Genomic DNA, 72,089 nt, shown 5'->3' with positions numbered 1-72,089 from the left:
TATTTAAGCACCACATTTACTCAGTTGAAGAGAGAGTTTGATAGTTCTTATATAAATCTGATGATATTATCTCAAATGTAGTCCAGAGGCATAGAAATGAAAAACACTGAAATAAATCTTGGAAATTTGGGTAATATTTTGATACATATAAAGAAGTTCCATAATGATGTAGATATTCAAGAAGAGGGGGCTAAGATTTCAGAGAATATCAATAAAAAGTATATCAGTCTTGACCCATTTCAGAAAAACTGCAGAACACAAAAGCAAGAGATCTTATAGGAAGTGTATGACTTTGGAGAGGTGGCCACCTTCAGGGTAAAAATAGAGTAACTGCAATTAGTAACAATGAAGATAGAACCTAATGGAATTCTATCTGCATTGAGTTAGAGAAAAACTAACCTAAAATTCCATTTCTGGCAAATTGTCTTTTAGAAAAGGAGGAAAATAAGGACATTTTCAGATAATAAAACCAGAATTTACCACCAACCACATTTCTCATAGGTGAAAATCATCTCAAACAAATGGAGGAAGGGTAAGAAAAATGTTTGTGAAAATGAGAGTAAAGCTTAGTAAACATTGATTGCATAAAAACAAGAAAAAAAATGATGACTAAAGCCATAATTTCCATCTAAGTTAAAATTTAAAAACATATCCTAAAATAGACAGTATATGCACTTAAAAAATACAGCATGTAACACCCCAAAAAATAGAGGGGAAAGGGGCGATGTTTGAAACACAACAAACCAACTCTTAATAGAAATAAAAGTTGGGAAAGGTGAGGAGGTTGGAGGGGAGGTTGTATCCTGGTCCTGCTGAAATGACGGCTATCTGCAAGCCCCTAGAGAGCTGTGAGGTACCACATCAGCTGGTCCTTTGAAATTAGAATATAGTTTGATTAACACCTTAGAAGTCAGAGGTTACTTCTTGCTGTCAATGCAAGAAAACTAAAATAATTTACACTACCATTCTTCAAATTTATTTGGGAAAGGGTAGAGCTCACCTTCAAAATAAAAGTAGTTTTGTGAACACTATTTTATTAGCTGTAAATTTCATAATTATGAAACATAGAGGTTGAAATTTTTCTTATTAAACACAAAAAATGCTTTAAAATTAAAGACTTTTATATTATGACGTATAATAATGATAGTATTCTGTTCTCTATAGTAAATATTTTGTAAAATAAAAATTACTGAATTTTATTTTGTTATACAAGACAAATATTACCTTCTAATGCAAACCACATGACCTTTCAGTATGTTTCAATGTTATTTTCCTTAAAATGAAGAAATACTGTAGAAATACTGTTCTCAGAATTTTTTCTTATATTTGGTGTTACTATTTCTAAGTGTGGATTCTCCAATATCAACAAAAAAAATCAGAATCAAGAAAACAGTAAAGGTTTCCTTCAAAAAATTTAGAATTAATATATAATTCTGCTCTCTTAGCAAACTTTCTAACATCCTCATTTGATGAACACATGATAATATCTTTAGTGAAATGAGCTTAGAAAACTGTTCTGTCATATTTATTTGTTTTTGTAGGCAGGTGACATTAATTGATTAATAATGAAAAAGCTACTTTATAATTGAATGATCTAATCAAAGTAATTAGAGCTCTGAGTGATTCAGTTATTTGATTTGATTAATTTGATGCATTATAACATTTTTATTTAAGGAAATCAAAAAGCTTAAAAGGTAAAACTGTAACAGGTAAGGTAAAGGATATAGTAAAAGTAAAACATAATTTTTAGGGAGGTGAAATTAAAACATCTCATATCAGGATACAACATTATATTTGTTTTTCAAATTTTGTTTTTTAACAGGAATATTGATTTTATATTTTTCCAATTTTGAGGCACAATTGACAAATAAAATTATATATATTTACAGTATATCACATGATGTTTTCATAGATGTATACATTGTGAAATGATTATCACACTCAAGCTAATTAACATATCCATTACCTCACATACTTACCATTTTTTGTAATGACAACATTTTAGATTTACTGTCAGCAATTTTCAAGTACACAATATATTATTATTATCTATAGTTGACATGCTATGCAATTAATCTACAGAACTTACTCATTCTATCTAACTGAAACGTTGTACACTTTGACCAATATCTCCCCACCCAACCTCCCCGGGGCCCCACATCCTGGCTATATTAGTCTGTTCTCACACTGCTATAAAGAAATACCAGAGACTGGGTAATTTATGAAGAAAAGAGGTTTAATTGACTTACGATTACACAGGCTCTACAGGAAGCATGGCCAGGAGGCCTCAGGAAACTTACAATCATGGTGGAAGGGTGAAGGGGAAGCAAGCATGTCTTCACATGGTAGCATGAGAAAGAAAGAGAGAAGCGGTAAGTACCATACACTTTTGAACAACCAGATCTCATAAGAACTCACTCACTATCACGAGAGCAGCAAGAGGGAATCTGCACCCATAAGCCAATCACCTCCCACCAGATCCCTTCCTGAACATTGGAAATTACAGTTAGATGTGAGATTTGGGTGGGGGCACAGAGCCAAAGCATATCACTAGCCATGGCAACTACCATTCTACTCCATGCTTTTGTAAGTTTGACTTTTTAATTGTAATTTTTAAAAATGTTTGTTACTTGGGCATGTTGTGTAGTGATGAAGTCTGGGCTTTTAGTGTAGCCATCATCCGAATATTGTGCATTGTACGCATTAAATAATTTCTCATCTTTCACCCCCCCAACCCTTCTGAGTCTTCAGTGTCTATTATTCCACACACTATGTACACATGCACACATTATTTAACTTCAAGTTATAAATGAGTGCATGTGGTATTTGACTTTCTGTTTCTGAGTGGTTTTACTTAAGATAATGGCTTCCAGTTCCATCCACATTGCTGAAAAATACATGATTTCTTTCTTTTTTTTATGGCTGAGTGGTATTCCAGTATATATAAACCATACTACCTTCTTTCCTTTCTCCTTCTTTATCTCTCTCCCTTCCTTTCTCTCTCCTTCCTTTCTCTCTCCCTTCCTTTTTCTCCTTCTTTCCATTTCCCTCTCTCTCTCTCTTTCTGTCTTTCTGTCTTTTTCTTTCTTTCTTTCTTTCTTTCTTTCTTTCTTTCTTTCTTTCTTTCTTTCTTTCTTTCTTTCTTTCTTTCTCTTTCTTTCTCTCTCTCTCTCTTTTTCTCTCTTCCTTCCTCCCTCCCTCCCTTCCTCTCTGCCTCTCTCTTTCTTTCTCTCTTTTTCTTTCCTTCCTTCCTCCTTCCTTCCTTCCTTCCTTCCTTCCTTCCTTCCTTCCTTCCTTCCTTCCTTCCTTCCTTCCTTCCTTCCTTCCTTCTATCCCTCCCTCCCTCCTTCCTTCCTTCTTTCCTTCCTCTCTCTCTCTCTTTCTTTCTTTTTCTTTTTGAGACAAGATCTCTTTCTCTGTCACCCAGGAGTGTGTGCAGTAGTGCAATCATAGCTTACTACAGCCTCAAACTCCTGGGTTCAAGCAATCCTCCTGCCTCAGCCTCCCAACATGTTGCGATTACAGGCAAAAGCCATCTGCCTGACCTTAAACCACGTTTTCTTTATCCACTATCTGTTGACGGACACATAGTTTGATTCTAAATCTTTGCTATCATGAAGAGTGCTGACATAAACATATATGCGCAGGTACCTTTTTTATATAATGATCTTTTTTTCTTTTGGTAAATACCCACTAATGGGATTGTGGGTTTGAATTGTAATTTTATTTTTAGTTCTTTGAGAAATCTCTATACTGTTTTCCATAAAGATTGTACTAATTACATTCCCACCAAGAGTATATAAGCATTTTCTTTTTTACCACTTCCACACCATCTATCGTTTTTCAACTTTTTAAATAATGGCCATTCTGGCTGGAGTAGGATGACATTTCATTGTGACCCCAGTTTTACTATTCTGCATATGGAAATCCAACTTTCCCTTTCTTTATTCTATTCCATTGATCTATATGTCTATTTTGTGCCAGTATCCTACAATTTTTTCTGTTCCATTGGTCTCTATGTCTGTTTTTATGCCCGTATTATGCTATTTTCATTACTGTAGCTTTGTAGTATATTTTGGAGTCAGGTAATGTGATGCCTTTAGCTTTGTTACTTTTGCTCAAGACTTCTTTGGCTAGTTGGAGCATTTTGTGGCTCTGCGTATGTTTTAGATTTTTTTGTGTGTGAAAAATAACTTTAGAATTTTGAAAGGAATTGCGTAGAACCTGTAGACTGCTTTGGATAGTATAGACATTTTAACAACAGAAATTCTTCTAATCTATAAACATGAGGTATCTTTTTATTTGTGTCTTCTTCAATTCGTTTCATCAATGTTTTACAGTTTTCAATGTGTAAATTGGTTAAATTTATTCCTAAATATTTTATAATTTTTTATGCTTTTGTGAATGTAATTACTTTTTAAATTTTTTTCGTGTGGGCATAGTAGGTATATATATTTATGGATTACATAGGATATTTTGATACCAACATGTAATGTGTAATAATCACATTGGAGTAAATGAGGTATCTAACACTTCAAGCTGTTATTCCTTGTGTTAAAAACAATCCAATTATACTCTTTTAGTTATTTTTAAATGTGCAACTAAATTATTTTTTACTATAGTCACCCTACTGTGCTAGTAAATACTAGGTTTTATTCAATCTTTCTATTTTTCATAGGCATTAACCATCCCCACATCCTCCTCAACTCTCCACAACACATCCCAGCCTCTAATAACCTTTTTTTTACTTTCTATATCCATGAGTTCAATTGTTTTAATTTTTAGCTCCCAAAAAATAATGAGAACATACAAAATTTGTCTTTTGGTTCCTGGCTTACTTCACTGAATAATTAATGACTTCCAGTTTCATCCTTATTGTTGCAAATGATAGAATCTCAATCTTTTTTATGGCTGAAAATACTCCATTGGGTATATGTACCATATTTGGATAAAAGTTATTTTAACTGAGGTGAGATTATATTATATTGTAGTTTTGATTTTCATTTCTCTTATGATCAATGATGTTGAACACCTTTTCAAATACCTGTTTCCCATTTGTATGTCTTCTTTTGAGAAATGTCTGTTCAAAATTTTGCTCCTTTTTAAATGGAATTTTCGCATTTTTCCCCTATGGAGTTAAAGTTGTTTAAGTTCCTTATATATTCTAGCCATTAATCCCCATGAGATGAATAATTTGCAAACATTTTCTCCTATTCTGTAAGTTTTTTTTTTCACTTTGTTGATTGTTTCCTTTTCTGTGCAGAAGATTTTCTGACTTGTGATCCCATTTGTCCATTTACACTTTGGTTGAAAATGATCCTCGTGCAGAGAAAAATAAAGTGTATTCTGTAGTCATTTTATGAAAAGTGGGTAAACATTTATTAGATCCATAAATGGGATTTCTTAGCTTCATTTTGGGATAGTTTATTATTAGCATACAGAAACTATTGATTTTCATATGCTGATTTTGTATCCTATAACTTTCTGAATCAGTTTATTAATTGTAACACTTTTTTGATGGAGACTTTAGGGTTTTCTACATATAGGACTATGTCATCTGCAAACAGACAATTTTACTTCCATTTTTATTTAGATGACTTTATTTCTTTTTCTTGTGTAATTGTTCTCACTAGTACCTCCAGTGTCATGTAGAATAGAATTGGTGAAAGTGGACACTCTTGTCTTGTTTCTGATCACATCAGAAAAGCTTTCAGTTTTTTTTACTGTTGAGTGTGATATTAGCTGTGAGTTGTCATATATGGCTCTCGTTATGCTGAGGTTCATTCCATTTCTATACATAATTTCTTGCGAATTTTTATCATAAATGGATGTTAAATTTTGTCAAATTCTTTCTCTGTATCTATTGAGATAACCATATAATTTTAATGCTTTATTTTGTTAATGTGTACTTCACACTTATTGATTTGCATATATTGACACATTCTTGTATCCCGGGGATAAAAAATCTTCACTTGGTTCTGGTGTATGATTCTTTAAATATGCTGTTAAATTGAACTTGCTAGTATTTTGTGTTTTTTGCATTTATGTCCATCATGGATATTGGACAGTAATTTTATTTTCTTGTAGTTTACTTTTCTGGGTTTGACACATGGTAATGCTGGGCTCATAACATGAATTTGGAAGCGTTTCCTAATCTTCAATATTTTGAAAGAAATTAAGAATGATTGGCATTAATTATTTTAAAAAATATTTGGTAGAATTCAGCAGCAAAGCCATCTAGTCTTGGATTTTCTTTGCATGTTGTGATTACTGACTCAATCTCCTTACTCGTTATTTATCTGTTCAGATTTTCTATTTCTTCATGATTCAGTGTTGGTAGGTTGTATGTTTCTGGCAATGTATTTGCTCCCTATAGGTTACTTTTCACTTTCAAGTGTGCTTAATTATATACAATAAAAAGTGAGGATTGTGTTTGTGGATACTTCTGAAATTAAATTAATTTCCTCTTTATAAACTGGATTTCTCTGGTAAGTCTTCCAGTTTTTATATTATGCTTTATAAACAGTAATTGCTTTTTGATGATATTCAGTGTGAAACATTTTCTCTACATGTAAAGGCTCATGTGAAGAAATATATCTGATTAATTTTAGGGTGTTTAAGAAACATGTAATCACATATTGTTTTCCTCAGCTTAATTTTCATTCTTTTCAAGCTTCTAATTCTCAGAATTATAACCATCATATAGCCATGACTTTGATGATGATTAAATAGACAATAAAAATTTCCTTTTAACAAGTCATTTCTCAACTTATTGTTGATTCTAAATAGCCTTGGTCTAATTCAATGAGTAAACGACTCATTTGCTTATTTCTGGCAACCAAGTCTGAAATTCTTTGTTTCTTATTTGACTATAGGTGTCAGTGAAAAAAAAGGAGAGAAAAATACTTTGTTACAATTAAAATAACAAATTGAATTTTAGCCAGAACATTCAAAATACAGTGATCTGTGCTGGTTCAACTTATGATTTTTCAACTTCACAGTGGTGTGAAAGTGATGTATATTCAGTAGAAACTGTACTTTGAGTACCTATACAAGCATTCTGTTTATCACTTTTGGTACAGAATTTAATAAATTACATAAGATATTCAACATTTTATTATAAAATAGACTTAGGGTTAGATAATTTTGCTCAACTCTAGGCTAATGTGCTTTAAGCATGTTTAAGATAGGCTAGGCTAAGCTATGATGTTGTCAAGGAGCATCTATACTGCGATTTAATTAAAGATAGTACACACAGAATTTTTCTTCCTCAACATAATTTTTATTTGATTAAGTTCTATTACCCAGTCTATTTGCTTAGCAGTTTAAAATGGTTTTATGCTTTCATTTGTTTAATATTATAGAGTTCTTTAAATGTAGTCTACCCATTGATAATCTGGAAGAGATGCCCAGCTTGCCAGGTGTGACAATACCATGATATCCCCAAATGAGCAGAAACAATAGTTACAGAAGATCAACAAGGCAGAGAAAGATGACTGTAAGCATGCATGTAACAAGACAGGGACAATACTACTCCACAACCAGAGAAATGGTCCAAATCTCCCTCTTCTGACATTATAGATGCTTGATCTGTTACCTATGCCTTGATTCTTTCAAAGTGCTAGAGATGTATACATAATATTTATCTGTAATAAAAATATTATGCTAAATTAATTATAAAATGCTAGCTATATATTTATATTATACAATGTATTAAATATATGATATATATAAAAATATATAATATAAAATAATAGATATATAATTTTATTTGTGTTAGTATACTTACATTTATTTATATCATATAATTATATTTTAGAATATTTATAATATTTTTATATCTATATAATCATATAATTATGTAACATGATAAATTATTATGATAATTATTATTTGTGTGATTCTTATAATATTGTCCCTCTTTTTTGACATCTAATCTTAGACTAGCTCCTGCTTGCTTACATTATCCTCCTTAAAGTCATCCAGCAAAAGGTCAAATTTTATATGAATCTCTTTTCATATCTCTCTTACTGAGACACCCCCACAGTTCCTCTATTGTGTGTTCATCCTTGCTACAACCAAATAAATAAATCTGACTTTATGAATTCATTTAAGGTTTTAGTATGAGCATAACATCATTCAGCTAATCAGTCAGAAGATGAGTGTGCAAGTCATGAGCACATCATTTACTTCTATGCAAGTCTCAGCAGACACCTACTGGAATCACTCCGACCTTGCATTCCTCATCTAGAATGGTGGTTAACAATGCCAATATTTAATGGTTTTGAGGGCCAAAATTGTGGTTGCTAATATTGACATATTTTATTATTTTATTCTTTAAGCAACATTCCATTTCTCCTTACCTCATTGCCACTGCAAGTTCACCTTTTGCACTCAGTTTCACGGATAGAAAATACTACTTTCTGCACTGCCATGTAGAGATAAGGCTGATTGCTTAATACGTCATCGGTGCGTTGTTGATTAGTTTAAAAGTGCTCAAGAATCAGTTATCATGGATTATCTACATACCTCCATGATTTTGGTGGGTGATGTTTCTTTGGTTGACCCGTCCACCCTGCTATTTAAATGGTTTATGTGAAGCAGAGCACAATAGGCAAGTCCTTCAACAACAAATGCTGTGTTTTGTGAATAACATTTCATTAAATTAAATGAAGTATTCAAACACATCAGACTTGTGTTGTCATAGTTCTAAAGCAAAATCAGGATTCCATTTCAGACTCAATAAATCAAAATCTCTGAGGATGAGACCCAATAATTTGCATGTTTTAAAAGTACCCTGGTTTCCTAAGCACACTGAAGATACAGATTCTGATCTAAGATCTAGACAACTATGCCTGTGACAAATATGATCTGCATTTTAACTTTAAAAATATTCTATCTGGGGCATAAATTCTTACCTTTCAAGTCACAGAAGGAAAAAATATTGATAAAAAAATTAACAAAATCCTAAACTATTTTTTAAATTAAAAAAAAACCCACATAGGATTTCAAGGGAAAAAAGACATAAGGAAATGTAAAATATTTCTTACTCCAGAACAATGATACAAGCAATTGTTCCATTATAATTTAAGACATCTCTAGTAGACTGAGTTTACTTAGCCTGCAGGCTTACAAAAAATATTGACATACCTGGATAAGATGGGCCAGAAAACTAGTTTGTTGAGACTTTAGGCTATCTCAGCTGCACATGTGCTAATTTCCTTGTGTCAATCAACTTGTCTGCCAATGTTATGAATCTCTTTTGACTGTAAAGGAATTATTAAATTGACTTCTCTGGCTTTTGTGGGAGGGAATTTTGTTTGTTCGTTTTTTCCTGCAGGGATTTCTCCCTACTATGTATTTGTGTCTGTATTTATTTGACCCAGGGCTGAAGTTATAGAAATAAGGTTCTTTATGTGTTTGTACTGACACACACCCTTCTCTTACTTAAAAAGGGATGCTAATTAGCCACTTAAAATGTTCTGTTTGTAAATGCAGTCATTGTGGCTGTGGTCAATTCTTTTGGATACGTTTTGAGATTAATTATTACTTGGGCTCCTTATAGCAATGCCCCTCAAACAGTCATATAAAAGGAGAGGAAATATACAAAGTATAAAGAAGGGAAATTACCTTTCTATGTTCAAGAGCATCAAGAGCTCTGGCTCCTAAATTGTCTTTCCTGGCTTGTATGACAATTGCTTGAAGTATGTTTCACATCCTAAATTTTAGATTTAGAAGTCAGATAGAATGGAATAATCCATTGCTTCTGTCTTTGCCATATTTTAAAATTACCATCCTAGAATAAGAAGAGTTCAGAGGCATGGCTTTTCACTCTTCTTTTTTGGAAGAAATAAGGAAATCTCAAATAAATATACAAAAGAGACCAATGAAGACATAAGAAAATTTTGAGTGACTTGGGAAATGGTCTTTAACCCTAGAGTTAAGCCCTAGCTCAAATTACAACCCCACAGAGTAGCGTCACACAGAACAGCACATAATGAAAAAGGGAAGAATCTAGCTATCTGCTCCTGAGTGTCCTTGCTTGCCCAGGAATTTTGTGAGGTTCTCCCATGTTGTAAGTATAAAATCATTTCTGACAAAATGGATTGGTATTCTTCCTCCTACAAGTATTTATAAATGCATTATAGAATCTCTGAAATTTAAAGGAGCTCCTGTTCTGACTGGGTTAATCAAGACTGATAAACCCTTATTGAATCTAGGATGATGAAATCCATAATTATCAGATAAAGAAAAAAATTGAACATCTTACACTTAAAATGTGGAAGCTGTATGATGAACACCTTTTTAACAAAAATTGCCTGCTAATGTTGTAATAATTCAATGGTGATGGCCAGCTGCTGGATACAAAATATATATATATATATATATATATATATATATATATATATATATATTCTTGTCATTGGGTTAGAAATCAGTAGTTATAAAATTATGCTAATAACATCCCTAAAAATATTTTACTGTATGGGATATACATTTGAAACATATGTAAGAATCTGAGTTCATAAATACTTCTAGTCCAGATAAATCTTTGGACAATGCTATAGTAATAGTACTGGTTTAAAAATATCTATACATTCTTTCCCTAATTTTGTCAACTCTGGAATAAAATGTAAGAATGGTATATTAATTTTTATAACATTTAATTTTATTTTTCTTATAGAAAATCTCATTATTTTGAGCTTTCTAAATTTCCTATATTGTTTTTTGAGGGGTAGTCATATATATAGTCATCATTGTTTCCACAAATTATTTAAAATTATGGCAATGCAGTCAGATTTGGGATTTAATACTAATATTATTTGGAAGTGTTGCCTTCTGTGACCATCAGTTAAAGTTGAATATCATGTGGAATCTTTTCCTCCACCTATGCCACTTGAGTGTTGTGGACTCTTGCCATTTCAGTCCAAAAGTCACCCCAACTGCTAACTGTTAGGCCCTCTGTTTCTTTGCCTAAAGGTTTCTCTTGTCACTGGAGCCTGTTTTGCCACACATGTAGCTGGCTGGAAGAGTCAGGGAATTGATGTTCTCTGGGAAAAGCCTTCATTCAATGTCTGACAGGAATTGATGAAAAAAAACATTCCTGGCCCAATAGGAATAGCTCCGGTCTGCAGCTTCCAGCAAGACTAATGCAGAAGGCGGGTGGTTTCTGCATTTCCAATTGAGGTACCTGGTTCATCTCACTGCGACTGGTTAGACAGTGAGTGCAGCCCATGGAGGGCAAGCAGAATCATTCCCAGGTGTCACCTCACCTGGGAAGTGCAAGGGGTCAGGGAACCCCATCCCCTAGCCAAGGAAAGTCTTGAGGGACTCTGACTTGAGGGATGGTGTTGTCCAGCCCAGGTACTACACTTTTCCCACAGTCTTCACAACCTGTAGACCAGGAGATTCCATCAGGTGCCTACACCACAAGGGTTCTGGGTTTCAAGCACAAAACTGGGCAGCCATTTTGGCATACACTGAGCTAGCTGCAGGAGTTTTTTCATACCCCAGTGGCACCTGGAATGCCAGTGAGACAGAACCATTCACTCCCCTCGAAGGGGGGCTGAACCAAGGGATCCAAGTGGTCTTGCTCAGCTGATCCCAGCCCCAAGGAGCCCAACAAGCTAAGATCTACTGGACTGAAATTCTTGCTGACAGCACAACAATCTGAAGTCAACCTGGGATGCTCCAGCTTGGTGGGGGAGGGGCGTCCAACATTACTGAGACTTGTGTAGGCGATTTTCCCCTCACAGTGTAAACAAAGCCACCTGGAAGTTCAGACTGGGTGGAGCCCACCTCAGCACCGCAAAGCTGCTCTAGTCAGACTACCTCTCTAGATTCCTCCACTCTGGGCAGGACACCTCTGAAAGAAAGGCAGCAGCCCTAGTCAGGGGCTTATAGACAAAACTCCCATCTCCCTGGGACAGAATACCTGGGTAAAGGGGCAGCTGTTGGTACAGCTTCAGTAGATGTAAATGTTCCTGCCTGCCTACTCTGAAGAGAGCAGCAGATCTCCCAGCACAGCTCTCAAGCTCTGCTAAGGGACAGACTACCTCCTCAAGTAGGTCCCTGATGCCTGCCTCCTGATGGGGAGAAACCTCCCAGGAGGGGTTGACAGACCTCATACAGGAGAGCTTTGGCTGGCATCTGGAGGGTGCCCCTCTGGGATAAAGCTTCCAGAGGAAGAAGCAGGAAGCAATCCTTGCTGTTGTGCAGCCTCTGCTGGTGATACCCAGGCAAGCAGGGTCTGGAGTGGACCTCCAGCAAACTCCAGCAGTCCTGCATAAGAGGGTCCTGACTGTTAGAAGGAAAACTGACAAATAGAAAGCAATAGCATCAACATCAACAAAAAGGACGACCATGCAAAAACTCCACCCAAAGGTCACTAACAGCAAAGGCCAAAAGTAGGTAAATCCACAGAGATGAAGAAAAACCAGTGCAAAAAGGATGAAAATTCCAAAAACCAGAACGCCTCTTCTCCTCCAAAGGATCACAACTTCTTGCCAGCAAGGGAACAAAACTGGATGGAGAATGAGTTTGATGAATTGACAGAAGTAGGCTTCAGAAGGTGGGTAATAACAAACTCCTCTGAGCTAAAGGAACATATTCTAACCCAATGGAAGGAAGTTAAGAACCTTGATAAAAGTTTAGGGGAACTGCTAACTAGAATAACCAGTTTAGAGAAGAACATGAATAACCTGATGGAGTTGAAAAATACAGCACAAGAACTTCATGAAGCATACGTAAGTATCAATAGCTGAATTAATCAAGGGGAAGAAAGGATATCAGAGATTGAAGATCAACTTAATGAAATAAAGCATGAAGACAAGATTAGAGAAAAAAGAATAGAAAGGAATGAACAAAGCCTCCAAGAAATATGGACTATGTGAGAAGAGCAAACCTACATTTGATTGCTGTACCTGAAAGTGATGAGGAGAATGGACCCAAGTTGGAAAACATACTTCACGACACTATCCAGGAGAACTTCCCAAACCTAGCAAGATAGGCCAACATTCAAATTCAGGAAGTACAGAGAATGCCACAAAGATACTCCTCAAGAAGAGCAACTCCAAGACACGTAATTATCAAATTCACCTAGTTTGAAATGAAGGAAAAAATGTAAAGGACAGCCAGAGAAAAAGGTCGGGATACCCACAAAGGGAAGCCCATCAGACTAATAGTAGATCTCTCTGTAGCAACCCTGCAAGCCAGAAGAGAGTGAGGGCCAATATTCAACATTCTTAATGAAAAACATTTTCAACCCAGAATTTCATATCCAACCAAACTAAGCTTCATAAGTGAAGGGGAAATAAAATCTTTTACAGACAAGCAAATGCTGAGGGATTTTGTCACCACCAGGCCTGCCTTACAAGAGCTCCTGAAGGAAGCAGTAAATATGGAAAGGAAAAACTGGTACCAGCCACTGCAAAAACCAACCAAAATGTAAAGACCATCAACACTATGAAGAAACTGGATTAACTAATAGACAAAATAACCAGCTAGCATCATAATGACAAGATGAAATTCACACATAACAATATTAACCCTAAATGTAAATGGGCTAAATGCCCCAATTAAAAGACACAGACTGGCAAATTGGATAAAGAGTCAAGACCCATCAGCGTGTTGTATTCAGGAGACCCATCTCACATGCAAAGATACACACAGGCTCAAAATAAAGGGATGGAGGAAGATGATCTACCAAGCAAATGGAAAGCAAAAAAAAAAAAAAAAAAAAAAAAAAAAAAAAAAAAAAAAAGCAGGGGTTGCAATTCTAGTCTCTGGTAAAACAAACTTTAAACCAACAAAGATCAAAAAAGACAAAGAAGGGCATTACATAATGGTAAAGGGACCACTGCAGCAAGAAGAGCTAGCTACCGTAAACATATATTCTCCCAATACAGGAGCGCCCAGATTCATAAAGCAAGTCCTTAGAGATCTACTTAGAGATTTAGACTCCCACACAATAATAGTGGGAGACTTTAACACCCCACTGTCAATATTAGACAGATTGAGACAGAAAATTAACAAGGATATTCAGGACTTGAACTCAGCTCTAGACCAAGTGGACCTAATAGACATCTAAAGAACTGTCCACCCCAAATCAACAGAATACACATTCTTCTCAGCACCACATTGCACTTATTCTAAAACTGACCATATAATTGTAAGTAATACACTCCTCAGCAAATGCAACAGAACAGAAATCATAACAAACTGTCTCTCAGACCACAATGCAATCAAATTAGAACCCAGGATTAAGAAATTCACTTACAATCACACAACTACATAGAAGTTGAACAACCTGCTCCTGAATGACTACTGGGTAAATAACAAAATTAAGGCATAAATAAAAGTTAGTTGAAACCACAGAGAACAAAGACAAAATGTACCAGAATCTCTGGGACATAGCTAAAGCAGTTTAAAGGGAAATTTATAGCACTAAATGCCCACAGGAGAAAGCAGCAAAGATCTAATATCAACACTCTAACATCACAATTAAAAGAACTAGCAAAGCAAGAGCAAACAAATTCAAAAACTAGCAGAAGACAAGAAATAACTAAGATTAGAGCAGAAATGAAGGAGATAGAAACTCAAAAAAAAAAAAAAACTTCAAAAAAATCAGTGAATCCAGGATCTGGTTTTGTTTTAAAGACTAAAAAATAGATAGACTGCTAGTCAGACTAATAAAGAAGAAAAGAGAGAAGAATCATATAGACACTAAAAAATGATAAAGGGGAGATCACCACTGATCCCACAGAAATACAAACTACCATCAGAAAATACAATTCTATGCAAATAACTAGAAAATCTAGAAGAAATGGATGAATTCCTGGACACATACATCCTCCCAAGACTAAACCAGGAAGAACTCGAACCCCTGAGTAGACCAATAACAAGTTCTGAAGTTGAATAACAGTAATGAATAGCCTACCAACCAAAAGAAGCCCAGGACCAGAAGAATTCACAGCCGATTTCTACCAGAGGTAAAATGAGAAGCTGGTGCCATTCCCACTGAAACCATTCTGAATAATAGAAAAAGAGGGGCTCCCCCAACTCATTTTATGAAGCCAGCATAATCCTGATGCCAAAACATGGCAGAGACACAACAAAAAAAGAAAATTTCAGGACAATATCCGTGATGAACATCAATGTGAAAATCCTCAATAAAATACTGAATAGCTGAATCCAGCAGCACTTTAAAAAGCTTATCCACCACGACCAAGTTAGCTTCATCCCTGGGATGCAAGGTTGGTTTAACATACCCAAATCAATAAATGTAATCTATCACATAAACAGAACCAATGACAAAAACCACACGATTATCTCAATAGATACAGAAAAGGCCTTCAATAAAAATCAACACCCATTCATGCTAAAAACACTCAATGAACTAGGTATTAATGGAACATATTTCAAAATAATAAGAGCTATTTATGACAAACCCACAGCCAATATCTTACTGAATGGGCAAAAGCTGGAAGCATTCCCTTTGAAAACTGGCACAAGACAGGGATGCCCTCTCTCACCACTCCTATTCAACATAGTGTTGGAAGTTCTGACCAGGTCTGCCAGGCAAGAGAAAGAAATAAAGTGTATTCAAATAGGAAGTCATATTATCTCTGTTTGCAGATGACATGATTGAATATTTGGAAAATCCCGTCATCTCAGCCCAAAGTCTCCTTAAGCTGATAAGCAACTTCAGCAAAGTCTCAGGATACAAAATCAGTGTGCAAAAATCACTAGCATTACTATACACCAATAACAGACAAACAGAGAGCCAAAACATGAGTGAACTCCCATTCATGATTGTTACAAAGAGAATAAAATACTTAGGAATACAATTTACAAGAGATGTGAAGGAACTCTTCAAGGAAAACTACAAACCACTGCTCAAGGAAATAAGAGAGGACACAAACAAATGGAAAAACATTCTTGCTCATGGATAGGAAGAATCAATATAATGAAAATGGCCATACTGGATAAAGTAATTTATAGATTCAATGCCATTCCCATCAAGCTACCAATGACTTTCTTCACATAATTGGAAAAAATTACTTTAAAGTTCACATGCAACCAAAAAAGGGCCCGCATTGCCAAGTCAATCCTAAGCAAATAGAACAAAGCTGGAGGCATCATGCTACCTCCCTTTAAGCTATACTACAAGGCTACTATAACCAAAACAGCATGGTACTGGTACTAAAACAGACATGTAGACCAATGGAACAGAACAGAGGCCTCAGAAATAACACCGCACATCTACACCCAACAGATCTTTGACAAACCTGACAAAAACAAGAAACGGGGAAAGAATTCCCTATTTAATAAAGGGTGCTGGGAAAACTGGCTAATCATATGCAGAAAACTGAAACTGGACCCCTTCCTTATAGCTTATGAAAATTAACTCAAGATGGATTAAATATTTAAGTGTAAGACCTAAAACCATAAAAACCCTAGAAGAAAACCTAGGCAGTACCATTCAGGACATAGGCATGGACAAATACTTCATGTCCAAAGGACCAAAAGCAATTGCGATGAAAGCCAAAATTGACAAATGGAGTCTAATTAAACAAAAGCACTTCTGCACGGCAAAAGAAACTATCATCAGAGTGTACAGGCAACCTACAGAATGGGATAAAATTTTTGCAATCCATTCATCTGACAAAGGGCTAATATCCAGAATCTACAAGAAACTTAAACAAATTTACAAGAAAAAAACAACCCGTCAAAAAGTGAGTAAAGAATCTGAACAGACACTTTTCAAAAGAAGACATTTATGTGGCCAAAAAACATGAAAAAAAGCTCATCATCATTAGTCATTAGAGAAATGCAAATCAAAACCACAATGAGATACCATCTCATGCCAGTTAGAATGGTGATCATTAGAAAGTCAAGAAACAACAGATGCTGGAGAGGATGTAGAGAAATTGGAATGTTTTTACACTGTTGATGGGAGTGTAAATTAGTTTAACCATTGTGTGAGACAGTGTGGCAATTCCTCAAGGATCTAGAACTAGAAATACCATTTGACCCAGCCATCCCATTACTGGGTATATACCCAAAAGACTGTAAATCATTCTACTATAAAGACACATGCACATGTATGTTTATTGCAGCACTGTTCACAATAACAAAGACTTGGAACCAACACAAATGCCTATCAATGTTATGGATAAAGAAAATGTGGCCTGTATATGCCATGGAGTACTATGCAGCCATAAAAAGGAATGAGTTCATGTCCTTTGCAGGGACATGGATGAAGATGGAAACCAGCTTTCTCAGCAAACTAACACAGGAATAGAAAACCAAACACCACATGTTCTCACTCACAAGTGGGAGTTGAACATTGAGAACATATGGGCACAGGGAGGGGAACATCACACACTGGGGCCAGGCAGGGGTTGTGGGGAAAGGGGAGGGATAGCATTAGGAGAAATACCTAATGTAGATGATGGGTTGATGGGTGCAGGAAACCACTCTGGCACATGTATACCTATGTAACAAACCTGCAAATTCTGAACATGTATCCCAGAAGTTAAAGCATAATAATAATTTAAGTTGGTTTTAAGTTGGTTTAAAAGTAATGTTTATTTGGATACTTTCTACGGGAGATGAAAATTCATAAAGAGAGAAAACCAAAGTATTCAATCAGTCACAAAGCAAAGACCTGCTTACGTTTTCTCGTCTATACCAAAACATAGTAAATTATAAATAAGAGTGTGGATTCAGTGTGATATATGAGTTGCTTATAATATGATTAAAATTAGTACATTTTAAAGCTGATATTTTATTATGTTTATGTATTTTAAGAAGCTAAAGTAATTTTTAATCAAAGTAATCTTATAAATAATAAAGAGAAAAAAATTAGCTCAGAAGAAAATTGTTCTTAACAGAAACAGTATATACCAGTGCATTCTGCCTAGAGAACAGATGTTCATATCTCATTACAACATTCTCATTTCCTGAGAACCTTTTAACTTACTGTGTTTTTGATATGAATGTTTTCATGTTATAGAATCATCTTTAATAAAACTTCCTGGCTTCTGCCAAAGATAAAATTTGTAATAATTGTTTATTTTCTTCATTTGAAAACTGTTGTCTAACAGATTAATTATGTAAACAAGACTGCAATCATTTCTGGTCCTGAGGCATCTACAATTTATACTCATATGTTGCTGTAATAACAAATCTCCTCTGATAACTTTTTGATATTGCCTTTTAAAAATCAGACCTTGAACTGAACAAAAAGTTGGGTAGCACGAAGGGCTCAGTTAGTAATATGCACCTGTGAGACATGGCACTCATGAACAAGTAGGAATGCCAAAAAAAAAGTAGATATGAAAAATATTGATATTATTGTTATGGGCTGAATTGTGTCCTCCTCAAATTTTTATTTCGAAGTCCTAACCACAGATGTTGTATTTGGAGATGGGGTTGTTGTGAGGCAATTGGGTTAGATGAGATCAGGAGTCTGGGGCCCTCATGATTGGTTAGTGACCATGTGAAGACAATTGAGAAGGTCTGCAAGACAGAAAGAGGGCCCTTACGGGAACTAAATTGGTCAGCCCCTTGATCTTTGACTTTCCATTTTCTAGAACCAGGAGATATAGGTGTTGCTTCCGTCATCCAGTCTGTGGTATTTCGTTATAGCAGCTCAAACTGACTAATCCAGATTTCGGTACTGAGATGTGCTGTGCTGCTGCAACAAATACCCAGTCATGTGGAAATGGCTTTGGAATTGGGCAATTGGTAGAGACTGGAAGAGTTTCGACATGCATGGCAGAAATACGCACGTTAAAACTGATTGTGGTGCGTTCTCAGAAGAAAATGAGGAACAGGAGATTGAAAACTAGAAAAAAGGTGACATTGTTATAAAGTGGTAAATAACTTGGCTGAGCTGTGTTCTATAGTTTTATAAAAGCTAAGACTTATGAGTGATGAAGTCAGATATTTAGCTAAGACTATTTCTAAACCAGTTGTTGACGGAATGACTTTGTTGCTTCTGACTGCTTATAGTAAAATGCCAAAAGAGAGAGAGAAATTGAAGAAGAAACTGTAAAGCAAAAAGGACTCAGATGTTGAAGACTTGGAAAACTCTCAGCATAATGCAAACATAAGAAAATTTGTTCTGAAGAGAACGGTAGGGGTATGGCTGAACAAGGATTTGATAAAGAGATCATTAGTGTGACTCATGGATTGAATCAGCCATTTCAACAAAAGCCAAGAATAGAGATGGGGTCATACCAGTAAAGACACTACCAGTTTGAATTAAGCAGAAAAACTGAGACTAAATGAAATAAGAATGACAGACTATTCCATAGCCTACACCATAGAGCTCTTTGGCTGAGAACGTGTGCTGTTCCTTAAGAAAAGAAGTGTCCTAAAGGTTTAATACATTAGGGCTAATGCCACAATTTCAACAAGCCAAACAGCCTCTAGCAGAAACCTTGTAGGTGAGGACTCCCAGAGCTTTGGGAAAACAACCCTAGACCTGCAGAGTTGTGGACGCGAGACTGCTGGCTGCCTCAGTGGGTCCAGAGGTAGAGCATCCAAGCAAAGATGATTGTTTTTGAGCCTTAAGATATAGTAGAATTTGCCTTGCTAAGATTTAGACTTGCTTGGGAATTACCAACCTTTTCTTTTTCCCTTTTTATCACTTTTGGAATGGGAACATCTACCTGCTGCTGTCCCATAATTATATTTGAAAAGTGGATAAATTGTCTGGTTTCACATGTTCCACACTGAAGAGAAGTTTTGCCTCAGGATGAATCATACCTAGAGTCTTACTCATATGTGATTTAGATAATATTTAGGGAAAAAAAGGGACTTTAAAAGAGTTGATCCTGGAATGAGTTAAGACTTTGAGGTTATTGGGATGGAATGAATGTACTTTGCATATAAGAAAAATATCAATTTTGAGGGGCTGGGGCAGAATGCTAGAGGCTTAATTGTGTCCCCCCACCAAATTCATACATTGAGTCACTAATAACCAGTAGGGCCTTTGGAAGTAATTAGGGTTAGAGGAGATCACGAGAGTGAGGCCCTCATAACAGGATTTGTGGCATTATAAGAGACATACAGACTGACAATTCTCTTTTCTACCATATGAGAACACAGTGAGAGGAAGACGATCGGTAAACAAGGAAGAGGACCTTCACCAGGAGCCAAGTTAACTGGACCTTGACCTTGGAATTCCAAGCTCCCAATACTATGAGAAATAAATGTGTTGTTTAAACCATCTAGTCTCTAAGTATTGTATTATAGCAGCCTGAGCAGGCTAATGTAATTTTCCGTATTTTTCTATAAAGTAGCTCAACAAGGCAATGAAAATTCTTTTTATCCAGACCATAATTATAATGTGGACATAATTAGACACAATTATGTTTAAGTTATATTATAGTTTATGACTCATCATAACTCACTGCAGGCTCTAGCAAACCATTTGTCAGCAATTTGAGTTTTAAAAAAGTTTTGTTTCTAGGAACAAAATACACTTGTCAGTGTCGAAAATCTTAACATGTGTCATAAAACAGATTAGAAGATCTGAGAAATTTGCAAATGCCCTCACTGGTCATAATATTTTCTGAATCTCGAGGTAACCATTGATTGATTACATATAATACAGTTGTGTTTTATGCCACAAGTAAAGATTTTACTCCATCCTGACCCTGCATAGGTGGTTAGCATTATTCTCTTATTTATCTAAAGTTCCTGCCACAAGTTACAAAGCAGAGGCTGGATCTCCTAGGAGAAATAATACATAAAGCTCATTTCTCATAGTCTTGGTAGAAAAGGTTGTAATGAGCGCTCTTGATTGTTGATGAAGAGTTACGGAGAGTCATGAGCTCAGGTTCTCGGCACCCAGATGACATGGTCTATGAAAACAGATGTCTCTCACATAGAACTGAGTCAGGATTTCCATGTTTATTGATGAAGCAGATGATTTCATGAAGCAAACTGTTGACTCAGGATCAAAACAAGAGGTAGTTATGTGGACTCAAATGAAGCTAAAGAGGGGAGATTAACTTCAATGATTTGCCATGAAATATTGTTCTTTTAAATGTTTTATTTTCTGATAGACCTGGGTAAAAACCACTTTTATCTTTTCTGTCTAACAATCAATTTTAAAAGACTTAATGACGAAAATTAGAATGACACAACTTTTCAATGGCATCTTGCTCTGATATGTCAAAGTTCATGAAAAATATCTTGCGAAAAATCACGTATGTTTTGTCAGTTAATAAATTAACAATACCTAAGGAAGACGGTTCTTTAAAAAATGACATATATTGATAAATATTGTCTCATAAATGGTCAGATATTTATTCAACCATACCCATGCCAGACATGTCAAATTTAAGGGAAAATACCACTTGATTAGGTAGGACAGTCCATAATTAAAGACATAAAGGCTATGATTTGCATATGGAGATCATGACTCAAAGCTCCTCACATTTATGGAGGGAGGAATTTTGAGTCACAATCTCCATATAGAAAACATAGTGGAATTCCATAATTTCCACATACAAACATTTGTGGAATTCCTCCTTATAGAAAGCATAGTCTGCTGCTGCTGTATGGCTTCTGAAATCAGCCTTAGCAGTGGAATACGATGCCATTTCTTGGCAAGTACATAGGTGAATTTGCAGATTCTGATTTTCAGACTTGGAATAGATGACAAGAAAAGGAAAATGAAGTTACGCTTGCCATGAGAGAGAGAGACTGAGTAAATAACTCTAGATGATTTAAAAAGCCTCCAGGTTTAGTATATTATAGTTCCAGTTTTGTTAAACATAATAGGAGGATATTATTACATATTTGCCCACATCATCATCAGTTGCCCTTCTGCAAATAAAATACACAAAATAGAACATGTTATCAAATTAATGGTTCTGGTTCAGGAAAGTTGCTATTTAATTAAATACATACCTTAGTAGACAACTACTACAAAGTATTAGAAGGACAAATCTGATATCTTGGCCTTAGTCTCATAGTCTCATCACAGACTTTGGCTATAGGAACACAAAAAATAGGTCAGAAAGAGCTCAGATTTCTCAGCTTCTGAGGTACCCAGTGAGCTACAGAAACGTCCTGAAGGCCATGACAATTAGAGCATTCCCAAAATCCTGAATTATGAGATGAGCCTTCTAAGAAGAAAGCACCTTTTTCATTAATATTGGCTCAAGCTTATCCTAATGGGATTATTGTTGATGATATAATAATTTGAACTACAAATACCACTTTCACTCTTTATTCTGGGAGCCAGTCCTAAAAGCTGATTCCCTTGCATATGCCTTCCTATAACTAGAAAACTCATTCATTGATCAAAATTAATCTACAAACTACTTTTTTGAACATATGTAATATGCTATCACATGTCAGAGAGTAGGATATTGGTAAATACCTGAGACAGAACACAGAATTTTCCAATCCAGGAAAAATCTCAAACATGCCAAAATCCTATGTATATGGAAGGCTTGTCATTTACAATCTTACTGTATGCTGGCTAGAGGATTAATTTCACGCAGTAGAGGTTAAATAGACACTGATATATTCCAATAATTTGTTATTCAGTGAAGGGTCAGAGGAAGAGACTCTTGTTTTATTAAGTAGGAAATTCAAAGGAAACACCACTTTTCCTCTCCATTCAAGAAGGTCAATGAATACCTACATATTTGTATCTGACAGCAAATATCATTGACTTACTTTATAATGGATAGTGGCTTCATTAAACAGCATACAGACACAACTTGTTTCATTGTCTTCATTTTATTGAACTTCACAGATACTACACGTTTTTATGATTTATAGGTTTGTGGAAATCCCCTGTTCAGCAAGTCCATTGACATCAATTTTCCACAAACATGTGCTTACTTCCTGTCTTTGAGGAACATTTTGGTAATTCTCACAATATTTGAACTTTTTCATTGTAATTACATCTGTTATAATGATCAGTGATGAGTGATGTTTGAAGTTAATAGTGTAAACTGTTTTTGGACACCATAAACTGTGCTCATAAAAGATGGCAAGCCTAAGCAATAGGGTGTGTGTTTTGACTACTCCAGTCTACCTCTCCTTGGGCCTCTCTATTCTCTGAGACACAAGAATATTGAAATTAGGCCAACTGGTAATCCTATGATGGTGTCTACATGTTCAAGTGAAAGGAAAAGTTGCATGTTTCTCACTTTAAAAGGTAGAAATGGTTAAGCTTAATGAGAAAGGCATGTCCAAGGCTGAGACAGGCTGAAGTCTAGGCCTCCTGCACCACTTAGAAAAATTTTGAATGCAAAGGAAAGTTTTCAAAGGAAATTGAAAGTGCTATTTCACACACAAAAAAGATAATAACGATAAGAAAGCGAAACAGCACTACTGTTGATATGGGGAAAGTTTTCGTGGTCTGGATAGAAGATCAAACCCACCACAACATTCCCTTCAGCCAAAGTCTAATCCAGAGCAAGGTCCTAACTCTATTCAATTCTGTGAAGGCTGAAATATGTGAGAAAGCTACAGAAGAAAAGTTAGCGGAGGTCGGTTCATGATGTTTAAGGAAAGAAGTTGCCTCCAGAATATAAAAGTGCAAGGTTGAAGCAACAAGTGCTGATGATGAAGCTGTAGCATCAGAAGGTCTGGCTAAGATCATTGATGAAAGTGGCTGCACTAAAACAATGGATTTTCAATGTAGACGAAAAGTCTGGCTTCAAAGCTTCAAAGGACTGGCTGACTTCCTGGTTAGGGGCTAATGGAGAAGACTTTAAGTTGAAGCCAATGCTCTTCAAACTAACATTTTGAAAAAGTATTTAAAAGAGGTGAGAGATTTAACCATGTGGCTTCCAAGGTGCAAAATAATTCAGGCAAAAGAAATAGCTAGAGCAACGTCCTAAGTTAGGAACATGATACCAGTTTTCAGTGAACAGCAAGATTACTGCTGTGGTGAGGATAGCTTGAGTAAGAGGGAGGCTACTAGGACAGAGGGTCAAAAACTGCCCTGGAAATCAATCAGGCATTTGTGGTGAAATGGATGGTCATAATTTGTTGATATCTTAAAAGGCTGATTCCAGCTAATATGTTAAGGTAATATAATTAGGAGACCAGACACGGTGGCTCACACCTGTAATCCCAGCACTTTGGGAGGCCAAGGCGGGCGGATCACAAGGTTAGGAGATCAAGACCCTCCTGAGCAACATGGTGAAGCCCCGTGTCTACTAAAAAAAGAAAATACAAAAATTAGCTGGGCGTGGTGGTGCATGCCTGTAGTCCCAGCTACTCAGGAGGCTGAGGCAGGAGAATTGCTTGAACCAGGGAGTCGGAGGTTGTGGTGAGCCGAGATGGTGCCACTGCACTCCAGTCTGGAGACAGAGCGAGACTCCATCTCAAAAAAAAAAAAAAAAAAAAAAAAAAAGAAGAAGAGAAAAAAAGAAAAGAAAATACAATTAGGAATAAGGGAAGTAGGGAAAACTTTTAAGAGAAAATGACAATAATGTAGATGGCGGGTGATGGAAGATGAGTCACGAACCATGGTGGTGGCATTGCAAGCAGGGAAAGAAAAAAATACATACACATACTTTAAACTCCAATCATATAAATATACTTTTAAACATTTCACATGGAACATTTATATAATTAACATTTATATTAAAATTTAGTTAATTGCACAAATGCAGAATAAATTATTTAAAATACAAGTAATATACAACAAGAATTTTGTTTAAAGAGGAAACATAGTTAAAAATTTTGTTATGTTAAACTGAGTAGCGAAATGACAACATCTCCAAATTCAGTAAAAGCTCTTTTCCTGGAAAAGACTGCTATATTAATAAAAATAGTAAGCATAAAAATTACTAAGTAAAACACTCAAACTTAAAATTCTAAAAATGAATACCAGAGTAAGAAAAGAAAGCAGACAAGGGGAATTAATAAAAGTAAAACAATTTAACAAGTTGGAAAACAAAAAGTGTAAATAAGTCAATAAGTAAGTTGTTTGAAGAAAATCAATGAAACAGGCAAGATAACAGTTAACCAAAGTAAAGGAAATTGAAAAATCTAAACTCCCGAAGGTAACAAATTAGTTTCATATTAGTAATAGCAAAATAAGTTAATGCACAGAGAGAAAGTGATTACTGTGCTCTACCATAAAAATCCTTGGCCCAGATAAATTCATGCAGGAAGAATACCAAAGCTCAGACAATCCTAAAGCAACATAAGTTGTCCCACAGTATAGACGAGGAAGGAAAATATTCAAATATGATTTATGAAACAAGAATAACTGGAATCCTTACCCCTAACAAAGATTGCAGTGAACAGGAAAGCCAAAGGCCAACCTTATTTATGAATAGTAATGCATAAATCTTAAGAAAATAGTAGCAAACAGAATTATTCAGCTCATTTAAAAGTGAAGCCATCATGACAAAGTGGGATTAATTCCAAGGATGCAAGGATGATTTCAATATTATGAAATCTAAAAGCATAATTCACTGTATTGATAGAACTAAGGAGAAAAATTATAGGATCACATCATTGATGCAGAAAAGGCACTTAACAAAGTGCAACAGTCTTTGGGGATTAAAGAATAAATTAAAAAAGAAAATCATAGACACTTTCTTAATACAAAGTTTGCGTATAGAGGCCAAGAGATAAAAATGAACTAGGTTAAGGAAACATACAGCTACTACAGCTAGAGCTTAGGGTGTGAATGTGATGAAATGAAATTAATTAAGTAGTCAGAGAAAGATCATACTGGGTTTTGCATGATTGTTGAGAACATTTGGTTTTATCTTGACGGTATTAGGAAGCCATAAAGTATGGTTAGCAGGAAATTTCAATGAGCAATTTGGGATTTTGTAGAGCTCACTGTTTCTGTATGTAGACTACACAAGAGTAAAAGTGACGTAGATCGTGAGGCTGGTGCAATTGTGTTGACCTGCATAAAAAGTATCTTTAGGCAATGGAGTGTGGGTAGAACTCCTGAGCACACAGTAGGACTTTAACAAATACAGTCTGTAATTCACAGGCATTAAAAAAAAATAACTGGAGAATAATTTAATGGTCTGATTATTTAAAAATCCTTTAAGATCTTACAATAACTTGAGGTCAATGTTTTTTGTTACAAAAATGTTTTGTAATTACAGAAATTAATATAACATTGAGCAATAGGGAATTCACCTTACAACTTCTCTTTTATATTCCACTAAGGTGTAAGATATGTTTCTTGTTTTTGTTGATGTTTCTTATTTTTTTTAAATATTTTCTTTGCATAGAGGTGTTTATAGTATTCTCCTGATGGCTGTTTGTATTTCTATGGAGTCAGTGGTGATATACCCTTTATCATTTTTTATAGTGTCTGTTCGATTATTCTCTTTATTCTGCTTTATTAGTCTAGCTAGAAGTCTATTTTATTAACCTTTTCAAAAAGTCAGCTCCCAGATTCATTGATTTTTTGGAGGATTTTTGTGTCTCTATCTTCTTCCGTTCTGCTCTGATCTTGGTTACTTCTTGTCTTCTGCTAGCTTTGGGGTCTGTTTGCTCTTGGTTCTCTAGTTCATTTAGTTGTGATGTTAGGTTGTCAATTTGAGATCTTTCTGACTTTTTAATGTAGGCATTTAGTTCTATAAATTTCCCTCATAACATTGCTTTAGCTGCAACTCACAGCTTCTGGTACATTAAACAAAGAGACAAGCTAGATACTATCTCGCACCAGTCAGAATGATGATTATTAAAATGTCAAGAAATCACAGAGGCTGGTAAGGCTGTGGAGAAATAGGAATGCTTTTAAACTGTTGTTGGGAATGTAAATTAGTTCAACCATTGTGGAAGACAGTGCAGTGATTCCTCACAGACCTAGAACCAGAAATACCATTTGACCCAGCAATCCCATTACTGGGTATATACAAAAAGGAATATAAATCATTCTATTACAAAGATACATGCACATATATGTTCACTGCAGCACTAGTCACAATAGCAAAGACATGGAATCAACCCAAATGCCCATCGATGATAGACTGGATAAAGAAAATGTGGCACATATACACCATGGAATACAATGCAGCTATAAAAAGAAATGAGATCACGTCCTTTGCACGGCCATGGATGGAGCTGGAAGCCATTATCTTCAGCAAACTAACACGGGAACAGAAAACCAAACAAAGCATGTTCTCACGTATAAGTGGGAGTTGAATGATGAGAACATAAGGACACACTATGGAGAACAACACAGACTGGGGCCTAGTAGTGGTGGTAAGGGGTGGGAGAGCACCTAGAAGAATGGCTAAGGGATGCTGGGCTTAATACCTAGATGATGGGTTGATGGGTGCAGCAAACCACCATGGCACATGTTTACGTATGTAACAAACCTGCACATTCTGCCCATGTATCCCAGAACTTAAAATATAGTTAAAGAAAATTTAAAAATATATGTATTTTAATGTAATTTTTTATTTGTGTCATTTAAATAGGGGCAGAAACAACATATGAAAGAAGCTCTTTTAACAGAGATTATTGCACTTAGATATGCAAAAAACAAAATTTATAATGTGTGGGAAAAAACTTCTCAGGGGCACAGATTGTGTAACATGATTTTTCTCTAGCATTTGTACGGTGTTATTTTCTACATCCTGTATTTAATGACATGAAAGAAAGAAATCACATATGCAGTTGCATATATTTACATTTTTAAACTGTTCTTACCAGAGTTAGCATGTTGTCACTCTCCACTAAATAAACGGTCTCATTTTTCTTTGATTATGAGCAATGTACATATTTTAAACTTCAATTTTCTCACTTTCTCAGTGGTTTCTACTATCATCAAAACCTTTAAAGAATGCAATTAGAGACAAATACAAGATAGTATGCTATGTCTCTTTAAATGATAAATACAGTAAATATACTGGAATTTTAAGCAGGAAACCACTGGATGTATGGCAGTGGGGCAGTTATACTGCGTCTTGAAAGACATGAATATTTGTCTAAACAGAGATTAACTGAATTCCAATCCTTTCATTCAAGTCCAGCTTAAGTTATCCCAAAGATAAGTAAGATTTATTTGAAATCAAATGCAAGTAAGGATCCCATTTTCTAATTAATATTACTGACATTGAAGGTTTTATTATTCATATAGTCTCAGCAGTACAAAATTAACTCTTTATTTCTAGATCAATTTATTTTGAATGCTTGGGGCTTGTTACTACTGACTTATATTTTATGTATCAAGGCTCACCTTGTGGTCATCATTCTTTTTCAATTAATGAGAGAAATAACTTAGAGATCACCTAGTTTGTCCAGCTGATGTTTCGAGAGGAAACAAATTTAGGAGAGAGCCCGTGACTAAGGCAGAAGCTCCCGTTTATTGAGTCAGAACGAGGATAGAACCAAGACAACATCAGGGTCTCCGGATTCCTACCTAGAAGTCCTCGTACTCCCCTCTCTTTCAGCCATCCATTTACACAGACCTTTGGTATTTTCTCAGAGGTTTTAAAATTTGAACACAACTGTCAAAGAAGGCTATCTGAAGTAGTGCAAAAACACACATTTTAAAAAATAAATAGCTATGAGTTACCAGAGGTTCATATCTGGCACACGGTGGGGATTCAACAACACACTTTGAAACCTAATTTTATTGGTTTTCTAAGTGTGACTTTTGTGGTAGGTCTTGTTTCAGTGAAGAAGTATTTTGTAATTGGCAAATTGAAATACAGGCTTAAGCAGCTTTTCCTGGCCAATATTAACAGGAAATTGTATGTGAATGCAAATTATTAAGAAGTTTGAAAATTTGGTATCTAAATTGTAAATAATGGCTATCGGTAAATATTTAAAATACACTTTTAGGGCCTCTGTGTGGTGGCTCATACCTGTAATCCCAATGTTTTGGGAGGCCAAGGCAGGAGGATGACTTGAGGCCAGGGTTTCAAGACCAGCCTGGGTAACTTAGCTAGAACCTATATATACAATAACAAACTAACAAGAAGTAAATGCATACATAAAGAAATACATACATAAATAAAATTAGCCAGGCATGGTGACCCGTGCCTGAGGTCTTAGCTACTCAGGAGGCTGAGGTGGGAGGAGAACTTGAGCCATAAGTTTGAGGTTACCGTAAGGTATGATTGTATCATTGCACTCCAGCCTAGACAGCAGAGCAAAACCCTGGCTCTTAAAATTTTTTTTAAATAAATAAAATGCACTTTTAATATGGAATCTTGTCAACTCTTGAAAATTTCCCACAAAAACCAATAATAGTAACCTTCAATTTTAAGATAAAGCAATTGAGGCCAGAGTAACCATGTAATTATCCAAGCTAATATAATCCAGTAGTGCTACACCTGGATTCTAAATTCATCTCTTCTGGCTTTCAGGTAAATATTATGTGCATTAATATTTCTACAAATCAGTGAAAACTCAGTTGATCAAGTAGATTATGTATGTATGTATGTATGTATGTATGTATGTATGTATTTATTTTAGATGGAGTCTCGCTCTGTTGCCCAGGCTGGAGTACAGCGGCACGATCTCAGCTCACTGCAAGATCCTCCTCCCAGGTTCACGCCATTCTTCTGCTTCAGCCTCCTGAGTAGCTGGGACTACAGGCGCGCACGACCACGCCTGGCTAATTTTTTTGTATTTTTAGTAGAGACGAGGCTTCACCATGTTAGCCAGGATGATCTCGATCTCCTGACCTTGTGATCCGCCGACCTTGGTCTCTCAAAGTGCTGGGATTACAGGCGTGAGCCACTGCGCCCGGCCCAAATAGATTATTTTTAAGGTATATATTCTAACATTTTCAAATGAAGAGATTAGATGGTAGAGTACTTCTTAATAGCAATAATGGGAAAAATTGTAATAACGTTTATTTACAAAATAATTGCTTTAATATCTGAATCAGTTTTTTTGTTTTTGTTTTTGTTTTGTTTTGTTTGTTTTCCCGTAGTTTACTTTGGAGTATAAAAAACTGTGTTCTTGGGTTTCTCAACTTAGTTTCCCTTATGGAGTTAAAAATTTACTTGTAATTTTTATTCTACCAAAACTTAGCATAATTTTACTATAGCAAAAGTTGAAACATTACCAAAACTAATAAAGAAAATATTAATATTACCAATACACTCTAGGACTTGTCTGGATATATCACCTGTATGGTTGACTGATTTTATACAGGAAGCTAAAAATTCATTTAGGTGCCTTCAATGAAACATCTCAGTGATCCACTTAGACAATGGAAAATTGTTTTCTAACCCATAAAACTACTATAAGTTTTAATCAATCAACAGTTATTAGTTGACCTCCAACTATAATAAAAATAACCTCCACTTCTACAGCATTTGATAGGTAAGGTTCTCTTCTATAAATATCACCTTGTTAAATCATCATCTCAACAACTGGAATTAGTGAGATAACTACATTTTATAGGCAGAAAATATTCCGCAAATGATCAAGACTACGTACCTCTGGTCTTTGCATTCTAAACCAATTTGGGCTTTTTTCCCCCCTACTTTTTACTGTATGGTATAAATGCACTAACCTTCACACTCTGATGAAAGTTAGTAACTTCAAGATGCTTTTTAACTAGTGAATTAGGTCTACCAAACATGAAACGATAAAGTAAAAAGGAGGTTTTCCTAGTGATTGCACTGCTTAGTGAAAGCTTAGTATACAATGCACACCTGTTACACTTCCTCAAGGAAACTTTTGGAGATTCATCTAGCTCAGATTACTGTCACCCTCCACTGTACTGCTGTATCAATTTATTTAAATGTTAACATTTTATTCATTGTAACTTGCCCTCTCTCTGATACATATGACATGATTTGTTCTCACCTGAAATTGCTAAGGTTCCAGAAGGCCAGAACTATTATTTATTTCACTTTAATGTTTTTTTAATACTTATCAGAGTGACTCTCAACAAATGTTTGTTGAATTAAAAAATACATGGAAGTGGGATAGGCAGGAGTGGTACTGATTTCAATGGAGGAGGAAAGATTGATGTGTTTGGACACCTATTGTGTGTCGAGAACTGGGCAAAGCACTTTTCAGTCCTCTGTAGTCATAATCACTTAAGATAGATAGTCTAATCATTAGCATATTTCAAACTGAGTAAACTGATGATCTGCACAATTAAGAAGATTTACTGTAGGTTATAGGTGATAAAGTCAGGAAGTGGTCCAGTTTTGTCATCAAAACACCTGCTGCTTTCCACTCCCAAGTAATGTCCTCCATCTGAGATATCCTTAAGACAATAACTCACAGCCCAAGAGGGCACATCACATTTGTGATTCTGGTTAGAAGTGTAAGAATCTTGCTTAAACTGTTTTCACACAGTTCTGGGCTTGACACACCATGTGTTTGGCTCTGTGTCCTCACCCAAATCTCACGATGAATTGTAATCCTAAGTGTTGGGAGAGGGACTTGGTGGGAGGTGATTGGCTCATGGGGTCAGATTTCTCCCTTACTGTTCCCATGATAGTGAGTCAGTTTTCATGTGATCTGGTTGTTCAAAAGTGTGTAGCACTTCCCCCTTTGCACTCCCCTGCTACCATGTCAAGACGTGCCTGCTTCCCCTTCACCTTCTGCCATGATTCTAAGTTTCCTGATGCTTTCCAGCCATGCTTCCTGTACAGTCTATGGAACTGTGAGTCAACTAAACCTCTTTTCTTTATAAATTACCCAGTCTCAGGTAATTCTCACACTGTCCTTATAGCAGTGTGAGAACGAACAAATACAATACACACTTCCACTTGTACGTTTTCAAATTTTTTTGGAGTTTCACATCAGCAAATCATTCTGCAGTCCAACAGCAAATCATTCTACTTTTAAGAAATAAACTTCCCTCCATACATTTACCAAAGTCCAGTTCTGGCTCTTAATTTTGTTAGGTAAATGAATGAGATACCTTGAGTGCCTTGGGCACTGTCTTCAAAAACGACTCCCATTAACCACTTATCTTGTTTTGTTGTCCAGGCTGATCTCAATCTCCTGAACTCAAGTTGTCCACCTGTCTCTGCCTCCCAAAGTGCTGGGATGCCAGGCGTCATGACTAACAATGCCTGGCCAAATTTTTCTTTACAGTGAAAGATACAATTTCCCAACAGAGTCAGCATACCTAGTGGTCCAAATGCAACAGAAAATCTTGAGAAATCAGTGAATTAGAAGGAACCTTGATTAAAGCAATAATTTAGAATGGCTTCCCATGTATTCATTCACAGTAATTTTTAATTACTTGCTATGAGCCAGGCAACTTGCTTAGACATTGAGATACAAAGCTCATGCTTCGGGCAGTTCACACTCTGGTAAAGCTGCAGTTATTTAAACAATTTTTTTGTTGTGTTTGTTTGTTTGTCTCTGTTTTTTTGTTTTTGTTTTTGTTTTTTTTGAGACAAAGTCTGTCCCCCAGGCTTGATCTCAGCTCACCACAAACTCGGTCTCCCGGGTTCGCCCCATTCTTCTTCCTCAGCCTTCCGAGTAGCTGGGACTACAGACGCCCTCCACCACACCAGGGTAATTTTTTTTTTTTTTTTTTGTATTTTTAGTAGAGACGGGGTTTCACTGTTTTAGCCAGGTCTCGATCTCCTGACCTTGTGATCCGCCTGCCTCGGCCTCCCAAAGTGCCGGAATTACAGGCGTGAGCCACCGCACCCAGCCTTAAACAAGTTTTTATAACACAATAATAAAAACCCAAAGAAACCCAAAGAAGAGCAGAATAATTATAGATTATTCGATGATGTCAGGCTTTGCTTGCTTAAAACATTCATCTCTCCAAACCACACGGAAAATATTTCCTCATCAATGCCCTTCAAGTATCATATTACTATTTTTCTATTAACTTTGGCAATCAGAGGTGTTTTTTGGCATGTGCCAGGTGATCAATAAATGTGTTCACCAGGCTTGCTAAAGATGACAAATGGGCTTGGAGATTGGTGGATTTGAAGAAAGCAGCTTAATTTGCATAAGAACAAATGGAGAGTGAGATGTAACTAAGGAAAATAGAGAGAATTCTTGCTTTACGAAGCTTTATCAATGAATTTCTTATACAATGCAACCTACTAAACATCTGCAAAATACTTTGCAAAGCCTTTGCATTTGTTAGGCTTCCCAGAAGTTCTAAACCAAGAAGCGCAAATATAGTAATGCCTACAATTGCAAATATTAAGTAGTTTCCCTAGTGAACTCGTGCTATTGTAGTGGTAAAAAGGGCTAAGCACTCACTTAATGAGTGGAAGCTATTGGAAAAACTTTCATTTTATTTTAGTGAGGAATTAAAACATAAATGGTAGTCAAAAGTAAAGACATTTTCAAGTTCCCTCTAGTGACAACATAAGAAAGATAGGTGATATATAGGATTTTATCTCTAGATGCTGGTCTAGAAGCTGGCAGAAAAACAGGTGAGCAATAAAGTAAAACCTTTGGATTTAAGATTCTCAAGAGTATGTTTTCTTTCTTTCGTTTCTTTCTTTTTTTTTTTTTTATTCAAGTCATTTAATATACCTTCTTGTATATTGCAAACCTCAAGGGCAAAGATACAGTTTGTGAAAACAAAAACGAATAAATAAAAAAGAAAGAAGGAAGAAAAAAGAGAAAGAGTAAGAAGGAAAACAATTTGAGAACAGTTTGGAGAGGCATCATGGTGAAGCCAGTCCTCAACTGAGTCTTGAGAGGGCTCAAGACTCAAGTTGACATCTTGAGTTTCAAAATAACAGATCATTGACTTTGGATATATCATGCTGCCCCTCTTGAGACTTTTGAGAAACAAAGCAATATTTCTTTCGCTGTTTGAATGGCACCATTCTTTATGTATACATCTGTGCCTCTCATTGCAGGATATTTACTAGGCCTGAAACTTCTACAAACTCCACCCCTTGAAATACTAAATAACAGTGGCAACTGCCCCCCATCGCCATAATTTCATTAACAAGCAAAAATATTGCCCCCCCACCTCCCGCCCCTCATTCACATAAGCTTAGGAGCCTGGCCTTTCTCCTAATTGAAACTATTTACATATAAAAAGGGATTGGATGGAGAGAAAAAGACTGATTCCCATCTCAATTAAGGTTTTATTGTTGTGGTTGTTAGATTGTTTTTGTTTTGATTTGTTTTTATATTCACAAAACAAAACTCAATTTTGGTTAATTAAAGAAAAAGATAGTCAAAGGATATTTATCAGAAAAACCAGAGAAGTCACCTAAAAACTGAAGGATGATTAGAAATCAATGTAATTCCTAGAGTTTTTGAACCTTTCTTACTATTTTTGCCGCTGCCTTATAGGATGATTTGTACCCAACAAAGTGGATATCTGAGTATCTTTTATCATATTTCAAATCTCCAGCAGGGAATGTTGTCGGTGCAGTTGGTATCGTGAAGCTCATGTAGGAGCCTCTCAGCTGGAGCCAGGGAGTGAGCCCAGGATGGGCTACTGGGTAAGTACTGCTGTGTAAATTGCCTTATGCAACTAGACATATTCTATTAAGCCTTGACGATATTTTAAATTGTTTGACTTAGTTTTAAAAATCAGAATGTCCTGAAAACAGTTGAACATCACTTTGAAAATGTAATACTCAAGCCATATTGAGACTTTATTTCCTCATCTCTACATATGACTAAAGCTAACAGGTGTTGCCCTTTAGATGGGGTGTTCATTCCTTGTGTGTCAGATAATGAATGTCAGTCTTTTAAGGCACCAAGCTGGCAGCCCTTGCCAATTAAGTCTGTGAGTCCCACATATGTTAGTGAAGTGGTTCTTGGAAGTGTTATTCTCTTGGGATGGACAAAGAAGCACACTAAGAGAAATTCATTGTTAACTTCATATTCAGAGCAATGCCAATTTAAAAAGTAAAAAATATGTGCAGATACGATGCATCAAATGTGTAGCTTTAATTTTTTCCTTGTTGCTATTATTTTCCCAGACAGAAAAAATATCTAATAATTTCTTCTCAATGTAGAAGTGAAAGAAAAATATGTCAATTTTCAAGAAATAGCTGTGTGCTACTTATAATTCCTTTTAAAAAGCAAGTGAGTTCCTGGAATGTGCTGACTATCCTGTTTTTGGAAACTTCTCTCCTGCTCATTAGCTATTTCACATAAAGTAACAGGACAGTTCCAGAGGTACTATTAATTCATTAGAGAACTGATTGAATTTTCAACTTCACCTTTCTGTGATATCCCATGAATATTTATTCCTCATAAAAATGTCTTCGCTTCTGTATTTCACTTTTGGCTTTTATTTTTTGGCAAAAATACTGTTTTTCCCCCTTTTAGCTACATTTTAACTTGCTATTTGTTTCAACAGTAAAGTATACTTTTTTTTTTGCTCATTTTTTCTATTTTTTTAATCAAGTTCAAAATAGATGATAAAGACAAGTCTTTTGAGAAAGAAAACAATTTGTGTTGGAGATTTTTATTTCCAAGCAAAATAGAATTTCTATTTCCAAGTGAAGTAGAAACTCTTGAAAATTTACTCCTCAGCTTAAAACAATGGGGGTGATAATATTTCTAGCTCTGTCATAGCTAGATTTTAAAAACTTTTTAAAAGATAGAATGGCTGCATTGATTTTCATTGTGAAGAAACTTTACAATTAGGAATAAAAAAGGGAAGTAACACTAACATCTAAACTTGGTACATTTTTCTGAAAATCAGGGTACGCTCAACATAAGAGAGATTGCTCATAGTGAATGCTTAGTCATAGTAGTCAGTCATAGTAGTTATTCATATACCTGGACACAGTTTTCAAATTGCAACAATATGCTGAACTCATGAAGTATTGTATGGTTTAAGCCATACAGTTAGAAATATGGATGAAATAATGGAACAATTATAGTCATATAGTTAATTTGTGGAAATGAAATAGTGGACAGTATGATTAGAATCTTTGTTTTCGTTGTTATACTGTATTGATACAGGATTAATTGTATCCATCAAGTTACTTTGCCCATTTCTAATTAATATTAAGAATTTACCTTATATCATATTGAACAATTATTTCTTAGGGTAGTCTTAAATACCTTGGTTAGCAAGAAAATACGCCAGTCACACCAGGGACCTGACACAGTGCTGAACTTGATTTCTGTTTGCTAAGAATTACTTTTCTATGAAATCTTGCCATGAGTCTCAATTAATCCTTCACCTACTGAAATGATATAAATACAGTTTAGTAATCAGCATGAAAGTCGGTTTTCTGTTTGTATTAGTTATTGATTGCGATGTAACACATCACTATAAATTTAGCAACTTTAAATTATTTACATTTTTGGATCAAAGTCCAGACAAGAAGCTGGGCACAGTGGAACATGCCTGCCATTCAAGCTACACAGGACCTGAGGCAAGAGGGTCACGTGAGCTCAGGAGTTTAGAACTGTAGTTCATATGATTGTGCCTGTGAATAGCCACTGCACTCCAGCCTGGGCAATAAAACAAGACCCTTATCTCCTTAAAAATAATAATAAAAAAATAAAAACTAAAAAAAGGCCAGGCCTGGCTTAGATTGGCCCACTTTTTAAAGCCTCTCATGAGGCTGTAGTCAAGGTATCAACCTGGGTTGAGGTATTGTCTGAAGACTCAACTGGGGCAGGATCCAATTCCAGATTCTCATGGTTGTAGGTAGAATTGATTTCTTTTTGGGCCATTGGAATGAGGGCTACAGTTTCTAGCTGTCTGTTGTTCTCAGGCCACCTCAGTTCTTTGCCTCATTGGCATTCCCAAAATAAAAACTCACTATGGAGGTACAATTTTATGTAACATCATCATGGAAGTGACATCCCATACCTTTGCCATATTCTATTGATTAGGAGTAAGTTGTAGGTCCCACCCAAAGTCAAGGGAAGATAATATACAAAATATGAATACTAGAGATGGGGACCATTGGGGCCTATCTTTGAGTTTATTTGTCATGCTGTTGTACATACTAAATCTTTAGTCTTTTTAAATTTCTACTGCACTATTCCAGATAAAAGATTAAAGCAGAGGTATTGCAAAAAAGTATGGTTTTCATTTGTTATTAAAATTTACACCAAATAAATAGAATAGAGCACTAGATAAAATTTGCTATTATATTTGACCTTATGATTTATTTTAGTAATACTTCATTTGAACTACATGATATATTGAGAAGTGTGAGACTGGTAATTGTATCTCAAAGGCTATAAGAAGCAAAACTTACATGTAAACTTCTTTGTGACTATGCCCATAGTATCTGTGAGAAAAAATTTACAAGAGAGTTTCCAATTTAGGCACAGATTTATACATATTGGAATGGATAATTTTGATCAAAGAAGGCGACTTCATTTTGATCAATGAAGGCTGCCCAACCTCCAAATTCAATGGGCATCTTCAGATAACTTGGGAATGTCATCACAATGTAAGATAAACTTGAATGCCATATGGCGTATTCTAAATATGTCTGGTGTAACATATTTAGAAATATATGTGCTTTAAAAGAGGCACTTCTGATTCCCAAGGGGAATAGCTGCATTATGAAAATTAAATTAAGTATCATCATTTCAGGGACAAATCAGCTACAGTTAAAGGAGGCCAATTAAAAGCTTTTCTACCCAATGAATAACTTTCCTTAGTTGACACGCTATTTGGTATTAACACAGTGATACCAGCTGTAATCAAAAACAATAATAAGTCCTGCCTAGATAAATCAATCTTTCCAGTAAACATGTAATCTTGTTTTATATATTGTTGCATTAGATACGGTATAAACCAAAAAATTTCCTGTTTATGAAATTTCCTCTTTGAATAATGAGGTCCGCTAACCAACTGGTATCCACTTTTGGAGGCACTTCCAGCAGAAATATCTCCTTATGTGAACTGGAATTTAAACATTATAGTCCACTTATTTCTTGATTCCTTTATTTGAAGTAACCTGAACTTAAATAACTTACCCTATTCATAAGTTTATATTTCTGAGATTTATTTATACAATTTTAAGTCCATGTTAAAGGTAAATGGGTGACTTAAAAGCAAATTTTCCCAGCTTTTTATGCAGGTTTATTGTCATTGTATCCAATGTTGCTTATTGCCATTTAATCCATTGTGTTCAATTGTCATTGTATCTATTAAATAGAGAAATTGCTAGGAAATCGAAATGCTGATACAATTCAATATAGTATCAGTAATTCAATTTTTGAATGTACCTCAGGACATTCCACTGCATCAACTTTGGACTTTTTTGAGTACCTTTCTACCAATTAGATTTTACCCTTAGTAAGAATTATTAATATAGTTTAACTATTTATAATTTCTTTACATGTACTCTTAGAGGGGTAATATGTGATTTAAATAACACACATTCACACTTCTATATAAAATACAGAATGAGAAATTTCTGGAGGATGAGATAATTATGAACACATATCTAATTTTATTTTCTTATCATACTGCAGTGTTTTTCATACCCAGGTTTAGGAATCTATATGGTAAGAGTATAATATTAATGGTTGGTGCAAAGCAATGGTGAAAATGTTGCCATAAGGAGATATATTAAAAACAAAAATTGGTAATTAATAATTTTAATTCAACATAATGAAAAAACAAAGTGAAATCAATTTATACTATCCCAAACCTATTGTTACTCAGTTGCTCTGAAAGTAATAATTAGAAAACAATCATGGAAAAATTCAGTATTTTATATGCAACTGAAGAACACTTTAAACCCATTCGAAATAACTGACTAGATTTCATTGGTTTGTATGTTTCCAATAAGTGCATTATAGTATTTGGCGTTTACTGAAATACAATCACTTAAGAAGCAATTACTTACAAGAAAGCTAAACATTTACTTCAGAAGTTTTGCTTTATAAAATTTAAAGTTTAAAATACAAAATTCTGATTAACAAATCACAATAGTAGAGTTATTTCTATTGTTAATAAATTTTAAATTAAAAAATACATGTGTTCTTATGTAAAAGATAAAGTGATTATTAAAAAATATTTAGCCAACTTCTATAAAAATATAAAAATTATAGATTGATTCATTTGCTATTCAAAAGAGAGGCCACAAAGCAGTATAGATATTTTCAATCATATTTGTGTGATTTAATACAGTTGATCAACACGTTGAGTTAGTGGCATATCTTTTCCTAAGGTCATTAACTTCAAATTGTGCCTTATGTCCAACTTTGAAGCCTGTGCTTTATTTCTTCATATGAATACATTTGCATTAATCTAAAGCTACTTCATCTTCAAGCTCCAACAGAAGTTATTTGTTTTCCTTTAGGTCTTATCCTTCTTGTTTAAAATGCTTACTCTGCTCAATGTTACTGTCAGACATTTTGTCATTGAAATATATGCTGCCTTGCTCTGAAATATGTTTTCATAGGTTCATGCAGGAAACTTCTAGGGCTATAGGAAATATAATATCATCTTTGGTTCATTGATTCTGGCCCTGTCAGACTTTGTCATATGAACGTCATTATGTACAATTATTATTATTATACTTCTGCTAAGTGGAATTGTAACTCTGACATTTGCCTTACCAGAAGTAGAGACTTTGAGTAAGCAAGTACCATTCAAAGGTTTCCACGGTCTTGACCTATGTCACTTGTTGGCTCACATATGACTATTTTCAATCAGAAACCCTTTACTGTTAAGTAAGAGTATATTTTTATGATGAAATGTAAAGATAATACTTCAAGATTATTGAATATTCATTTGGGGGTTACATTAGTTTGGCAAATTCTTTTTGAAGAGTAAATTTTGAAAACAGAGAACTTGAGAGAGAGAGAACATTGCAATACATATATGGGATACAGTACTAGATATCACCAAAGTTTAAGAACAGCCCTGAAAAGGGGGAGATGAGCATGCAAAATACGTGTTTTAAATGCAAACTAATCACCTTTTAAATGCTTCATATTCTTCCACATAAAAATATTATGTCACTTAGTAGCAGAGAGTGATAGGTGATCACATATTCACTCTCGGTGTAATTTGTATACTTCCTTTCGGAATAGAGTTCAGTCCTTTCAATTTACTTGATCCTGAGCAAATTTGAGGGTTGCTAATGGGTATAGGTTAATCTAAATGCCCATGATTTTTGAAACTATGTAAGTTACTTAGTCTATGTATTAGTAGTTGTCAAAAGGACATTTAGAAGTATAGTGCTAGGTGATAGTCCACAAAATTGGTTTTCTTATCTAGTGAGTTTTAAATAGCAATTTATCCTAGGGTATCTTGTTATTTTGAAGAAGGAAAATAATTTGATTTAGTACAGTAAAGTTCTGGCTTTAAATGGCAATCCAAATTACCAGATGACCTTTAATTGAATCCTAAATTAAGTCAGAGGTAGGAGAAACATAGGTATTTGAATAATATTTCAAATCAGTGACCATTAATTTATTCTTCAAACTTGGAAAATAAGACTTCTTAATTTTGGATTTTATAGATGATTTGCCTTCTCACAAAATCACTGACCTAAACATGGCGTGAAAATTTTAAAAACAAGTTTTGATGAACTAGGAAATTCACAGTGTTTTTGCTATGTGATGATTTACTTTCTACGAAAACTGACCTGTGTTTTATAGTTTTATAAAACCAACATTCATTGTTATTTCAACTTTAAACTTTGGTCTATACAGGAACTGAAAAACTGTAAAAAGATATTCACATTTTTTAATATTAAGAACATATACCCCAGAGAAGGGGCTTTCACTTCTGTACATAACTAAGCGCAATTTAAGCAGAATGTATGCTTTTAATTTAATACACATTTAACTTTGCAACCTAAATAGCTGACTAAAATTTGTCTGATAAATACAAAGTAATACATAGTTTCATATTTGGGGTGGCTTACCCTGTGTGATTGGAATGGTTTCCCTGTCCTCAACATGCAGTAATTCAGGGTCCTGATTCATATTTAATAAGACATTATGAATGCAAGAGTTTACTCTTTATAATGCAGTTTATATGTTTAAGATTCGAGTCCTACAATCTAGTTTACATGTAAACAAATTGTAAAATACATGTATTTGCTTTTCATGACTTACTTGTGTAGTTTCAAAATGTCAGATACACCCAGTTTACTGTGATTCAGTGAACTATTCTTATAGGCTGAACAATGGAGTTAAAGAAAAATGCAGATAAAACACTGCCACTTAACACATCACTAGACGGGCTAAAACTTTGAAACATTAATCAAAGCACACTAAACACTTAATTTCGAACGTGCGGAAGAACAAAAAGATCTCTGAAAATTCATTGAAGGACGAAGAGTCTAGCACCAGAGACCTGTAATCATGATGACTTGTGCTGCAAGATGCTGATCATTGCCATAGCAACAGACTGTGTTTTGTTACATCATGGAAATCAGGAAAGTGTGAGTTATGAGTGCAACACCCCACCGAGGGGACAAATTCAAAGCTATTATGAGAAAGGGTAATATAAGATGTAGTCATAGGTAAAGATGAGCATTTTGAAAAGGGTAATTACAAAAGCACACGAAGATAGATGAGCAGCTCATGAAAATTCGAGTCTACTTTTGTAAGTGAGGCTTTTATTTGTAACCATTCTTAATCACTGTTATCACTGGCTTATTTTCTTCTTCCTTTTGTAAAATAAGACACAACAGCAAACAGCTTTGAAAAGAAATTACAATTTTTTTACTTGTTTTATATTCTAGGAGACTCTCTTTTCTACTGCTATCAATTCAAAGAGAAATATAAAAAGATTTTTAACTTTCATGTATTGTAAATATTGCACTCATCAAATATTCAACTGTACTTATACTGTGGGATTACAGATGTCACATATTAAATGTACATGTTCCAAGCATATGTACATGTATTCCATTATTATGAGCATGTTAGACTCAAACATGTTGATACATTACTAAGTACAGTGTTGATTTGTATAAGAAACCCATATTAAAAAAAAAAACCTTAGGATAGTCAGAATTTCATTTCTAATAGTGCTAGCATAATGTCAAAGTGGACTGATGTTGCCACACGTAGCAATAATAAAATCTAAACATAATGCAATAAGCAGATGCCTGAAGGTACTGGGGAATGAAGAGAAGCAGGCAGGTGTGGAACACAAATTCTGATGGAAGCTGTATGGTGTGAGTTCCCCTCTGTTGTTTCAGTCTGAGGGACAGGAGAAATGAGCACACATGGAGTTGGGAAGGAGGTAGCAGGGGAAACAGCACAGTTTGCCTGGCCTCAGGAGCCACAGTTAGGAGTCAGGGAAATTCAGCCTAATTGAAAACAGGGTGAGATACCTATGACAACGTCTTGTATTACATCTTGAATTTTTTTTTTTTTTCTTGTAAAGGCCAGGGAGAAGATCTCAGATTTCTGCCTGGTCACATCTTGGGCTGATCCTTGAATCATGCATGAGTGGAACAGAATCAGAGAAACTCAGAGATAACAGATCTGAATTGAACCAGGAGCTACTCTCCAAGAAACATTTTGCATTTTGTAGTTATTCAAATTAATTGCCTGCTAAAACAAAGGAAACGTTTCTTACAGAAAATAACAGATTTCAGCACTTCCAGTTGTTAATATTCATGATGTCTAAGATACTGCCAATAGATAAGTTTCAAAAAAAATGATAAAATCATGGGCCTCAGAGAAATAAAAATGAACAGACATGATTTTACTTATTTATTTATTCTATTTGTTAGATATTATATTTAGTTCAAAAACATATCAGGAATCTTGAAATAAATGTTCAAATGGAGGCAAAACAGTTATTTCCCCCCCACAGCAGAGAGTGAAGTCAATTGAAATTTTACCAGACGGGAGAATCTGCATGTTTATAGGTCACTTATGCTTTGCAGAGTTATGAAATAGCTCAAAGAGGATGAAAGGTTAAAATCAGAAAGCTATGCAAACTGGTTGTATTAGGCTACTCTCACATTGCTATAAAGATATACCTGACTGGGTGATTTATGAAGAAAAGCGGTTTAATGAGCTCGTGGTTCTGCAGCTTGTATGGGAAACACGGTGCTGGCATCTGCTCGGCTTCTGGGGAGGCCTCAGGAAACTTACAATTATGACAGAAGGTGAAGGTGGCCAGGCAAGTCACATGGTCAGAGTAGGAGCAAGAGAAAGACAGCAGGGAAGTGCTACATACTTATAAATGACCAGATGTCATGAGAACTCAATCACTATTGTGAAGACAGTGTGGAGGGGGACGGTGCTGAACCATTTATGAGGAATTTGCTCCCATGATCCAATTACTTCCTACCAGGTCCCACCTCCAACATTGGGGATTACAATTCAGCATGAGGTCTGGATGACGACACACATCCAAGCTGTAACAGTGGTTTAGCCAATTTGCAAAGAAGTTTGCAAGGTTTCTTTGTTTTTGTTTCTGTTTGTTTGTTTTGTTTTTAAGACGGAGTCTCACTCTGTTGCCTAGGCTGGAGTGCAGTGGCACAGTCTTGGCTCACTGCAACCTCTCCCTCCCGGGTTCACGCCATTCTCCTACCTCAGCCTTTGGAGTAGCTGGGACTACAGGCACCCGCCACCACACCAGGCTAATTTTTGTATTTTTAGTAGAGACAGGGTTTCACTATGTTGGCCAGGTTGTTCTCGAACTCCTGACCTCATGATCTGCCTGTCTCGGCCTCCCAAAGTGCTGCGATTACAGCGGTGAGCCACCATGCCTTGCCACAATTTTCCTTTATAAAGTTAAATATATACTTACTTTATGACCTATGCATTTCCTTCTGAGGTATTTATCCAAGAGAAATGAAAACACATGTTTACACAAAGACAGACATATGAATGGTCATATAAGTTTTATTTATAGTAGCCCCAAACTGGAGAGTACCCACGTGTCCATTAACCAGTGAATAAATAAACCCTTCTGCATTCATACAGTGAAATTAAACTCAGTAATACAAAGAATAAGCTGTGGAAACATGAAACAGCACAGACGAATCTCAAAATTATTTCGCTAAATGAAAGAATATAGACACAAAAGACTAGATGCTGTATAATACTATTTATCTCAAATTCTATAAAAATCAAAATTTGAGTTACTATAAACAGATTGGTGTTGCCAAGAATTGGGAGTGGGAGAGTATTCCTTGCAAAGAAGCATGAGAGAATCTTCTTGGGAGATGTAAATGCTCTGTATTTTACTGTGGTAGTGAATTCGCAACCATATATACTTGACAAAATTCAACAAAGAGCACTGCTATGGTTTAAATGTGCCCCTCCAAAATTCATGTTAAAACTTAATCCCTACTGTGGTGGTATTGAGGTAGGGACTTTGGGAAAGTGATGAAGTCATGAGGATTCTAGCCTCATGAATGGAATTAATGACTTTTTAAAAGATGCTTCAGAGAGCAGTTTGGCCCATTCATCCCATTGGCAGTGTGAGGACACAATGTTTAGCCCCTTACCCTTTGTAGAACTCAACAACAAGGCACCATCTTGGAAGCAGAGAGCGAGTCCTCACTCAACACTGAATCTGATAGCACCTTGATCCGGGTCTTCCCCAGTCTGCAGAACTGTGAGAAATGTATTTCCATTATTTATAAATTACCCAGTCTGTGGTATTTTGCTCTTGCAGTAAGAATGAACTAAACAGAAATTAGTAATGAGAAGTGGAATGCTGTGTAACAAAATGCCTACAAATGTGGAAGCAGCTTGTGGTGGTGAATACTGAGTGTCAACTTGATTGGATTGAAGGATGCAAGTATTGACTCTGGGTATGTCTATGAGGGTGTTGTCAAAGGAAATTAACATTTGATTCAGTGGACTGGGAAAGGCGGAGTCACCTTAATCTTTTTGAGACAGATGGTGACCACCATCTAATCAGCTGCCAGCGAATATAAAGTAGCCCAAAAAACGTGAAATGACGACAGTGGCCTAGCCTCCCAGCCTGCATCTTTCTCCCATGCTGGATGCTTCCTGTCCTAGAATATCGGATTCCAAGTTCTTCAGTTTTGGGATTCGGACAGGCTCTCCTGTTCCTCAAGCTTGTGGGACCTTGTGATCATGTAATTTAATACTTAATAAACTCCTTTATATATCTATTCTATTAGTTTTGCCCCTCTAGAGAAAGAGAACCCTGAGTAATACACAGCTTTTGAAGTTGGTCAGACTGGAGCACTTTGTTGGTGAATGCTAGAAGAAGCCTATGTCTCCATGAAGAGGGTGTTCAAGGTTGTCTGGTGAGGGCTCAGAAAAAGATGTGAGCTGTAGAGATAGTTATAATCTTCGAGATTGCTTAAGTGGTCATCATTAGAATGCTGATAGAAATATAGACAGTTAAAGCCATTCTAATGAGGTCTCAAATAAAAATGAGGAAGAAGGTATTGAAAATTAAAGAAAATGTCATCTATAAAGTGGCAAAGAATTTGGCTGTATTATGTCCCTGTTCCAGTATTTTGTGGAAGGCAAAACTTAAGAGCAATTGTTAGAATAGGTTGCTAGGCAGACATGAGCAGGGCAGGAGAGGCACCCCACCCCCAAGAATGTTAGGCAACCGTAAGGTGATAGTCATGTGATCGTTAGACTGTCTGTCTAAAATGACAATTGTTCACAGCCAGCAGCAAGGAAAGGCAGCCTCCAAACAGACAGAAAATACCTGAAGCTTCCAGTAAGATCTTAGGAGTTGGGTGAGCAAGCTCAAGCATGCATACTGAGGGGCAAATGGTGGAATTTGACTGGTATGAGACCTTCCTCTAGGAACATTTGACTACTAAGGGAAAAAAATGCCTCTGATATGGTTTGGCTGTGTCCCCACCCAGTTCTCATCTTGAATTGTAGCTCCCATAATCCCCACGTGTTGTGAGAGGGACCTAGTGGGAAATAATTGAATCATGGGGGCGGTTCCCCCATACTTTTCTCATGGTAGTGAATAACTCTCACAAGATCTTATGGTTCTCTAAAGGGAAAAGCATTTTCACTTAGCGCTTATTTATCTCTTGTCTGCTGCCATGTAAGACATGACTTTTGCCTTCCACCATGATTGTGAGGCCTCCCCAGCCACATGGAACTGTGAGTCCATTAAAATTTTTTTCTTTCTAAATTACCCAGTCTTGGATATGTATTTATCAGCAGTGTGAAAATTGTCTAATGCAGCCTCAAATGAGCATGTGCAAAACTTGAGTAAACACATTGCACATACAGCCCCTCCCAAGTGCTGGCAGGCCACTGTGCATGTGGAAAGCCTGCCCCAAGGACAAATCAATAGAGGAGAAACACAAACCTCAGAACCATGCCAATGTATAAAATCCCCAAGTCAAGGGCTGAATGCAGCACTTGGATCTCTCAAGTTGCCTGCTTGGCCCTCTTCTAAGTGTACTTTACTTCCTTTTGTTCCTGTTCTAAAACTTTTAAATAAACTCAGTCATGCTCTAAAACTTGCCTCTGTCTCTCTCTCTCTGCCTTAAAACTACTTCTGTCACTTGGCTGAATTCCTTCCTCTGAGGAGTCAAGAATTGAGTTGCTGCAGACCCATCAGATTTGCTTCTGCTAACACAGTGAACTAAGATATTTGGTGGAAGAAATCTCAAACAAAGTTTGAGAGTGCTACATGGCTTCTCTTGATACTTCTAAATGTGAGAAGAAAGAATTACTTAAAGGTAGAACTTATAGTAAAATGAGAAGTAGACTTAAAAATTTGGAAAATTTTAAGACTGACCAGACTGTAAAGAATAAAAAGGCATGTTTTGGAGAGAACAACAGTGGTCTTCCAAGTGAACTTTTGATAATGTTAGTATGCAAGAGAACGAAAGATTAACCCCAAATGCATTTTGGAGATCTTGGCTGCAACACCCATCAAAGGCCAAGACTGCCAGGGCCTTGAAGGCAGAATAGTTTCAAAAGAGGAGTCCAGAAAACCTATGGGATTTTAGAGCTCGTTGCCCAGTGCCCCCTCATGTCTGTGCTGCCAGAATTCTGGTAAAGCACTTTTTGGCTGCCCCAACTGTGGTTCAAGCAGTCCAGGTACACCTTATACTGCCCCTCCAGAAGGCACAAGTAGTAACCTTGGTGATAGCCATGTGGTGCTAACTCTGCAGCTACACAGAGCTGTGGGAGCATGACTACCTCCACCTACATTTCAAAGGATGCCCTGGAAAGCCTGGATTCCCTGGAAAGCCTCGATGGTCAGGCAGAGAACTGCTACAGGTCAGAGCTGTTGCAGAGAGTCCCTGTTAGGGCAATGCCTAACAGAGCTATGGGATAGGCCCCACTAGAGCAATGTCTAGTGAAGCCATGGGAGGGAGTGGGGTGAGGGAATCTCCCAGAACTGTAGCACCACTAGTGTGCAACTTCAGCCTAGGAGAGTCACAGGTACAACACTCCAAACTGTAAGAGCTGCAGTGTAGGCTTTTCCCAGAAAAGCTGTGAGGGTGGACCCTTGTGGGCTCAACCCAGGCCCCAGTGTATCTGGAAGATGAGACATAGAGCCAAAGAAGATTACTTTCAGGCTGCAAGATTTAATGTTGTTTGCTTTGTTGGGTTTTGGATTTACTTGGGACCTTTACGTTTCTTGTCTATTTCTCCTTTTGGACTGGTAATGTCTATTCTATGCCTGCCCCACCATTGTATTTTATAAGCAGAAAAGTTGCTTGATTTTTCAGGCTAGGAACTGGAGGAGAATTTGCCTGAGGATGAATCACACTCGCAGTCTCACCTATCTCTGACTTAGATGACATTTATTTGAGACTCCGGCCTCAGACTTTAAAACTGATGCTAGAATAAGGTAAAACTTTGGGAACTATTGAAATGAAGTATTTTGCATGTGAGGAAGGCATGAATTTTGGGGGACTGGGATATAATGCTATGGTTTGAATATTTGTGTCCTTCCAAAATTCATATTGGAATTTAATCCCCATTGGGGTGGTATTAAGATGTGGGACCTGTTGGGAACTGATTAAGTCACGAGGGCCCTGCCCACACTAATGGGACTGATGCTCAAAGGTTTCCAAGAGCTTCTTGGCCCCTTCATGTCTTTAGTCATATGAGGATAGAGTGACCCATTTCTTTCTGAAGATGTAGCAACAAGGCATCATTTTCAGAAGCAGACTAAGTCCTTACCAGAAATAAATTATTCCAGCAACTTCATCTTGGACTTGCCATTCTCCAAGGCCATAAGAAATAAATTCCTATTATTTCCAAATTATCCAGTCTGTGGTATTTTGATATAGCATCAGGAGTGGATTACGGACAGGCACATTTTAAGCAGATTTTTTTATTGCAAGTAAATAATACTTCAATACAACTAGATTTTTAAAAATACTTGCATTTTTAGGTTGTTGATATTGAAACAATATACAATTTAATTATAACTTTAAATACACACATAAATTGATGTACTGCATTTATGGAAATTATTGAGAAGATGAATTTGTACTGATTATACATGGGATGATCTATAACTTATTTCAAAATTGCTATTCAGTACATAAAAGCAGTTTTAATGTTCATCCCATCATTTCAGTAATGTTTGTCTGAAACCAAACATTCTGCATAAATTAGCAAGAAAACTACAAAGCTGTACTAGTAAGTTGTATAGGTAGCATTTTAATTCTACTAAATTCAGCCAGAAATTATTGAAAAAAAACCTGTTATCTGAAGACTCATTCATTTTAATCATTGAAACATACTGAAATTCATTTAATTGCTGTCTTGTATTTTACTTAAAATGAATAAAGCAATGCAGGAAATATTTTAGCAGCACATAGTCCAATTTTCACACAATTGTCTTGAGAAACTAACTATAATAATTTAGCAAACCTAATAAAAATAGCCAGGGTTTATTGTCAGAAAAAGTTCTAAGTTTGAATCTCAAATTTATTCTCATGTGATGTAAGAAGATTTACCTTAATGTATTAAATCCTAGTTTACAACAGTTAAAAAAGGGGCTGCAAGGAATGCAGATGGCATTGTGAAGCTGGAAAAGACAGGTATCAGAATCTCCCTTGAAGCCTCCAGAAGCCAACCCTTTAGACACTTTGACTCTAGTGCAGTGAGATAGTTTAAAATTTCTGACCTCCAGTCCTCCAGACTTACTGGCATTTTATTTTCAATTGCTACTGTAACAAATACCACAAATAGTGATGTAAAACAGCACAGATTTATTATCTGAGAGTCTAGAGGCCAGAAATTTAAAATCAGTTGCAGTTTACAACAGGTAGGTGTCCATAGGGCTGGTTTCTCTTGGAGGCTTCAGGAGAGAATCTAGTACCTGTTTGTCCGGCTTCGTGAGACCACCTGCACTTCTTGCTGCCCTTGTTTCCACCTTCAAAGCCAGCAGCACAACATAGTCAAATTTCTTTCTCTCTCATTCTGAATTTCCTGCTTCTCTCTTATAAGAAACACTGTGATTAAATGGGGTCCAATGGGATAATCCAGTATAATCTCTCCATTCCCAAATCCTGAATTTAATCAGATTTGCAAATTTTGTTTTGCCATGTAACGTAGCATATTCCCGAGTCTGGAAATTAGGACAGGAACATTTTGGCGGTGCAATGTCAGCCTACCAACCACCCTGAATGGTGCCATCAGTTGAGCTGTCTGTGGTGACTACAAAAGACAAGGGCCTTGACCTCATGAACTTCACAATAGGGTAGGAATTTTAACAAATCCTAGCAAGGTGATGTAGTACCATAAATAATGTATGGCAAGTGGTAGACACAAACTCTTACCTAGTTATTAATATTTAAAGAAGGAAAATGAGAAATGCAATGCTTTGCATAGTCCACATTAAAAAGTAATACTAATTTAAAAATGGAAAGTAATTTAAAATGTTTCTGTAAAACTTATATGGAGAGATGAGAACAATCGCAGAGAATGCCATTCCAGTAGTAATTTTTATAATTTGTTGTGGTTAAGATTAAAGCAGGAATGTGTTTATGTACAATAAAATTAAGGAAATATATGTAGAAGATTTTTTTGAGTACTTTTTATTGGCAGAATCTATTATTTACCCAAACATTGGTATGTAAAAGATAGATCTACAGTTTGGAGGATAAGACCATGAGCCTGAGGAAGGCTGCTTAAAATGGTCGGGACCCAGGACTCAGCATGAGTTGGACCAGAGTCTAAGCTTTCTGGGGTACTGCTCTTTCAAGAGCAAAGTAGTTTGTGATGTTCTGGGTGAAGAACATGGAAGAAAACGTTAAAGCAGAATGCAACATCAATTAGCTGACAAATACATGTAATCAGGGGTGTCATGGTGACGGTGCTAACAAGAGGAAAACAAGAGTCTCCAGGAGTGCCACTGCCGTATTCAACATTTCAGTTAAGTCATGATTTGAACAGCTTTGCTGTTAACATTGAACAAAGTGATTTTCTTTACCAGAGATTTTTTTTTTACAGAAACCTGTGTTTTCAGCCAATTTATTCAAATATATAGAGATAATTGCATCTGTACTTTTTAAGATATCTTGTGATTTCTTAAGAGGAAACTCCAAAATAAATTTATTGCATGGAAGGGTCATTATTTTAATGAGCTTTCAAATTATTTCTTCTAACACTTTTTTTTTCTTTTTAACAAATTAGGAATTTTACAAGTATTATTTTGGAAAATTTGATGATACATGCATTTTATTCTGCTTTCCAGTTGGTTTTTGTGTGTTGTGAAGCCTGGTGACATTGTCCTAAGATATTTAGTAGCCCTGGAAAGAATTCGAGTTTGTATTTTTTATCTACAACTTACTACATTGAAAATATCGGACATAGAGAAACATTGAAGTGAATAGCTTGTGTCCATGAACCTTTTACCTGCCACAATTATTTACATTTTGTCTACTTTATTTAACCTTTTGAGATATTATTTGAGATAATCTTTTGAGGTATTTTGAGATAATCATATTTTTTCTTTGATGAACCACTGGAGGAAAAGTAAGTTGTAGACATAATGACATTTCACCTCTAAATACTTTAGCAATAATTTTCTAAGAACTAGGATATTCTCTCTGATGTAGCCATAATACAGTTACCACATTCAAGGAATTTCATGTTAATAACATATTCATGTTTTTCAACTTTCTAATAAAATATTCTATAATATTTTTGATACAGAATTTACTTAAAGAGTGAACACTATCATTAATTTTTACATTTATTTAACTTTCTTTAATTTAGAATAAGTATCCAGGCTTTTTTTGTTCATCGTGCTGATAATTTGGAAGTACCCAGGTCACTTGTTGCACAACTGGATTTTTCTCTCATTATTCAATTCATACAGCGTGAGTTTGTGCCATCGTTAGCGATGTTAAGTTGGATCCCTTGGTTTTCTTCATTGTTAAAAGTGTCATTTTCTCTTTATAATGACTAAGTCATCTGTAGGATGATATTTTGAGATTGTGATTATCCTGTTTACCAACAACATTTTTACTCAATGGTTTAGTATCCATTGCTGATTCTTCCCTCATTAATCATCACTTGGATATTTGGCATTTATCATGCTGCATCTTTCTGAAGAAAGAGAGCTTTACTCTTTCTCTTTTTTCGTAGTTTTTATTATAATTATGGATTCGCGAATTTTTTTAAAAAGACATTGTAACCCATACTGTCATGATTTCTTTAGATCCTGGAATTTTCTCATATTTTGTGAGTGGGGACCCTGTAAAATGGTTCTTGTGTTTTCTGAAATGCCTGCATCAGTTTTTGAGTGCTTCTTTTTTTTCCCAACAAAACAGAATCTTTCAGATGCATCAGTTACAGTTCCTGCCTTACATCTGGAACCTGTTATTTCTCCAAGGAACCCTTCTTGCTTTTATTGGGGAATGACATTAGAGCCCAATATCTAGGCACTAGGTGTGCTCATTGGTACTGGGATAGCATTCCCTCTAGGTCATTTCAGTCAACTGAGCTAGAAAAAAATACTAACAATTGGTAAGTTCACACTAATACCTTCTCAGTCAATTTAACAACACAGGATTATTTCTATCCTTCCCTTTTCAACATTTATATCATATTTCTCCCACAATAATCTCTCTACTTCCCCAAATGACAATATGTTCACTAGTAAACATTATAATATAAACAACACATACAAAATCGTTTGAATTTAGTAAACTAATGTTACTAAAACAATTTTAAATGTAGTTCAAGGAGTTTTTTTTTTTTACAATTAGAATATATCTAACTGATACCATTTTGTAAGATCACTGCGTAAAAATTAATTTTTTTCTTTGTTGTTCTCTTTTCAGTTTTATGTACAATTAGATTTTTATTTTTATGCTTATATTTAATTGTATTTCTCCAATTCTTAATTTAATTTTGTTTTATGAATATGTAAAACAACAAAATCAAAATCAAAACCATAGTAAAACGTATCCTTATAAAGGTTTTATTTCACTTTTTAGAATTAGATTGTGAATCTGTTTCTAGATTCATTATGTCACTTCATTATGGTGTAAAGTATGGATTAAAATTTACCTATTATCAATTAGCTATCCTTTTGTTCAACTACCATTTATTGAAAAATCCAATTTTTGATTGATTGCAAACTATTCATATTCATATTCATGTGACATTTTTCTGAATTGATCCATATCTATATACTATTAGTACAAACATGCTTAGTTTATTTTAACAGATGAGTAAAACCAATGTACATTTATTGACATAACTGATATGTTTAATCTGAAGCTAGTCTTTGTCGCTATATAGGTTTAAATATATATGTATAAATGTACAAATATTCTGCATTGATTTCTCCATATTATACTTTTAAAAATATGTCTATAGTGTTTTGGTATTTAGAAAGGATTCATATTTTTATTCTAATGCTTACCTTTATATTAAGACCTTACATAATACTGTAAGTTCCAGTTATTATTAACTAGCTTTCTACTCTATGGATTTCTGTTTTATCAGATATTCTTTGACACAAACCTATGGTGTAGTCGGTGAGGTTATCTTACTATATAATTTTTCTAAATTTTCTACTCATATCTTGTATTTCTTTTCAGCTGGAGCATACAATATTTGTTATTCTTCCACTTTATCTCCACTTTGTTTTAATCTTATATCTGCTATAAATCCATGAGTTGCTTACTATTAGTCTTTTTGCTAAAATTTCTCCCACTAACACTGGGGTGTCGAAGTTTGTTCTCTAGGAATTTTTTTTTAAATGGTTTCAGAGTATGGTGTTTATGGAGTTATTGCCTATATAAAACTCATTTTCTAAGACCTTGGTGCTTGAAGTACAGCCTTGTCTAATACATAGTTCTTGGCTTACCCTTTTCACGTTTTAATTTATTGCAAATCTGCCTCATTTCATTCTTGCAAAAAGTCTGATACCAAGTTGATTTTTATTTTCTCCTCCTCTAATTTCATTTTTCTTGGTGGGGTGATAAATGACTTAGTATCTTTTTTGTGGTGGACCTCACAGTTTTTGTTTGCTTGTTTGGTGTTAGCTTTAAAGTCTAATGATTTTATTAGGGTAGGATATATCACTGAGATGACCATTTCAGATCAATTTCCCCAGATATACTAAGGACACATTCTATATGGAGGTTCAAGTCTTAATTTATTTGCGTAAAACTTTCTCAGACAGTTTTAAATATATGTCCTATTCCATTATTTTGTTTTTAATGAACTCTATGCATATTATGTTCTTATCTTGTATATCAATCAATAAATCTTTTCACTTCTTTGTTTCATGTTTTTTTAACCTCGTTATTTCCTTCTCATTGTCTCGACTGTTGACTTTCTTCACGTCTTGTATTTAGTCATTATTTCTAAGATTATTTGGAGTTATTTAAAATTTCTTCATTTATTATAGATAGTTGTTAATTTATGTCATCTTATTTTTTCTATTCTCAGTTTTTGACACTGTAACGCAAGGCATATGCAAATTATTTAAGGAGTTTTTTGTTACGATTTTCTTCTGCTTCATGGGGAAGACTTTTACCAGCTGAAATGTTATTTATCATTTTCTGTTTTTTCTCGTAATGCATCTGTATGAATGATTTTCTTTACTCCCCATCAATAAAAGTGATGTGCGGTTGTGCTGAGCATTTGGGTTAGTTTATTTCTCAGGTTATGCCTGAACAACAGACTCTGAAGTAGTTTCACCTGCAGAATATTTATTAAGGGGCACTCAAGATTAACACCTGGGAGGTAGTGAAAGAAAGCTGTAGTGGGTGGCAGAGGGAGAAAGAGATATCTAATTCAGGCTCAAGAACAGCTTTGGCTGTCCCCATGAGGAGATTTGGAGCTAGAATGGCCTTTCAGAGTTGCCCCAAGTTGAAGGAAATGGCCAGGTCTTTATACTCTTGCTTCAAATGTCTTGGATGGGAGCCACCAGGAAAGAAATGTGACCTTTCATGACGAATCTCTCTACCTCTGGACACCCCCGAGAAGATGACACTTGAATCCATCTGCCAATAACATTAATACAGCCAAGTACAGTTTTATTGAACTGATTATGCTCATTGGAGAAGGGTGAAGTGTTTTAGTATGTCTGTGGCTCAGCATTCTTTATTGTTTTTCATAAGATATTTGACTTCGTCTATCTGCCTTTTTTTCCGCTTACCACCACCTCTCCAAAGAGCAACTCACATTCCAACTTACATTCATCCCCTGAAGCACTTCTTCCTCCTATGAACTCATGAATTTCAAGTTTCTTTCTTTGAATTCCCCCAGAAGCTAGTTATTTTGGCTTGGATTCTCCAGAAAATATATATATGCACACACACGCGAGGACACGCGCATACACGTATTCCCAAGGAAATTGGCAAGGAAGTTTAGAAAGCAGGACAGGAATGAGAAGGAAGCCAAGTAAACTTGTGATAACTGGCAAAGTTCCATGATACTCAGAAACGTCCTGATCATCAGCGGCAGGGCTGGGCTGGCATACTCCACAGTCTTCAGTTCTTGGTGAAGGGCCACCTCTAGTTCTGTGTGCCTGCAAGCAAAGAGGGATCCAGAAGTCTGAGAGAGATTCTCTGGCAAAGCATCTATAAAGATGTTGGCTGTTGGAGGGAGTGAGATAGGGGTAGGAGCACCTAAAAATGCCATCAGAAGGAAGCTAAGAGGATCTGGGCGGAGTGCTGCCGTTATCCAATGACATTCACTAAGCTCGGCCAAGTCTGAGAACCGTTCTCAGATTTTCTGTACTCATCCTGGGATTTTCAGTGTTTTGGGGTGACTGTGTTTTTTCTCTCGAAGGTGGCTCTCCCTTCATGTGTTTTCTACAAAGTGCCTCTTAGTCCATTTTCTGTTGCTTGTAACAGAATACCGAAAACAGGGCAATTTATAAAGAAGTTTGTTTCTTACGGTTATGGAAGCAGAGAATGCAAGAGTGAGAGGAAGCATCTGGTGAGAGCATTCTTGCTGGGGAAAACTGTCCTCAGAGTCCCGGAGAAGCACAGGTCATCCCGTGGCCAGGGGTCTGAGCATCTCATGTGTCAGCTCAGGTCTCCCTTCGTCTTCTTAGAATGCCAACAGTTTCACTCTAGTAATAACCCATTAATTCACTAACCCATTAATCCATGAATGGATTAATCTATTCTTTAGGGCAGAGCCCTCATGACCCCATCACCTCTTAAAGGCCCCAACTCTCAATACTGCTATATTGGGGATTGAATTTCAACATGAATTTTGGGAGGGGCATTCAAACCATGGCAGGTTTGAACGAACTCCTACAACGGCTCTGCTGGATTGGGGTGTTTGATCCTTATTTACACATTATTAGAAGTTTGGAATCTTCTCTGTCTCTTAGCTGTGGTATTTACCTTGATTAAATATGTTTTTTGTTTTGCTTTGTTAGGTGAGTGAATTTATAAAAAATAATCTGTGTAAGTGTTTGGAGTTTGAGAGGGAAGATGTGGGTTTAGGCTATTATTAGTATTTTAGAAGATTTGGGCAGTTTTCTTAGTGTCTTCATATAATGGTTATTATTTCTTACATCAATTTACTGCTTTATGTAATATGCAAACATTTAAAATTATTTTCTTTAATATCCATGAGCAAATTTTTATATTTTTATTAATACTACATTTTTGAAACGAGGAACTTGTGGATCAATAAGCTTAAATGATTTGCTCAAGGAAATATGAGTGAAACTCAATAATTCAGATTTATTACCTAAGGGATTATAGTAATCTATCACTGAGTTAAAACATATGTAGGGAAACTCATATGTCATGAATCTAGAAGGTTAGCATTCTGATTAGTGGCTCTAGTTTAAGCAAACATGTGAAAACCTCCAGTTAGTTTGAAACTGACATCAATAAATTCATCAATTCAAGCATTTATTGAATTTTTTATTAATTATAGTTTTTATATTTCTAAATTTCTCAAAAAAGTTTTTTCTAGCCTTACATACTTCCAAAGTTTTACAAAAATACTGCTATTTATTTAGCTTAATTTTGTAACATCATTGGAGCTGTGGTTACATCATTTCTTCCTACCTGGTCCTTGGGTTTACCCCTGTAAGAATATGTTAGGGCCGAGTGTGGTAGCTCATGCATGTAATCTCAGCACTTTGGGAGGTGGAGGTGGGAGAATCGCTTGAGGTCAGAAGTTCAGGACAAGTCTAGGAAACACCGTGAGACCCCATCTCTACCAAAAAAAAAAAAAAAAAAAAAAAAAAAAAAAAAAAAAACAACATTAGCTGGGTGTGGTCATGCACACCTGTGGTCTCTGGGGAGGCTGAGGCAGGAGGATCACTTGAGCCTGGGTGGTCAAGGCTGCAGTGAGCTGTGATCATGTGACTGCACTTTCACCTGGGCAATAGAGAAAGCCCCTGTCTCAAATATATTAGTTTCATGAAGTATTTATAAGATTATTTTGCTTAAATAGCATCTCATTTCATTAAGTAACCAGTCTTTGAAATTGTTAGCATTATTAGTCAAACTCTATATGTAATTGTATTTTTGTATCATATGTTCTTATGATTTTTCCAGTAACCAAAAGACTTTAGTCCTCCCAATAAATCCATTATTGTAATTCAGCCAACATTTTTCTTATTGTAGATAAAAATTGGACTCAGCTTTAAATATAATCTTAGCTCTATTGAAGTTGGCAGATCCTCTGCTGCTTTCTAAAATTTAAAGGCCACATTTTGGGGGGTTAAATTTTTCTGCTATAGATTTCAATAGGGTGGGTTTTATACAAATGTAGGACAAAGCAATAATTATCTTGTTATATTCATTTTCCCTTTTCATTGAGTCTTCTCTCAGGTATTACAATTCCTACTATAGTTTTCTGGGATTGCTTCATTTCACAGATCCTTGATGAATGCCTGCTAAACTTTCAGGTGCTAACCACCAATAAAGACTTAGGTTATGCTCTCTCTGAAGTATGTGCAAAATAGGCAAATCCTAATGACTGAAAATTTTGAAAGCTCAAAGACATAAATCATCATTATGAAGATTCCATGCTAGTAAAACTTTTCTTATGAAATGATGAATGGAAAAGGAGTGTTTTATAGTACCATTGTACTATAAAAAATGTGAATGAAGGTTAGAGACACTGCTCTTCAGAGACACCGAGTTACATTTTTGCATAAACCTGGGACTAATACAAGCCAGACTGGGTTGTTGAATAATTTATTGGATAAATAACTTCATTAATACATCCAGATTCTTTATTGAGTGAGCCCTGTCTTCTAATATTTCACGAGAAACTGGTTTTTCTTCTGTTTTAATCAGTTTCAATAATATTAATGAGATCTAAAATCTGCCAATATTTCAAGTGGAGCTAAACATAAATTAATAGTAATGATTCAATTTTCATTTTATTCATTTATTAATGATCCTTTCAATCACACTTTTGAAAGGAATTTTTGCTCTAATACCATATGGCTTAAATATCTGCAATTAACCATTTTATTATATCAAATGCACAGTATGAAGTGAATATACTAACCAAATCTAAATGCAACTATTCAGGGGGGAAGTGTATTATTTACAAATGTTTCAATCAAATTTCCTTGAATATTATGCAAAAAATTCTGTTCAACTTCAAAAACCTTCAGTTCTCTTTAACTTTTTAAATAAGATATGTATTGATATTTTCAAAATTCTAGAAATATGGTTTAGTTTTCCATCTCAAATCTCCATATATCTGAAAGAAAATTAATTTTATTTGTTGGGTATACATATAGCTGTTTCAACAAATATATTTTCATTTATTTAAGAAAATTAAATTCAATGGAATAATCTTAAATGATTTAATTTTTAAGCTTCTGGATTGATTTCAATTTCATCTGTTATTTATTCCTAAGTCTTGGTCCCTGAGTTTCTGTGGCAATAACATTAAAATTCTTTAAAATATTAAATAGCAAACTAAGCTATTATGAAGAATTCAGCATATTGGGTAAGAGACAGTTCCTAGAATTAAATCATTCTTCCATCAACAATCATCTCCAAGTGAACATTGGGATAAATCAAGTGACAGAGATCCAAAGTTTATGCTGTAAGTCTGTTGTTCTTGAACATCTGAAGTCAGTGTACATTAGAATCACCTGGAGTGCTTTTCAAAAGTACTTTTCACAGATGACAGCCCCAACTCCAGAGCTTCTGACTTAGTAGGTTTTGGGTGGAACTCAAAGCTTTATATTTATAATATGTTTCCAGGTGTTGCTGCTGATGCTGCCAGTCCAGGGACCATACCATGGGTAAAAACTCTAAATCCAGGTGCTTTAAATAAGCTCCCTTTTCAACTTTGCAGTAATTATTTGAAGGAGGAAAAGGGAGGCTTTGGAACTCTGTGCTCCTGGCAAGTGTTCACTGCACACTCTTCACCAGTCATAGGCTTACTATCTTGTCTGCCATAGAGAGACCATGAAGATGAGTCACATGGGTGTCACAATGATAAGGATGGCTCAGGTCTCCAGGTCACCTGTTATCTCTTGCATTCCAATACCCCTGCACTTCTACACTTTCCTGTTTCACTTTCCTTATTCTATCTTTCCCTAATTTCTGAAACCTTTCAAATGCATCCCCCAGAACTGAATTTTGAACATCAGAAAAGTACCCTCGGTTCTCAAGGGCTCCACTTTTACTTTTTTGCTTTATACGTTGCTTTACCATTTAGCATAATGCTCGGCATATTAGGCCCACTATAAACATATATTAACTTAACAAATACACTTTCAAAAATTCTAAAGTGTTGAAAAGTTAAGATAAAGACAGAATTTTTTAACTTTTCATAGCATACTTTAAATATGTGCTTTCATTTCACCTAAATGTTTTCATTTGAAAACCAAAATTTTAAAAATATGTTTTAATTTAATTTTACAAATCCATGAAAAGTTATTGAAAGATGTTGAAGATACCTGGAACGTAGCATCAACTTTTTGGGACTTTCGGTTATTAATCTCATTCAATATATACTTGATACCATTTTCAGCATAAAACCAATCAGGCAAATGGAAGATAGCTGTTATTCTATGTGGAATTTACAATACTCTTATGATTCCTAGGGATATGTGAACCAAATTGTTTAAGCTCTGTATTTATTACAGATATTTATATCTCATCGCTTCTGGAAAAATGTTTTTGCATTCTCTAGGACGTAACTCATATAGCATATTAAAGTACCATATTTAAATATACTCTCAAATTTATAGGATTTTTCTTACCAAGGATATATAATTATTTTCATATATTTTTCAATTAATAGGTAATAGATTTGTTCCTATAATGATGCCTATCTCATGGCAGTAGCTGTTTGATCTGTATTCTATTTTTCATGTGTTTTATTGACAAACACTTTAAAATAGCTTCATCAAATATAAATTACAGTGATTAATTTAATGCAGCATCCAGAATGAAATAGGAATAAGCATTTACATTAAAAAAAATTGTCATAATTCAACACAACAAAGTGGTTTCCTTGGCAACAAGAGATAGTAAAAATTTATTTGTGAATTTAAAATTATATTACCTCATAATTTGATGCACATTCCCATTATTTTAGTTTTATTGTGGGGAAATTCTTTTGTAATTAAAAAAACTAGATAAAACTACTCTGTCTTTATAAAAGAAAAAAATGTTAAACTTACTCAGATCCAGAGACAACAAAAGAAATGTTGTTAAGCACAATAGGCTTGGTTCAATTTAAATAAAAACAGTCATAAAAATATTAACTCACAATTTTTGAAAACACTCAACAGTTTTATATAAATAAGTATGTAATCAAATGAACCTGAGATTAAGATTATTTAAATTTGTTGGTCTCCAGACACATGCTAGATGTAGGTTCTTTCACAAAAGAAAAAAACAATGAACTTAAATTATTTTGATTGTCAATTATCATTATTAACTTTCATTGGAAAATAACATTACTGGCAGGGCACGGTGGCTCATGCCTGTAATCCCAACACTTTGGGAGGCCAAGGCAGGTAGATCACGAGGTCAGGAGATTGAGACCATTCTGGCTAACACAGTGAAACCCCATCTCTACTAAGAAATACAAAAAAACTAGCCAGGCATGGTGGCGGACACCTGTAGTCTCAGCTACTTGGGAGGCTGAGGCAGGAGAATGGCATGAACCCGGGAGGCAGAGCTTGCAGTGAGCTGAGATCAGCCACTGCACTCCAGCCTGGGCAACAGAATGAGACTCGATCTCATAAAAAAAAAAAAAAAAAAAAAAAAAAATTGCAAAATAGAACTACCGTATCTGTGAATTAGTCAATTTTTTTCAGAAAAAGAGAACCAGTAGGATACATATACTTTAAGAGACTTATTTTAAGAAATTGGCTCATGAGATTGTGTGGACTGGCAAGTCCAAAAATCTGTAGGGCAAACTGGCAGGTTGGAGATTCAATTAAGAGTTGGTGTTGTAGTCTTGAGTCTGAAGACTGGGAACTCGGGCAGAATTTCCATGTTGCAGTCTAGAGGCAGAATATCTTCTTCCTTGAGAAGCCTCAGTCATTATTTTTGAGGTCTCTTCTGATTGAATGCAGCCCACTGACATTATGGAGGGTCATCTGCTTTACTTAGAGTAAACTAATTGTAAATGTTAATTACAACTAAACAAATAAAATATTTTCACAGCAACATCCATCTAGGTAAGTGTCAAACAAGTATATGCTCACCAAAATCTAGTCAAGTTCATACATTAAATAAATCATCACATTAATAATAAGGATTTCAATTTCAAGTAGCTGAAGCCCGAACTCAAAGTGACTTGAATAGAACAGATCCTTATTACCTCTCATCAAAGTGAATCCAACATGACCCCAGTATTGGTATAACCAGATTCTTTCTGTCCTTCAAGGCTTGGATTTTTTATGTTGACTTCATCTTCAGACTTATGACAAGATAGCTATAGCATTTTGAGGCTTCACAATCCAGAAACAGAAGAAAAAGCAGTTTTTTTTGTTTTTGTTTTTTGCTTTTCCTATATCTCTTTCTTATGATTAAGAAATACTTTCTAGAGGTTCCAAGATGACCAAATAGGAACAGCTCCAGTCTGCAGCTCCCAGTGTGAGCGATGCAGAAAGCGGGTGATTACTGCATTTCCAACTGAGGTACCAAGTTCATCTTGCTGGGGCTTGTCAGACTGTAGGTGCAGCCCATGGAGCAGAGCGGGGCATTGCCTCACCTGGGAAGTGCAAGGGGTTGGGGAATTCCCTTTCCTAGCAAAGGGAAGCGGTGACAGATGGTACCTGGAAAATCGGAACACTCCCACCCTAATACTGTGCTTTTCCAATGGCCTTAGCAAATGGCACACCAAGAGATTATATCCCATGCCTGGCTTGGAGGGTCTCACACCAACGGAGCTTCACTCACTGCTAGCACAGCAGTCCGAGATCAAACTGCAGGACGGCAGCGAGGCTGGGGGAGGGGCACCACCATTGCTGAGGCTTGAGTAGGTAAACAAAGTGTCCTGGAAGCCCAAACTGGGTGGAGCCCACTGCAGCTCAGGGAGGCCTGTCTGCCTCTGAGTACTCCACCTCAGGGGGCAGGGCATAGCTGAAAAAAAGGCAGCAGAAACTTCTGCAAACTTAAACGTCCCTGTCTGACAGCTTTGAAGAGAGTAGTGGTTCTCCCAGCATGGAGTTTGAGATCCGAGAATGGACAGACTGCCTCCTCAAGTGGGTCTCTGACCCCCGAGTAGCCTAACTGGGAGATATCTCCCAGTAGGGGCCGACTGACACCTCATGCAGCCGGGTGCCCCTCTGAGATGAAGCTTCCAGAGGAAGGATCAGGTAGCAACATCTGCTGTTCTGCAATATTTGCTGTTCTGTAGCCTCCACTGCTGATACCCAGGCAAACGGGGTCTGGAGCGGACCTCCAATGAACTCCAACAGACCTGCAGCTGAGGGTCCTAACTGTTAGAAGGAAAATTAACAAACAGAAGGGACATCCACACCAAAACCCCATCTGAATGTCACCATCATCAAAGACCAAAGGTAGATAAAACCACAAAGATGGGGAGAAACCAGAGCAGAAAAGCTGAAAATTCTAAAAATCAGAGCACCTCTTATCCTCCAAAGGAACACAGCTCCTCGCCAGCAATGGAACAAAGCTGGATGGAGAATGACTTTGATGAGTTGACAGAAGAAGGCTTCAGACGATCGGTAACAACAAACTTCTCTGAGCTAAAAGAGGATGTTCGAACCCATCACAAAGAAGCTAAAAACCTTGAAAAAAGAGTGGATGAATGGCTAACTAGCATAAACAGTGTAGAGAAGTCCTCAAATGACCTGATGGAGCTGAAAACATAGCATGAGAACTAAGTGATGCATGCACAAGCTTCAGTAGCCGATTTGATCAAGTGGAAGAAAGGGTATCAGTGATTGAAGATCAAATGAATGAAATGAAGTGAGAAGAGAAGTTTAGAGAAAAAAGAGTAAAAATATAAGGAACAAACCTCCAAGAAATATGGGACTATGTGAAAAGACCAAATCTATGTTTCATTGGTGTACCTAAAAGTGATGGGGAGAATAGAACCAAGCTGGAAGACACGTTTCAGGATATTATCCAAGAGAACTTCCCCAACCTAGCAAGGGAGGCCAACATTCAAATTCAGAAAATACAGAGAACACCACAAAGATACTCCTCGAGAAGAGCAACCCCAAGACACATAATTGTCAGATTAACCAAGGTTGAAATGAAGGGAAGACTGTTAACAGCAACCAGAGAGAAAGCTCGGGTTACCCACAAAGGGAAGCCCATCAGAATAACAGTGGATCTCTCAGCAGAAACTCTACAAGCCAGAAGAGAGTGGGGGCCAATACTCAACATTCTTAAAGAAAATAATTTTCAACCCAGAATTTCATATCCAGCCAAACTAAGCTTCATAAGTGAAGGAGAAATGAAATCCTTTACAGACAAACAAATGCTGAGAGATTTTGTTACCACCAGGCCTGCCTTACAAGAGTTCCTGAAGGAAGCACTAAACAAGAAAAAGAACAACCGGTACCAGCCACTGCAAAAACATGCCAAATTGTAAAGACCATTGATGCTAGGAAGAAACTGCATCAACTAATGAGCAAAATAACCAGTGAACATCATAATGACAGGATCAAATTCACAAATAACAATATTAACCTTAAATGTAAATGGGCTAAATGCTCCAAATAAAAGATACAGACTGGAAAACTGGATAAAGAGTCAAGACCCAACAGTGTGCTGTATTCAGGAGACCTATCTCATGTGCAGAGACACACACTGTCTCAAAATAAAAGGATGGAGGAAGATCTACCACACAAACGGAAAACAAAAAAAAGCAGGGGTTGCAATCCTAGTCTCTGATAAAACAGACTTTAAACCAACAAATTTCAAAAGAGACAAAGAAGGCCATTACATAATGGTAAAGGGATCAATTCAACAAGAAGAGCTAACTATCCTAAATAGATATGCACCCAATACAGGAGCACCCAGATTCATAAAACAAGTCCTTAGAGACCTACAAAGAGACTTAGATCCTCACACAATAATAATGGGAGTTTTTAACACACCACTTCAACATTAGACAGATCAACAAGACAGAATGTTAACAAAGATATCCAGGAATTGAACCCATATCTGCACCAAGCAGACCAAATAGACATCTACACCCAAAATCAACATATACATATACATCAGAATATACATTCTTCTCAGCACCACATCACACTTATTCCAAAACTGACCACATGGTAGGAAGTAAAGCACTCATGAGAAAATGTAAAAGAACAGAAATTAAAACAAACTGTCTTTCGGATCACAGAGCAATCAAATTAGCACTCAGGATTAAGAAACTCACCCAAAACCGCTCAACTAGATGGAAATTGAGCAACCTGCTCCTGAATGACTAATGGGTAAATAACGAAGTGAAGTCAGAAATAGAGATGTTCTTTGAAACCAATGAGAGCAAAGACATAATATACCAGAATCTTTGGGACACATTTAAAGCAGCGTGTAGAGGGAAATTTATAGCACTAAATGCCTAGAAGAGAAAGCTGGAAAGATCTAAAAATGACACACTAACATCACAATTAAAAGAACTAGAGAAGCAAGAGCAAATACATTCAAAAGCTAGCAGAAGGCAAGAAATAACTAAGATTAGAGCAGAACTGAAGGAGATAGAGACATAAAAAAACCCTTCGAAAAAATCAATGAATCCAGGAGCTGGTTTTTTCAAAAGATCAACAAAATTTATAGACTGCTAGCAAGACTAACAAAGAAGAAAAGAGAGAAGAATCAAATAGATGCATTCAAAAATGATAAAGGGGATATCACCACCAATCCCACAGAAATACAAACTACCATCAGAGAATACTATAAACACCTCTATGCAAATAAACTAGAAAATCTGCAAGAAATGGATAAATTCCTGGAAACATACACCCTCCCAAGACTAAACCAGGAAGAAGTTGAATCCCTGAATAGACCAATAACAGATTCTAAAATTGAGGCAATAATTAATAGCCTACCAATCAAAAAAAGTCCAGAACCAGATGGATTCACAGCCGAATTCTACCAGAGGTACAAAGAGGAGCTGGTACCATTCCTTCTGAAACTATTCCAATCAATAGAAAAAGAGGGAATCCTCCCTAATTCATGTTATGAGGCCAACGGCATCCTGATACCAAAGACTGGCAGAGATAAAACAAAAAAAATAGTAGTTTTGACCAATATCCCTGATTAACATCAATGCAAAACTCCTCAATGAAATACTGGCAAACCGAATCCGGCAGCACATCAAAAAGCTTATCCACCACGATCAAGTTGGCTTCACCCCTGGGATGCAAGGCTGGTTCAACATATGCAAATCAATAAACGTAATCCATCATATAAACAGAACCAAAGACAAAAACCACACGATTATCTCAATAGATACAGAAAAGGCCTTTGACAATATTCAACAGCCCTTCATGCTAACAACTCCCAATAAACTAGGTGTTGATGGGACGTATCTCAAAATAATAAGAGCTACTTATGACAAACCCACAGCCAATATCATACTGAATGGGCAAAAACTGGAATCATTCCCTTTGAAAACTGGCACAAGATAGGGATGCCCTCTCCCACCACTCCTATTCAATACAGTGTTGGAAGTCCTCGCCAGGGCAATCAGGCAAGAGAAAGAAATAAAGGGTATTCAATTAGGAAAAGAGGAAGTCAAATTGTCCCTGTTTGCAGATGATATGATTATATATTTAGAAAACCCCATTGTCTCAGCCCAAAATCTCCTTAAGCTGATAAGCAACTTCAACAAAGTCTCAGGATACAAAATCAATGTGCAAAAATCACAAGCATTCCTATACACCTATAACAGACAAACAGAGAGCCAAATCATGAGTGAACTCCCATTCACAATTGCTTCAAAGGGAATAAAATACCTAGGAATCCAACTTACAAGGGATGTGAAGGACCTCTTCAAGGAGTACTACAAACCACTGCTCAACAAAATGAAAGAGGACACTAACAAACAGAAGAATATTACATGCTCATGGATAGGAAGAATCAATATTGTGAAAATGGCCACACTGCCCAAGGTAATTTATAGATTCAATGCCATTCCCATCAAGCTACCAATGACTTTCTTCACATAATTGGAAAAAATTACTTTAAAGTTCACATGGAACCAAAAAAGGGCCCGCATTGCCAAGACAATCCTAAACCAAAAGAAAAAAGCTGGAGGCATCATGCTACCTGACTTCAAACTATACTACAAGGCTACAGTAACCAAAACAGCATGGTACTGGTACCAAAACAGAGATATAGACCAATGGAACAGAACAGAGTCCTCAGAAATAATACCACACATCTACAGCCATCTAATCTTTGATGAACCTGACAAAAACAAGAAATAGAGAAAGGATTCCCTATTTAATAAATGGTGCTGGGAAAACTGGCTAGCCATATGTAGAAAGCTGAAACTGGATCCCTTCTTACACCTTATGTGAAAATTAATTCGAGATGGATTAAAGACTTAAATGTTAGACCTAAAACCATAAAAACCCTAGAAGAAAACCTAGGCAATGTCATTCAGGCCACAGGCATGGGCAAGGACTTCTTGACTAAAACACCAAAAGCAATGGCAACAAAAGCCAAAATTGACACATGGGATCTAATTAAACTAAAGAGCTTCTGCACAGCAAAAGAAACTACCATCAGAGTGAATAGGCAACCTACAGAATGGGAGAAAATTTTTACAATCTACCCATCTGACAAAGGGCTAATATCCAGAATCTACAAAGAACTTAAACAAATCTACGAGAAAAAAAATCAAATAACCCCATCAAAAAGTGGGCAAAGCATATGAACAGACACTTCTTAAAAGAAGATGTTTATACAAACAACAGACATGTGAAAAAATGCTCATCATCACTGGCCATCAGAGAAATGCAAATGAAAAGCACAATGAGATACCATCTCACACCAGTAAGAGTGGTGATCATTAAAAAGTCAGGAAGCAACAGGTGCTGGAGAGGATGTGGAGAAATAGGAATGCTTTTATACTCTTGGTGGGACTGTAAACTAGTTCAACCATTGCGGAAGACAGTGTGGCAATTCCTCAAGGATCTAGAACTAGAAATACCATTTGACCCAGCCATCCCATTACTTGGCATATACCCAAAGGGTTATAAATCATGCTGTTATAAAGACACATGCACATGTATGTTTATTGCGGCACTATTCACAACAGCAAACACTTGGAACCAACCCAAATGTCTATCAGTGACAGACTGGATTAAGAAAATGTGGCACATATACACCATGGAATACTATGCAGCCATAAAAAAGGATAAGTTCATGTCTTTGTGGGGGCATGGATGAAGCTGGAAACCATCATTCTGAGCAAACTATCACAAGGACGGAAAGCCAAACACCGCATGTTCTCACTCATACATGGGAATTGAACAATGAGAACACTTGGACACAGGGTGGGGAACATCACACACTGGGGCCTGTTGTGGGGTGGGGGGAGGGGGAGGGATAGCATTAGGAGATATACCTAATGTAAATGACGAGTTAATGGGTGCAACACACCAACATGGCACATGTATACATATGTAACAAACGTGCAGTTTGTGCACATGTACCCTAGAACTTAAATTATAATTTAAAAAATGAAGTCTTTATCAAAGAAAAAAAAAACTTTCCATTATCAGACTTCTTCCCACATCTCAATGGCCAGAATCAGGTCAGCATGCTCATTTCTGCTCACCACTGTCAAGATGAATGACAAAACTCTGCATGGCTTAGACCGATCATCTGATGAGGGATAGGTATTTTGGAGTCATCCAAAATGTCTTCCATAATCAATTATATTTTTATTTACACTTTCATATTTTTTGGAGGTACACCTATTTGCAACTTTTGCTGTTGATCGAAAAAAAATGCTGATAACTGCATAGATACGAGTTGCATATCTTGGACTTTCTTCTGTCTACTAAGCATTTTTACCTGAATCTAACATACTTTCTGAAATTCAACATTTTGAAATAAGCTCTTGGTTAGTCTTCCTCTCTAATGTAGTATGACTTTTTGTTAGTGGGTAGGATTACTATCCACTCAGTTACTTTACAGAGAACATTTAGAGTCAACCCACACGGCATATATTCTCACACACCTATACCTAACCGTTTACCAAATCTAGTTGGTTTTGCCCCAAACTATTGACTCAGTCTTCTCCTCTCTATTCCCATTACTGCTTTCCTGGTCTAGACCACTTCATTCAAAATGCTGAAGAGACATGGTATGTTCAAATGCCTCCCACTTCTGAGGCATACTGAGGCATATATATATATATTATATATATGAAAAGAGGCTGTAAAAAATATATACACACATATATCACCTATATAATATATACACACATAAAATTCATATGTACACAAATATGTGCATGTGTGTGTATTTTATGTGTATATATAACATGTGCATATACATATATTCTTACAACCTCCTGTCCCATTACTGACTCTCATATAAAATAGTGCTTGAAACATATAAACTACTACTACTACTAATTCCTTAACCATAATTTGTCTCAGTTCTGGCTTCTTTTTATGTTAAGTTTCAGCTTAGATGAAAATTCCCTTCCCTGGAATTGTCAATGTTCTTAGTAAATTTTATTTACACAATCCAGATAGATAATAGATAAGCTTCAGGTCGTTAAATCTTTCTAGATTCTCTGCCTTGCTCCACAGAGAATAAAGTACTACTATTTCTCCTTGCTATCTATACATTGCTACTTCATCTAGTAGGCTGTGGTAAACGTGAGGGCAGAAACCAAGATTCAGCTTTGCATCTCAGAGGCTAACATAATGCCTGCCACATAAGTGTATTTTATTGTATTGTAGCTTTTACTTTAGGTTCAGGCGTACATGTGCAGATTTCTTATATAGGTAGACTGCATGTCATAGGGGTTCAGTGTACAGATTATTTCATCCCCCAAGTAATAAGCATAGTACCCCATAGATACTTTTTTTTCTGATCCTCTCCCTTCATCCCTCCACTCTTAAGGATGCCCTGATGTCTGTCGCTCCCCTCTTTGTGTCCATGTGTTCTTGTTGTTTAGCTATCATCTCTCATTTATAAGTTAGAACATGCAGTATTGAGTTTTCTGTTCCTGCATTAGTTTGCTTAGGATTGTGGCCTCCAGTTCCATCCATGTTGCTGCAAAGAACATGATCTCATTCTTATTTTCTAGCTGTGTAGTATTGCAAATGTGGAATATGTACCACATTTCTTTACTCAGTCCACTTTCTGTATATGTACCACGTTTTCTTTATCCAATCTACTCTTATGGGTATTTAGATGGATTCCACATCTTTGCTATTGTGAATAATGCTTTCATGAACATAGCATGCATGTGTCTTTATGGTAGAATAATTTATATTGCTTTGGATATACACCCAATAATAGAATCACTGGGTTGAATGGTAGTTGTTTCGAGTTCTTTGAGGAATCATCGCACTTCTTTCCAAAATGACTGAACTAATGTACAGTCCTACCAGCAGTGTATAAGCATTTCTTTTTCTCCACAACCTCAGCAGCATCTGTTATTGCTTGCCGTTTTAATAATAGCCATTCTGACTGGTGTGAGATGATATCTCATTGTGGTTTTGACTTGGATTTCTCTATTGATCAGTAATGTTGAGCTTTTTTCATATGCTTGTTGGCCATATGTATGTCCTCTTTTGAGAAGTGTCTGTTCATGTCCTTTAACCCACATTTTAATGCTTTTGTGGTTTTTTTCTTGTTAATTTGTTTAAGTTCCCTACAGGTTCAGGATATTAGACCTTTGGTGTGCAGTTTGAAAATATTTTCTCCAATTGTGTATGATGTCTGTTTACTCTGATGATGGTTTCTTTTGCTACATAGGAGCTCTTTAGCTTAGTTAGGTCCCTTGTCAATTTTTGCTTTTGTTGTGATTGTTTTTGGCATCTTCATCAAGAAATCTTTGTCAGATCCTATGTCCAGAATGGTATTTCCTAGGTCATCTTCCATGTATTCATTGTTTTAGGTATCAAATTTAAGTCTTTAATTCATCTTGAGTTGATTTTTGTATATGGTGTAAAGTGGGGGGTCCAGTTTCAATCTTCTGCCTATGGCTTAACAGTTCTCCCAGCACCACTTATTCAATAGGGATTCCTTTCTCCATTGCTTATTTTGTAGGCTTTTTTGAAGATCAGATGGCTGTAGGTGTGCACCCTTATTTCTGGCTTCCCTATTCTGTTCCCTTGGTCTATGTTTCTATTTTTGTACCATTACCATGCTGTTTGTGTTACTATAGCTCTGTAATATCCTTTGAAGTCAGGTAACAAGATGCCTCTAGATTTGTTCTTTTTGCTTAGGATTGCCTTGGCTATATGAGCCTCTTTTTTGGTTCCATATGAATTTTTAAATAGTTTTTCCTAATTCTGTGAAGAACATCATTGGTTTTTTGCTAGGGATAGCATTGAATCTGTAAATTGCTTTAAGTAGTGTGGCCATTTTAATGATATTGATGCTTCCTATCCATGAAGAGGGGATATTTTTTCATTTGTTTGTGTAATCTCTGATTTATTTAAGCAATGTTTGGTAATCATCATTGTAGAAATCTTTCACCTCCCTGGTAAACTGTGTTCCTAGTTATTTTATTCTTTTTGTGGCAATTGTGAATGGGATTGCATTGCTGATTTGGCTCTCAGCTTGGATAGTGTTGCTGTATAGGAATGCTACTAATTTTTGAAGTTGATTTTGTATCCTGAAACTTTGCTAAAGCTGTGTGTCAGCTAAAAGAGCTTTTGGGCAGAGACCATGGGATTTTCTAGATATAGAATTATGTCACCTGCAAACAGGTATTCTTTGACTTCATCTCTTTCGATTTAAAAGTCTTTTATTCATTTCCCTTACCTGATTGCTCTGGCCAGGACTTCCAGTTATATGTCGAATAAGAGCGGTGATAGAGCTCATCCTTGTCTTGCTCCTGTTTTAAAGGGGAAAGTGTCCCGCTTTTGCCCATTCAATATAATGTTGGCTGTGGGTTTTTGATAGATGGCTATTATTTTGAAGTAAGTTCCTTCAATGCCTAAACATGAAGTAATGTTGAATTCTATCAAAAGCGTTTTCTGCATCTGTTGAGATGATCATGTGGTTTTCATTTTTAGTTCTGTTTATATGATGAGTCATACTTATTGATTTGCATATATTAAACCAACCTTACTTCCTAGGAATAAAGTCTACTTGATTGTGGAGGATTAGCTTTTTGATGTGCTGCTGGATTTGGTTTGCTTGTATTTTGTCGAGTATTTTTGCATCAATGTTCATCAAGGATATTGGCCTGAAGTTTTCTTTTGTTGTTGTGTCTCTCCAGGTTTTGATATCAGGATGATGTTGACCTCATAGAATGAGTTGGGGAATAGTTTCTCCTCCCCTGCCCTCCCTCCCTCCCTCCCTCCTTCCTTCCTTCCTTCCTTCCTTCCTTCCTTCCTTCCTTCCTTCCTTTTTGACAGAGTCTTGCTTTGTCACCCAGGCTGGATGCAGTGGCATAATCTCGGCTCACTGCAACCTCTGCCTCCCAGGTTCAAGTGATTCTCCTGTCTCAGCCTCCTGAGTAGCTGAGACTACAGGCACATGCCACCACTTCCGGCTAATTTTTGTATTTTTAGTAGAGATGGGGTTTCATCATATTGGCCAGGCTGTTCTCGAACTCCTGACCTTGTGATCCACCTGCCTCAGCCTCCCAAAGTGCTAGGATTACAGGCATGAGCCACCCTGTCCGGCCTAGTTTCATTTTTTGGGAATAGTTTCAGCAGGAATGGTATCAGTTCTTCTTTATAAATCTGGTATAATTTGGCTGTGAATTCGTCTGGTCCTAGGCTTTTGTTTTGTTGGTAGGCTTTTTATTACTAATTCAATTATGAAACTTGGTCTGATCAATGATTATTGGTGATGATCGGAGACCAGAGATCAGAGATCAGAGTTATTGGTCTGATCAGAGATTCATTTTATTTCTGTTTTAGCCTTGGGAGGTTGTATGTGCCCAGGAATGTATCCACTTATTCTAGATTTTCTGGTTTGTATGCACAGAAGGGCTCACAGTAGTCTCTGAGTGTTATTTTTTCTATTTCTGTGAGGTCAGTGGTAATGTCCCATGTCATTTCTCATTGTGTTTCTTTATATGTCATCTCTTTATTTCTTTATTGGTATACCTAGTGGTCTATCTTGTTAATTTTTTCAAATAATCAACTTATGGATTAGATAATCTTTTGCATTTTTTTTGGTCTGAATTTCCTTCAGTTCATGTCT

Source organism: Macaca nemestrina, chromosome 6 (assembly GCF_043159975.1).
Source record: "Macaca nemestrina isolate mMacNem1 chromosome 6, mMacNem.hap1, whole genome shotgun sequence".
Classification (NCBI taxonomy): domain Eukaryota; kingdom Metazoa; phylum Chordata; class Mammalia; order Primates; family Cercopithecidae; genus Macaca; species Macaca nemestrina.
The sequence above is the reverse complement of the archived record's forward strand: the minus strand, read 5'-3'. Positions refer to the sequence as shown.